General features: G+C 41.8%; 8 protein-coding genes and 1 long non-coding RNA gene across 11 annotated transcripts in view; 5 read left to right on the top strand and 4 right to left on the bottom strand.

Moving 5' to 3' along the window:
- The window catches only part of acacb (acetyl-CoA carboxylase beta), an 18,062-nt gene extending 11,913 nt beyond the window's left edge, over positions 1 to 6,149 (top strand). Inside the window, 20 exon segments of the mRNA XM_062562174.1 lie at positions 22 to 192; positions 283 to 384; positions 387 to 488; positions 636 to 791; positions 879 to 1,001; positions 1,088 to 1,357; positions 1,492 to 1,589; positions 1,685 to 1,805; positions 1,887 to 1,997; positions 2,269 to 2,412; positions 2,517 to 2,637; positions 2,723 to 2,819; positions 2,920 to 3,016; positions 3,106 to 3,241; positions 3,339 to 3,516; positions 3,616 to 3,728; positions 3,827 to 3,981; positions 4,121 to 4,291; positions 4,575 to 4,711; positions 5,054 to 6,149. Of these exon segments, the coding sequence (XP_062418158.1) occupies positions 22 to 192; positions 283 to 384; positions 387 to 488; positions 636 to 791; positions 879 to 1,001; positions 1,088 to 1,357; positions 1,492 to 1,589; positions 1,685 to 1,805; positions 1,887 to 1,997; positions 2,269 to 2,412; positions 2,517 to 2,637; positions 2,723 to 2,819; positions 2,920 to 3,016; positions 3,106 to 3,241; positions 3,339 to 3,516; positions 3,616 to 3,728; positions 3,827 to 3,981; positions 4,121 to 4,291; positions 4,575 to 4,711; positions 5,054 to 5,180 (2,730 nt within the window). The 3' untranslated portion in view covers positions 5,181 to 6,149.
- A 39-nt stretch (positions 6,150 to 6,188) lies between these two features.
- Positions 6,189 to 13,382, bottom strand: foxn4 (forkhead box N4). Its single transcript, XM_037482112.2, has 10 exons — positions 12,463 to 13,382; positions 11,822 to 11,922; positions 9,397 to 9,563; positions 8,829 to 8,944; positions 8,639 to 8,749; positions 8,218 to 8,345; positions 8,000 to 8,096; positions 7,711 to 7,918; positions 7,220 to 7,621; positions 6,189 to 7,131 (listed from the first exon to the last, which is right to left on the bottom strand). Exons 2-10 carry the CDS (start codon positions 11,899 to 11,901, stop codon positions 6,881 to 6,883), a joined length of 1,560 nt encoding a protein of 519 aa, XP_037338009.2. The 5' UTR covers positions 11,902 to 11,922; positions 12,463 to 13,382; the 3' UTR covers positions 6,189 to 6,880.
- Positions 13,383 to 21,130: 7,748 nt separating this feature from the next.
- On the top strand, positions 21,131 to 29,462 carry myo1ha (myosin IHa). The gene is made up of 31 exons (XM_037481918.2): positions 21,131 to 21,935; positions 22,019 to 22,134; positions 22,235 to 22,433; positions 22,531 to 22,611; positions 23,292 to 23,471; positions 23,568 to 23,666; positions 23,740 to 23,856; positions 23,937 to 24,008; positions 24,113 to 24,232; positions 24,318 to 24,385; positions 24,515 to 24,620; positions 24,691 to 24,771; positions 24,859 to 24,950; positions 25,246 to 25,340; positions 25,427 to 25,473; positions 25,672 to 25,752; positions 26,313 to 26,418; positions 26,503 to 26,620; positions 26,735 to 26,848; positions 26,935 to 27,011; positions 27,094 to 27,162; positions 27,243 to 27,327; positions 27,398 to 27,560; positions 27,638 to 27,721; positions 27,802 to 27,895; positions 27,967 to 28,022; positions 28,116 to 28,251; positions 28,335 to 28,405; positions 28,738 to 28,835; positions 28,920 to 29,019; positions 29,105 to 29,462. Exons 1-31 carry the CDS (start codon positions 21,774 to 21,776, stop codon positions 29,129 to 29,131), a joined length of 3,114 nt encoding a protein of 1,037 aa, XP_037337815.1. The 5' UTR covers positions 21,131 to 21,773; the 3' UTR covers positions 29,132 to 29,462.
- A 102-nt stretch (positions 29,463 to 29,564) lies between these two features.
- Positions 29,565 to 34,320, bottom strand: kctd10 (potassium channel tetramerization domain containing 10). The gene is made up of 7 exons (XM_037481919.2): positions 34,090 to 34,320; positions 32,839 to 33,052; positions 32,567 to 32,736; positions 31,357 to 31,443; positions 31,188 to 31,240; positions 30,882 to 31,077; positions 29,565 to 30,791 (listed from the first exon to the last, which is right to left on the bottom strand). The coding sequence occupies exons 1-7, from the start codon at positions 34,090 to 34,092 to the stop codon at positions 30,573 to 30,575; spliced, it is 942 nt and encodes a 313-aa protein (XP_037337816.1). The 5' UTR covers positions 34,093 to 34,320; the 3' UTR covers positions 29,565 to 30,572.
- Positions 34,321 to 34,570: 250 nt separating this feature from the next.
- On the top strand, positions 34,571 to 43,504 carry ube3b (ubiquitin protein ligase E3B). Its single transcript, XM_037481917.2, has 27 exons — positions 34,571 to 34,981; positions 35,123 to 35,291; positions 35,424 to 35,541; positions 35,730 to 35,789; positions 35,876 to 35,980; positions 36,063 to 36,159; positions 36,256 to 36,341; positions 36,438 to 36,520; positions 36,660 to 36,765; positions 36,861 to 36,981; positions 37,105 to 37,282; positions 37,625 to 37,791; positions 37,897 to 38,064; positions 38,158 to 38,329; positions 38,422 to 38,540; positions 38,617 to 38,731; positions 38,834 to 38,933; positions 39,014 to 39,133; positions 39,224 to 39,400; positions 39,493 to 39,603; positions 39,695 to 39,832; positions 39,921 to 39,986; positions 40,070 to 40,128; positions 40,240 to 40,422; positions 40,635 to 40,746; positions 40,834 to 40,926; positions 41,003 to 43,504. The coding sequence occupies exons 2-27, from the start codon at positions 35,131 to 35,133 to the stop codon at positions 41,192 to 41,194; spliced, it is 3,207 nt and encodes a 1,068-aa protein (XP_037337814.1). The 5' UTR covers positions 34,571 to 34,981; positions 35,123 to 35,130; the 3' UTR covers positions 41,195 to 43,504.
- A 216-nt stretch (positions 43,505 to 43,720) lies between these two features.
- aldh3b2 (aldehyde dehydrogenase 3 family, member B2) lies at positions 43,721 to 47,152 on the top strand. Of its 2 annotated transcripts, none has more exons than XM_037482988.2 (10): positions 43,721 to 44,000; positions 44,384 to 44,579; positions 44,665 to 44,775; positions 45,058 to 45,178; positions 45,266 to 45,351; positions 45,705 to 45,786; positions 45,867 to 46,256; positions 46,332 to 46,498; positions 46,595 to 46,694; positions 46,787 to 47,152. In XM_037482988.2, the coding sequence occupies exons 1-10, from the start codon at positions 43,948 to 43,950 to the stop codon at positions 46,984 to 46,986; spliced, it is 1,506 nt and encodes a 501-aa protein (XP_037338885.2). In that variant the 5' UTR covers positions 43,721 to 43,947; the 3' UTR covers positions 46,987 to 47,152. The 2 variants fall into 2 exon arrangements, with proteins under 2 accessions (XP_037338885.2, XP_062418336.1); XM_062562352.1 differs by lacking the exon at positions 43,721 to 44,000 and adding an exon at positions 44,206 to 44,312.
- A 135-nt stretch (positions 47,153 to 47,287) lies between these two features.
- On the bottom strand, positions 47,288 to 49,052 carry mmab (metabolism of cobalamin associated B). Its single transcript, XM_037482992.2, has 9 exons — positions 48,857 to 49,052; positions 48,504 to 48,562; positions 48,311 to 48,404; positions 48,163 to 48,220; positions 47,992 to 48,064; positions 47,813 to 47,910; positions 47,669 to 47,733; positions 47,531 to 47,590; positions 47,288 to 47,451 (listed from the first exon to the last, which is right to left on the bottom strand). The coding sequence occupies exons 1-9, from the start codon at positions 48,967 to 48,969 to the stop codon at positions 47,367 to 47,369; spliced, it is 705 nt and encodes a 234-aa protein (XP_037338889.1). The 5' UTR covers positions 48,970 to 49,052; the 3' UTR covers positions 47,288 to 47,366.
- A 59-nt stretch (positions 49,053 to 49,111) lies between these two features.
- Positions 49,112 to 54,945, top strand: mvk (mevalonate kinase). Of its 2 annotated transcripts, XM_037482989.2 has the most exons (10): positions 49,112 to 49,565; positions 49,949 to 50,096; positions 50,501 to 50,645; positions 51,362 to 51,517; positions 51,702 to 51,805; positions 52,051 to 52,096; positions 52,245 to 52,335; positions 52,664 to 52,783; positions 53,050 to 53,203; positions 54,610 to 54,945. In XM_037482989.2, exons 1-10 carry the CDS (start codon positions 49,488 to 49,490, stop codon positions 54,759 to 54,761), a joined length of 1,194 nt encoding a protein of 397 aa, XP_037338886.2. In that variant the 5' UTR covers positions 49,112 to 49,487; the 3' UTR covers positions 54,762 to 54,945. The 2 variants fall into 2 exon arrangements, with proteins under 2 accessions (XP_037338886.2, XP_037338888.1); XM_037482991.2 differs by lacking the exon at positions 49,949 to 50,096.
- Positions 54,946 to 55,297: 352 nt separating this feature from the next.
- LOC119217787 (uncharacterized) lies at positions 55,298 to 58,209 on the bottom strand. Its single transcript, XR_005120298.2, has 6 exons — positions 57,575 to 58,209; positions 56,695 to 56,769; positions 56,459 to 56,541; positions 56,176 to 56,347; positions 55,806 to 55,934; positions 55,298 to 55,701 (listed from the first exon to the last, which is right to left on the bottom strand). It is a non-coding gene; the product is annotated as an uncharacterized LOC119217787 (long non-coding RNA).
- Between the last annotated feature and the right edge of the window lie 5,874 nt (positions 58,210 to 64,083).

The raw sequence follows: 64,083 nt of genomic DNA, 5'->3' as shown, positions 1-64,083 counted from the left end.
AACAAAAAAACATGTTTGCTTTTTCTACACAACCAGGAAGCGTCCTTCGAATATCTTCAAAATGAGGGAGAACGTCTACTGTTGGAGGCCATGGATGAGCTGGAGGTGGCCTTCAGTAACACCACTGTCCGCACAGACTGCAATCACATCTTCCTCAACTTCGTCCCCACTGTCATAATGGACCCCTCTAAAGTCAGTGTCCAGCACCTAAATGTGATGACTTCTCTGCATACACCAGTATTATCTCTCAGTGGTCTATGTCCTCTTCTTGGGACCTTCCAGATAGAGGAGTCGGTTCGCTCCATGGTAATGCGCTATGGCAGCCGTCTTTGGAAGCTGCGCGTCATGCAGGCTGAGCTCAAGATCAACATCCGTCTGACGCCCACACCGGGAATGCCATTCCTGTCCGCCTGTTTCTCACCAATGAGTCTGGCTATTACTTGGACATCAGTCTGTACAAAGAGGTCACCAACCCAAGTTCTGGACAGGTGAGGACAGTGGACGAAGGTGGCCCCAAATCAAAGCATTTTGTAAGAAAGCAATTGTATCCATAATATGTGGCATGTGGCAGGGGATTTGTTATGCACGTTGGTTTATGGTTCATTGTCATGTGAATCACTGGCTTCCCTTTTCAGATCATGTTCCAGTCATATGGAGATAAGCAGGGTCCTCTGCATGGCATGCTGATCAACACGCCGTATGTGACCAAAGACCTGCTGCAGGCCAAACGCTTCCAGGCACAAACTCTGGGGACCACATACGTCTATGACTTTCCTGAGATGTTCAGACAAGTACTGCAAACCTACTGAATTATGTTTATTTCATTATCTGTTGTTATCTGTCTAATACTTTGACTCCTACTTAAAATATTCTCGTAGGCGCTGTTTAAGCTGTGGGGTCCAGGGGAAAAATACCCCAAAGATGTGCTGATGTGCACCGAGCTGGTTCTGGACCCTGAAGGTCAACTTGTGCAGATGAACCGCCTGCCTGGAGACAATGATGTAGGATGCTTATTAAACCATTCATGTCGGTTTATGCTTTCTAAATGTGCTGATGCTGAAAATCACTACAATCTATTCTTCACCAGGTGGGAATGGTTGCCTTCAAGATGAAGATGAAGACTCCAGAGTACCCAGAGGGCAGAGACATCATTGTCATCTGCAATGACATCACTCACATGATCGGCTCGTTTGGTCCTCAGGAGGATGAGCTGTTCCTCAGGGCATCTGAGTTGGCTCGGGCCGAGGGCATTCCCCGCATTTACATCGCAGCCAACAGTGGAGCACGCATCGGCCTGGCTGAAGAGCTTAAACACATGTTTCAGGTGGCCTGGATTGACCCCACTGACCTCTACAAGGTGACCTTCGATGTGTTTTCTACTAATATTTACAGTATACAAGTTGAGGCACAGACAGGAAATAGTGTTTTAGCAATATGTATGTATGTGTGATTGTGCATTTCTTATCAAAGCTTATTTCCATTTCCCCGCAGGGCTTCAAGTACCTTTACCTGACCCCCCAGGACTACACTTGTGTCAGCGCCACCAACTCTGTTCACTGTCGCCACGTAGAGGAAGGGGGCGAGTCCAGGTACGACAAATCCTTGGTTGTTCTCACCTTAAACCCTTAACGTGTCTGTAGGATAACCGAGATTTGGTCTTTTACGATCTTCATCTCTGTGTCAGGTACATCATCACAGACATCTTCGGGAAGGACGATGGTCTCGGGGTCGAGAACCTGCGAGGTTCTGGCACCATTGCTGGAGAATCCTCTCAGGCGTATGAAGAGATTATTACAATTAGCATGGTGAGAATATATATCTGATTTTCCTGTGAGTAAAAATAACAAAGGTTGTCGTCACGTGAGCCAATTCTTCTACCCTAACAGGTGACGTGTCGAGCTATTGGAATCGGAGCGTATCTGGTCCGTTTGGGACAGAGAGTGATTCAGGTGGAGAACTCTCACATTATCCTGACTGGAGCAGGTGCTCTGAACAAGGTAAGTTAGGTAAAGAATTCCACTGCTATTGATGAATAGCAAAATATAAAATATATTTATAGATATTAAAATGTTTTAGCTGCTTACAGTGTTGGAGACTATCTTGTTCATTTGAAGTTGCTCAGTGGTTCATGAAGCAAAATGAAGTGTTCTTACTGGGAAGTTTTATCAAAACAAAATAAAACAGCCTACAGAAATCTTTGTCCCAATGAGAGTCCGTGTGGGATGCGAATTTGTTTAGCCCAATGGCCAAGTTTCTGCTTGTGTGCAGGTTTTGGGAAGAGAGGTCTATGCATCCAACAACCAGCTCGGAGGAATCCAGATCATGCACAACAACGGAGTTACGCACACCACCGCGCCGGATGACTTTGAAGGCGTCTTCACCGTCCTCAAGTGGCTCTCCTACATGCCAAAGGTCTCGCTGAACATGAGCGAGTTCATGTAGTGTAACTTTAAAGTCGATAAAAGTTGGACCAATGCTTCGGATCACTAACTATATATAACCTCTTCTCCTTACAGGACAAACACTCCCCTGTGCCCATCATATCAACTGCAGATCAAGTAGACCGAGAGATAGAATACACTCCGACTAAGGCCCCGTACAACCCCCGCTGGATGCTTGCTGGGAGACCTCACCCCAGTGAGTGTCCACATGTGATATGAAAGCCCTCCTTTGCAGCTGTCAAGCTGGTTGATATCATTTTTGTCTGCATCAATGTGATTAGCGGTGAGAGGTTCCTGGCAGAGTGGATTCTTCGACCACGGCTCCTTCATGGAGATAATGGAGTCTTGGGCTCAGACGGTGGTGGTGGGCAGGGCACGGTAAAGAGCTCTACAGTCAAGGCACACGCCTATGAAATATTATGAGTTTTGTAAATTCTTAAACTTGATTTTTTTAAATATCTTGGTCGAATGAAAACAGGTTAGGAGGAATCCCCCTCGGTGTCATTGCCGTTGAAACACGCACAGTTGAGTTCACTGTCCCAGCTGATCCAGCAAACCTGGATTCAGAATCTAAAGTGAGTAAATTACATCACAGGTTTATAAAAAAAAAACAGGTTTGGTCTCAATTCTTCAGCTCTATTCGTGTTTCCTGTGTCGATGTCAGGTCCTGCAGCAGGCGGGCCAGGTGTGGTTTCCAGATTCAGCCTTTAAAACGGCTCAGGCCATTTGTGACTTCAACCGTGAGCATCTTCCTCTGATGGTGTTTGCCAACTGGAGGGGCTTCTCTGGTGGAATGAAGGGTAACATATGAATACTGAACTTTTCAGAGAGACTGCATTAAATTCATGAGTGTTTTTTATTTGATTAAAAAAAATAATCTGTTAATTTTGCTCCCAGATATGTATGACCAGATACTGAAGTTTGGCGCCTACATAGTGGACGCCCTCCGTGGTTTCCATCAGCCGGTGCTAGTGTACATCCCACCACATGCTGAGCTGAGAGGAGGATCATGGGTAGTGATAGACCCCACCATCAACCCACTGTGTATGGAGCTCTATGCAGACAAGGAGAGCAGGTACATGAAGCAATGATATCTGGTAAAGGATATTGACATGGTCGGGAATAACCAGCCTTTCATTTGTCTCTCTGTCGCTGCTGTGCTTTCTATGTCCAGAGGTGGTGTGCTGGAGGCTGAGGGCACAGTGGAGATCAAATTCAGGAGGAAGGACCTATTGAAGAGCATGAGAAGACTAGATTCAGTCTACGCGAGCCTGGTGGAGCAGCTTGGTAAAGGCTATTTCTTTCTCCACCAACTAACTCTCTGTTGTTCCTAACCTTTCTGACAAGCCTTTGGGTAGATCAATCACTCACTTCTATTCCATCAGCTTCCCCAGAGCTGTCTGACAAGCAGGTCAGAGAGCTGGAGACAAAGCTCAAAGCCAGGGAGGAATTCCTGTTGCCCATCTACCACCAGGTGGCAGTGCAGTTTGCAGATCTCCACGATACCCCAGGAAGGATGCAGGAGAAGGGTGTCATCACTGTGAGTGCGCACTTCATCAACACACTCATGTTATGACTGACAATGTGTGTGTGTAACATTGCAGAAATTAAACTGTAAAATTACTGGTTGGCCGAGGGATACAACCACGAGGCAGTAATTCCAGTTGAACTCCTGGCAGGATATCTTGGAGTGGAAGAACGTGCGGACCTTCTTCTACTGGCGTCTGCGTCGGCTCTTGTTGGAGCAGGTGGTGAAATGTGAGATTCTTGAGGCCAACAAAGACCTCAGTGATGGACACATGCAGTCGATGCTTCGACGCTGGTTTGTTGAAACGGAAGGAACCGTCAAGGTACGTTGAAGGCAGTCTCTGTAGAGCTAATGGATTGAATTCCACAAAATAAAACACTGCTCTTACTTTTTTTTTTTTAAATGACTGCATTATTGTGAAGTAATGCTATTTTCCACATTGTTATTTACTGTGAACATTATTAACACATACTAAGCTAATATAATGTTCTAGTGCTGTATTTGCTTGTGGCCTGAAAACATGTGGTTGCTTTTTTTTTTTTTTATGTGCCTCATTGTTGAAGCTGATCAGAGATTTAAAGGTGTATCCGTCCACTTTTTTCCAGGCCTACCTTTGGGATAATAACAAAGAAGTAGTTGAGTGGCTCGAGAAGCATTTAACCAAGGAGGATGGCATACGATCAGGCATCCGAGAGAACATCAAGTACCTGAAAAGGGAAAACACTTTGAAACACATCCGCAGGTACAAACCACATTTTTGTAACCTATTTATGTGATCTTATTTTTTATGACAATACAGTCCCAATCACTCCCTCAGTTCGGTCATATTCCTCCCACATGGCCTGTAAAACACTAGCGCTACACTGAACAGATTGCTTAATCTTAAGTCATATATAGCAAACAAAATGAAGAGATTCCTTATTTTAGCTCTTTGGTCCATCTTCAGTTTGACACCTCAATGGGGTACATGAAAGTCAGATTTTCTTACACAGAAATGACAGAAAATACTGCACACAAGCTCAGACCAGTTTCACTCTCTTGCGCTTTCAATGATTTACTCCAGCACGTTCCTCTTGTGTTCCAGTCTGGTAGAGGCCAGCCCTGACATAGCCATGGACTGCATCATCCATATGAGCCAGAACATCACTCCGTCCCAGAGGGCAGAGCTCTCGCATCTGCTTGCGACTATGGACAGCACCAGCACCAATTAAGCTGCGGAGCTTCATCGGGTCATATTTGAATTATATATATGGGTTATATTTAACAACAAAAAGCGATTCTCCGGTTAAATGCACCCCGTTGGTAAAGAGATGGAAAATTTATTAGGGCACAAAGTGACCTATTCCTCAGAAATCACATAACCACTACAGCGCTCCGCCTGTTGTAAACCTTTTGAAAAGCTTCTTTGCAGGGACGTCATGGTCAGTTTGACATGCAGACAAAGAGTTTGTCTTTTATATTTGTGAGGAAAACAATTTCAGCTTCTCACATCCAGGAACGTTGTGGTTCACAAAATACAACTGGATGTCACACTTCGTTTGGCTGTATTTGCACATAATTATACAGTGTGACTGCGTTTGTGAAAACTTGTGAAAACTTGTGGAACTCAATAGACTGAACAAAGTGGGAGACCCCTTAGTTAGTGGATGGGTGTTGTTTTTAGTTAAATGTATTAAATAGAGATCTTTTGTTAAACGGTTCATGTAACTCAGATAGCTGATCAATTATTTGATTGATTATAAAGTAAAACTAACAAAAAAGCGTTTTTTGCATTGAACAAAAAACTAAAAAACTAAACTGAAAACTACCAAAATGTACCAGTATTAAATTATGAAATGCAAATGAAGAAAAGATTAAGAATAAGATGGACTCAGCTGTCCCTTCACTTTCAGCCTGTCTATGTTTCTATGCTGTAGTGTTTTGTGTTCTACAAAACAATGTAACGAATGATAGGAGATACTGTGACACTTTATGTGATACTTCTGAGCTTTTCTTTAATTTTTGTTGATGCAGTAATTCTTAAGATTCAGGTTGGACAAAGATTGCCAAAGTAGTCGCTTAAGTGATGGCTTAATTTGCCTCTTCTGCTAAAAACAGCGGCATTCAATTGAAATGAAAATCAACTCTGTCTTGTATTGTATTCCACTGAAGACTGTTTGTTAATAAATGTCATTGATATATTTTTGGCAAAACTGATTTTTATTATGATCAAATTAATGAACATAATATACATCAGACTTTTGAGGCATGATAATCACATTGTGTAAAAGAATAATGTGTAAAATCTGGATTATTCAAAGTGTTGGCACACGTCTGCATTTTGGATTGAAGGGAGTAAATACAGTTGAAAGAAAGCTTTTCTGTGGCAATAGCAATGTAAAACATTCATATATATACAGCAAAAGATGATAGATATCGCCTTTTCCAGCTGCCTTTTTATAAATATAAATAAAACATCACAGCAATAATGTCTAGCACAATACAACAGACAAGAGACAGAGCTAAAGAATAGTAGGGCCTTGAAACGCAGAGCAGAGTGAACAGTAGAAACACCGGCGGACGCTAATGCACACATACATCTCCACGGTCTTCGTAATTAAACGGGCTTCGAGTCTTTGAATTCATAGGTCTCACACACTTTGTCTTACAGCCACATCTCTATTCATCAGCAGTATTAGTTCTTAAGTAGCAATTTTGGACCGCAAGTGAAATGATGTTCAAACCTCCTCCTCCAAGTAGCCCTCCAGCCGACTGCAGAAGAGCTGTGTGGTTTGTGTCATTTGTAGGTATAGAATCTCAAAAAGAAAACCAGAAATCGGACTTTGACCTCAGTTTCCTTCAGTTGGGTCCACGGATATCCACAGACGGTGGAAGGAATCAGGTTGACTCTGCGGGAGGAAGTTCAGCTGCTTCATAAGAGGGCGATGGGCTTGCTGTTGGCCGGCGTGCCCATGTACTGAGAGGACAGGTGGTCCTGGGTGGTGTAGGAGGTGTAGAGGCCCGTCACTTGTACATCTGACAGCGACATGTTCACTCCAGTGGAGGAAGGAGTCAGGTTGGCTGTTCCCAAGTCACAGTCCGATAGTCGCAGTGGTGAGTTACTGAAGGTACCCAAAGCATCCAGGTTAAAGCTGTCGTCCTTCATTTCCTCCCACAGGTTACCTGAGTACATCGATAGAGAGGTGAGTGTACGGATGGGGCAAAACTGCAACGCAAATAGAACTAAAAAACAGTTGCAAATCATATTTACCTTGAAGGGCAAAGTCCATGATGCTGGGGTCAAGTGCGTCCACCTCTGTGTGTGTGTCCCCATGCATACTGTAGAAATCGTCCGTTGGCTTGTTTGAGTGCTGGGTGAGTGGACTGTGGGACATGTCTGGGACGGTGTGGAGGGGAGGCGTCTGGGCCGGGGCAGGGGACATTGGGGCCAGGCGGGCCTGAGCGTGGAGCTGGGCCTGAAGCTGGTGGTGGTGGTGGTGGTGGTGCATGGGTAAACAGGGCAGGGACAGTGTGACTAATTGCTGAGGTTGCATCTGGTTTGGGACGGGCAGCGCCAGGCCAGTGGGACAGCTGGGCAGACGGGTCATGCCGGGGTCTAAAACCTTGCGTCTGCAGTTCTCCGGGCGGTCTGTGATCAGTTTGTCCAACTCATCTGCAGGAAGAAACAAAAATATGGTAGTAAAAATGTTCGGAAGATTTAGGAGACCTTTATTTGAGACCTCAAATAAATCAGTTTCTTACCAGGGTTGGCCATGCTGCGGCGGATGGCTGGGAGGTCCTTGCGTTTCCACTTCTGCATCTCTTCCTCCATCTTGTCAATTTTGGCCGGATTCAGCGCCCACAGACATCCCTTACGGGATGAGCTGCTTGTCTTGTTCTCCACTTTCTCAAAGCATTTGTTTAAAGACAGGTTGTGTCTGACTGAGTTCTTCCACCCATCAGGTGCAGTCTGCAATGAGAGATGAGTCAGGCTCCTTGTCTCCATGCACCTTCTCTTTTAGTCCATCTTTTTTACATTAGAATATCATACCTTGAAATAGGGGAAGTGTTCCTTCATAAAGCTATAGATCTCACTGACTGGGAGGCTGCCAGTTTTGCTGTTCTTCAGAGCCATGGCAATCAAACAGCTGAGAAGAACCACCAAACAAAAGTCTTTATTTAACAGTGTGTAGAAGCAGAGACGGTTAAACAAGATAATTCAGGAGATTTGTCTGGTATTTTATTTCATCCACATGGGTGCGGTCTGACCTGTAGGAGTAAATTGGCTTGGGAAAAGACTTGGGCTGCAGTTCCTGTTCTTGTGGAGCCAGGCGAGGTTGCGTGAAAATACTTTGGTTGTTGAAAGAGACGTTGCTATACAGCCCACCACTTGAACACTATAAGTAACCAAAGAAAAAACGAATCAATAGCTTTATCCTTTGCATTTATTCATCTTCACCAATTTACCAACAAAATATAAAATTGTACTTATAATGGCACTTTCCTATAACATGATTTGAAACTGCTTATTTGATGAAAATGTACTTTCTTCTTACTTGTTCTTCTGAGTTTGTATCTCTATGTATCTAAATGCACTTATTTTACGTCGCTTTGGATAAAAGCGTCAGCTAAATGACATGTAATGTAATGTAATAAGAACAAGGTACGTTATTAGTTGAGGGTTTTGTACCTGTTGTCCAGTTTGGGTCAGAGTGTACACCTGCTGGGGGGTAGGCTGGTAGACTGAGGTAGGGCACTGGTATCCTGGAGAGGGCATCCCATTCATGGAGAACGGAGACATCTGTGAAGCAGAGAACGTTTGTCAATCGACCCAATAAAACATAACGCGTACAGTTATTTGCGTTGGTGTTAAAACTCACACTTCCGCTGTGGGTGTTGATGATGCTGATTCCCAGAGGGCTGTGCTGCATGTTGCTCTGGAGGTGGAGCATGGAGCCCTGATTCGCTGTCATCCCAGACATGTTACTCAGCTGAGCTGTGACAAGAAGCAGACACATTCCTATTAGAATAACAAAACGTTCTCTGAAAAACAGATTTAACCAAAAACAGATTTTTTCAGGTGCTTTCAGACTTATAGATAACAGAGTTTTCTTGACGGGGACAGAGTGGAAAGTGGTGGGTAATTTAGTTGGAAACACTTTATGCATACTCATTATGTTATGCCGTTTATTTATCTGCTGACCTCAATATTAAAAATATGCAAAGGAGTCAAACTCCCCACCAAAACTATTAAAATAGATTCATCTGAGGTTAACTGTGGTATATTTTAGAAAACCGTTAAACCGTCAAAATTGTGTTGCTGCACTATCTTTTGCTATCAAACTGTGTTTTCATCTGCAGATGCTAGACATGCAGACAATGGTGATTTATCCAATCCGAGAGATGATGCATTTTTTGAACGTTACCCTGTCCCCTCCCTGTCCTCACCTGTCTGTTGCTCCAACAAGCTGCCCTGGGAGGGCCCGTTACTGGGGCCTCGGCCATCAGCCATCTGCTGCAGCCGGGGCACATCCACAGAGGTGAGCCATGACAGAGACTGCAGGTCCCCAGGGAGGTCCTCCTCCCTCAGCTGGGAGGGGTCTGTGGTCAGAAGCCTTCGAGGGGGAGAAGGGGGAGGAGGGGAAAGGTTTGGAGGGAGGTTAACACGGCTGCCAGCTTAGAGACACGCAAAGACCTAAAGTGGAATTTAAATCTAACATTTGATAGTACGTTTTCTACTTCAAAGTGGGAACCACTGCAATGAGTCTAAATGTGGGCAAACAGCTGAAAGCTGCTGAATGAATCCGTGTATTGACACAGCCATACGGGATTAACCAAAAGCAGATTAATTTATTTCGCAGTGACTGATTAAAACAACAATGAGGTAGTTAAACAAGCTTTCCATTCACAATAAATCGTTAGTTGAGATATTTTTAGATTTTTAGCACTTTGTTTTCACCACGGATAAAAGAAATTATAAACTATTTCATTTGATGTAGTAATTCATATTTTATCCCTAATTTTATGAATGCTGTGCTATAAATTGGATTAAACTAGGATTTCTGCTTAACCAGTGCACTGCCAGTTACAATAAGCTTTCAGTCCTCACATCTTTTATTTGGTGAGTCTCAACGAGAAAGAAAAGAAAAGACAGGAATCCTCTTGAATCCTCTCCAGTCTCCTCTGCACACACACACACACACTTACTGTGCAAGGTTTGGTAATTGGGGTCGCTATGACAACACCTACTATTCAGTTAGGGTCTGTGGACAGTGTAAGAGCTCACCCCCCCCCCACCCCCTCCCCTCGTCCACACACAAAACAAATCTCCTAATAAAAAAATCAACCCTGTATCAGGTGACCACAGTCTCGCTTTTCACCATTGGCTGAATCACAAGTAAACAAGCATCAGATCGTTTGAAACATGGGACAGCAGCACATGTTGCCTGCAACAGTTGGCCTTGTCTATTGAAAAATGATCACCTATTGTATCCCAAACGACAAATCTGCCCAGTGGCACGTGGCTCTATTGTCTTCAACAGACCCTTCCTTGATTGTCTCTGTCGTTTCTTTTCTTTACTCAGCCCCCTGCATTAATCTGTTGGAATGACAGCCCTCACATAAGAGGGACAAATAGGATGCCATCTGCTTCCCTGTCCCTTTCCAGCCTCTGTCCTCGCCCCAACCCTCCACCATGACCCAACCCCCCCCCCTTCCCCCCACCCAGGCCAGAAAGGGGGTGCAAATGTAGTTTGAGGTCAGGACTCTGTGTTTGCCGGATGAATAAGTGACATCATTGCAGCCAGAAATCGGCAGCACACGTCCTAGAACACCTTGCATGCGTCAGTTAATGATTTAGCGTGATCATCTTACTTCAGCAGGTGGCAATGTGACGTTTAACACCCTGCAAGTTATCTCAGTGGAGCTCAAGTTTATCACCAATGCTGCTGAGTCTTCTTCTATTTACAACTTTCAAAAAACTATTTTGATGCATTATAATATGAAAATGCTGCTGTAGGGAAAAAAAATTCCCCTTGCGGGACTAATAGAATACCATCAATAGAATAATAGAGTATACATTTATGTTTCTAATAATTGGAGTGTATGACGGTTTGAATGATAAAGCTACTTTCTTCCCCTTTTGTTTTAAAAATTCCTCTTTCACTCTTTGTGTCACAAATCTACTAAAGGTTTAAATTTGAAGTAAAAGAAATGGCCAAACACAATGGAAACAAATAGATGTTACATGGGGGGTATTCCCACCTCCCCTCCCATCCAAAACCAGCAGCATAGAAATTGCTCACTGATGCAAAACATGTTGAACTGGTGTCTTCATGTATCGTCCAAGCCTTCCAAGAGGTTCAAAAACACTAAATATTGCACCTCCTCCTCCCTCTCTCCTTCCTCCTCTGCCTGCCCATGTCCTTTTCTAATTGGGAGCCACTTGTGCATACTGGTGACCCAGAGCGCCCGTCTCCCCCTGAGCCGGCAGGCCAAGAGGCTCAGGCTCTCCGTGTGCCGACAGCGGGAGTGTAAACAGAGCTGATGGTTTCTGACAGATCCATTCAGACTGAAAATCATTTATTCTTCAGGATTTTTTTTTCTCTTCGTCCTTTTCCAACCCCCCCCCCCCCCCCCCCCATGCACAAAAAGAGCTGTCCATCTACCTTTTCTAAACATAGTGGGGTTAGACAGCTTGTACCGTGACCATTTTGGAAACACCTTAAAGGGGTTGAATAATAAAAATATGGGTTTTATTTATTGAGGCATCACATATTTGAGTGTTTTTGCTAAGATGCAACAAAAAATAATGACGTTTTTTACTGGTAACAGCCCTGCTAGAACTGCACATATTTTAAATAACCAGTCTCACCTGTAGTCCTGTGGAGATGGATGATGCCCAGCATTATCAATTATTCCTGACATCCTGGATGTTATTCCACTTTCTATCATTTCCTGGGATATGTGGTACCACTGAAAAAAACATCAACAAATGATCACATTTTAGGATTCTTCAAACTGAGACCAACAAGATTTGTAAAAGAAATAATCACAATACAAATTATATGATTCAGATTTTGGAAAAGCGAAGGATTTTAAACTTCTTCAAAAAGCAAACCTTTTAAATTAAAATATATGTCTCAATGAACATCAAACACAAGAGTAAACATATTAAGAATTCTGTAAACCATTTGCTATCAGTGTGCCTTTGTTGTCAAAGCCCCTATTGTGTTTTGAATGTTTTTAGATCCCCCTAATTGAATTTCATGAAGAAAAAAAGAAAAAAAAGAAGAAAATATATTTATATATATATTCCATAAATATAGCTCGTATTCAATAAGCATTATAACATGTATGACATACCATTTTAGTCACATTAGCTCAAGTTTAAATGTAATTTAGCTTGGGTACAGAAAATCCTGGTGAAAGAATAAAGAAAACAAAACAATGCCAATATTCACCTAAAGACCAAGATGCTAATAGACAGAAATAACAATGAGTTCAAAAAATCACCTGTTTTGGATGATAATGAAGAATGTGTGAACCAGTCGCGAGCCCACGTACTGTATTTCGCTGTGTTGCACTTGATTCTCCAAACACCGTTTTTAAATTTCCCTCTCTGGAGCGGTCCGGCGCTCACGCATGCGCAGTGGAGACTTCAGCGCAGCTCCCATTCGCTCGAGGCAAAGCAAGTTCCCATGAGTTTGACAGCTGCAGTTGATGCAATGACTGTCAACGCAAGCGTCATAAATCCACACCTGCCACGGCAAGTGCAGACGTAGAGATGTTGAGGTTTTATTTCGTTCTCAGTTTTGGTTTTTCTTGCGGGGGCGGGGGGTGGGGCTTTGTTTCAAGGTGTAGTTATCGTGCGCTCCTCCGCATGCAGACATTGAAGTCCTCCTGTTATAAGATGATGATTCAAGAGATGGGAATATAAAAGGATGGTTCCCTGGATGTCTCACGCTGTCACATGTATCTCCAGTGACACACAGACAACTTAATAAAATACACAAAGTACATGAGATCAGGCCTTAATCCTGCCGATGCTATATAGCCCACATATACGGCAAAACGTGTTTTAAAAAAGAACAAAAGTTGAACCGGATGAAGCGCAATAAAAGCAACATAAAGGCACTTGTGTTAAACGAAAAACAAACAAGCAAATCAGAATCAACGTGAGGTATCCGTTTCGCTCCACTATATCCTCCTGACAGGTTATTCCCGGTAAGCTCCCTCGATCGGGTCTAAAACGATGTGAGTCGCTGCTTGTGGTGGCATCTGTGAATGCCAGTGGGAACTTTTTTTTAAGGGAAGTGCTTGTAGATAATTTGCTTCCCGCCGCCTTGGCCGCGTCCTGCTCCTCTCAGCAGTGGGAAAAGGAGCCGGGAGGCGCGCAGGGGGGGAGTCGGAGGGCCGGGGGGCTGCAGCAGGAGGCGGCAAAGGCAGTCGTGTGTGTGTGTGTGTGTGTGTGTGTGTGTGTGTGTGTGTGTGTGTGTGTGTGCGTGTGTGTGTGTGCGCGTGTGTGTGTGTTTATCTGTTTGTAAAAAAATACAAAATGATTATTCGTCCAACTCCTCGCTGAAGATGAAGTATAAGAAAAATATGTCAGAGTTGAATGCACAGTGGACAAATAACCTGCTTTACAGAAAGCATTTGATCTTGGTGTAAATTTAAGTTGACTAATTGACTCGTTCCCGTAGGTGGATAATACGTGTCGAAAATCAGCTCTCGTATTTGTTTAATTACCGATTCCTCGGATTCTGAGAGAAATGCATTAGTGGGCCAATCTGATGGCAGGCATTCATGGATTCCAGGGGTCCTTACTGGAACTCCAGGGGTCCACTCCCCTCAAGTTACATTACGTTGTTTAATTTACGAAACATTTAATGAGTTCACTTGCAATTTAAATATCTCACTCTAATATGTTCTATGATTTAGTTGATCATTTAATAGATGGTCATTGTCTTTTATATAGCAGACTTATATTTGAAATGTTGGAGATTTACATTTTCAAGCGGAAATTTAACTGGAATTCATTGAAGTCTGTAGGGAGACTGCAGGGGCAGAAGCAGTATCGTCCCCATGGGACCCTACAGATGGTAAACCGGCCTGTCACAATAGGCACAATCAATGATTACATGCATGAAGGTAACGGACAAAAATGAGACCATCCTCAGAGAGCAGATCCTGAAGGTCCTAAAGCCCGCCGGGTTGTGATCTGTCATCTGGACGATGATGATGGTATATTTGGAGTAGCAGGATGATCACTGCACAGCCTAAAAATGCTACAAAGTTCCTGAACATTTTATTCATAAAGATAAACAGAAAGATACAACTAGTGACACATTTTAAATAATAATTTAACTATCTTCTGTTGAATCATTTCAGTATTGTTTTAGACAACATTTTATATAATCATAACTCTAAATATAATTCATGAGGATGTGCTTTGTCTTGTGCGTAAACTGAATGTCTTTGGGTTGTGGAGTGTTGGAAAGAAAAAAAACAAGCAATTTGAATAGACAAATTTTGGGAAATTCTGATTTGATTTTAAATGCTTAAATTTAAAACATCCGTTTTTGTTAGATTTGATCAAACTTAATTTATTTGTGTTAAGCAAATATCATGTTGCAAAGCTTACCGCTTGCTTTTTGTCACCCTTGTAAATACAACTTATTACATAAGATTATTACACCACTCTGCAGTGTTTTGTTACTCATGCACCAGTATCTTCAGGCAGCAAATGTCTGGACATAATGTCAGACCTTTGTCAGCTAAAGGTCTAACAGTAAATGTATACTGTAAATCTTTTATTGCCTTGGCTTTTTATTTTTCTGTCAATGTGCCCCAGTTTATGCATTCATTTATTATAACCATAACGGGGGTATTAAATTAAGCTGCTATTTATTCATTTATTCAGGTATTTGTTTGAGGACTATCAAGTCTCTGAGAACTTGAGGGATACATTCAGGAAAGGGCACGAGGACTCACTGCAGCCCAGGAACACACAGTGATGGCCCTCCTCATTCAGGCCTGTTCAGGAGTAATGTGGAAACAATGGGTTCACCGCCTGAAGGTTGGCCTGTGTTCGTAGCCTGTGTTTGTGTCTTGCACCAAGTGTTTACTAAAAACACATCAGCCTCTCTGAGAACGAGGTCAGCTCGCTCCTTCTAATCTCCTCTGCAGGCAGAGACAGAGTGTCCCCCAGAACACGGTGTCACCCACAGTGACCCTCTGGCCACACGGAGGAAACTGCTGTCAGCCATGCTTAGCCGAGGCGCAGCGGCAGTGTCCTGCCACAGACTTTGTTTTCTCAGTGAAGCTCCAATGAGGACGGAGCAGAGCGTCGGGCCTCCGGTTGTCCTGTCAAAGGTCAGCCGGTCTGAGACGACCTACATCGTGTTCCCGTGTATTATACCTTCACAGAGGGGAGACATGAATGATCAGCAAATGTGCCAACAACAGTTTTATATAATCTTTCAATTGTATAGTGCATAAGAAAATTTGTTTATTTTAAAACAATATTATGATGTTAACAGTTAAAATGGAGCTGTTGAGTCCTTTCCTTGCAGCTCATCACTTTTGCAGTTATAATATAATAAACTTGTAGCCCCAGATAACCCAAATCCCCAAAAGAAAAGAATCGGCATTACGTTTACTTAATGTACAAAATGTAATGCACTTTACATTATTATTATTAATAATAATATTTATTATCATTATTGAATTGTTACCCAGAATAGGTGGAAGGTGGTGGGGGGGTTAGGATTTCCTTTTCGTTTGAAGGGAAATTCTACTTTTACGATTAAGATTTTATAGATAAAATCAGTTTACAAAAATGATGAAATGTTCTAGATTAGTTTTTCCAACAAAAAATAAAATATTTAATTGTTACATTTTCGTAAATATACCTGTCAAAAGTTTGGACACACTTTCTCTTTGAATTATATGAGAGTATAAAGTTTTGACTGGTACTGTAACTTTTAATTATTTAATTTTCTTCAGTATGCACAGGTTTGGATTTCAATGGATTATTTTCACATTGTATTAATACAAGTTTTATTTTAGCAAAAGTTCTAAATATTTCTGTTCCCACTACCATACTTCAAAACCCTGAGTATTGGTCAGTATTTGTTAAGCTTAAATGCTCCTTCAGGTCCCATTATATCATTCTCTCTCCTACATGACATGTGAATTCTCCGGACAGGCCGCTGGACCTCCAATTGTCCCGCAGGATCACAGAAAAAAGTGTCTTTAAGGTTTAGAGAGGTCGATGGTGTTGACCTTTGACTGACCTGTGTCAACACCAAAGCCTCTGGTTTGAGGCGGGGTCAGATCTTTTCAGTGCCCTAAAGGGTAAAGAAGGAGCAAAAGTCCTCTTCTTTTTCCACACCCAATTGAGTTTAAAAGAGCCTCATTTCCAAAAGAGCTCTCAGTAACTTTTCTATGTGTCACAGCCGGCACATGGTGTCCCCCAAGGATGGCACTCAGACACCCCTAAGTCAAGTTGTCTGATTCACTCTGCATTTAGTTTCTGCAATGACTTTTCAGAGGTTATTTGAGCTGACACACGTTTCATCCCTGTTTGTAGGTGGTTGACGGGTGGAGTAAAATGGTTAGCTCAAGTGTAATGCAATGCATTTCTTAAAGGTACAGTACATCAAAATGGGACCTAATAATATTAATGTCAGAATGACATCATGATGTTGCATAGCCTTATTGTATATTAACCAAGACATTAATAGCATACAAGTAATAAGAAATGTCCAAATTTAGGTATCAAGTAACCTCAATCACAACTGCATTTTGGGTCTGAAATGATGACGGGGCCCAGGCTTTGTTACGCTGCTCTGACAAATTTGAATAATGGACTATGAAAGAAGGATAGATCCAAAGAAAGGGAGAGGGGAAGAAAAAAAGTCTTTGGGATAGGAGGAATTAGATAGGAAGAGAGGGAGAAATAAAAGGAGGGAAACAGTGCAATGGAGACGAAATGAGAAGGACAGAAGAGAGAGAGAGGGGGCAGTAGTGGTTTGATGTGAGTGTTATCATCAGCTCTCATTCTCAGCATGGAATCTATAATGGGAAAATCAACCTCTCTGACTCCTGTGTAATTGGATTTGCCGGGTCTCGTGCTGAATCAGAGCCCAGTGGGTAGCACAAAGCTTGTTAAGATTGGACAAGCATTGCTGGAGCACTGGGGCAAGGGAAGAGGTGGGGCGATGGCGGAGGTAACCTTGACAACTTTTTTGGAGGGAAGAGTGAATAATTCAAATGTATTGATGAACACTAAACTGCTCACTCATCACAGGGAACTGACTGCAAGCTTTCCAAGGATTAATCAGTCAATGCATTGAGGAATGCCTGATATCATCCCACTGTGTTATTTAGCTCACCTGTGTTTCCTTCAGCACTGTTTTAAAATGGTTATCAGGTAACAGATATTTTTTAGACATTTTGTCACAAAAAAGCTTCAAAACAAATTATCATTACTGTACCAAATCCTTCCTACACAGCAAAATCCTTAGAGTTAATTTTCCGGTGTTGGGCAAAAGTGCAGAGTTGAAATCACACTGCCAAAAGATTCAACTCTTACAGAGTCAATTGTACGAAAGAGTTCGAGTCATTATCCAGTGTCAAGATCAGATTAATTTGCAACATTTAGTAGAGTTATATTAACTTTTTGATATGATTGAAATGTAACTGTACAATGTTACAGTTCTGGGTACCAGGCATTAACTCCATGTAATATGGTGCAAGGATTGGAGAGGGTGCACCAGGAACCACAGGGTTGTTGGTTCGAACCCTGGCTTACCAATGTTCCAATCCAAAGAATCCCTGAGCAAGACAACAAACCCTGAATTACAACCTGGGCTGAATGTAAACTCCATGTGTTAAAAATTCATCAGCTAAATGATGTGTTCAACACTGAGCAAATTTATTTTGACACTTATTCAGAGTTAAATTGTTAACACTTTGTTGAGTGTTGATTTAATACTGACAAGATTGGGACAATATAAACACCAGCTTAGAGTTCAAATTGAATCTCACAGAGTCAATTTAACTCACTACCCACTGGTGTTGAGAAACTTGAAACGCTTGAGTATTGTTAAATTTCAACTATTTAAGAGTTCAAATTAACAGTGTTAAAATGGCAACACTTTAAAAAGTGTTACATTGCCACTGTGGCGTGTGGACCCCATGGGACACTTTAAAAGTGTTAAAATGAACTCCAATAGTGTTAATTTGAGTCTGTCCATTTTGCTGTGTATCAAATATATTTATCCATTAATGCTTTCTTGTTAACTATACAAATAGCATGTGGAAAAAGACTAGGCTCAGCACTTTCAGCAAAGACAAAGGACTCATTCTGGGCATGAAAAAACACAGTTTCAAGTGATTATTTACGAGTTATAGATATTATGTTGTATTTCTGCCAAATAACCCCCCCTCAATCCTACACTGAATTTAATTGCCCCGTTCCTGATTCAGGTCAGGCCAAGGGCCTCTGTTGCCTGAAATTTCCCTCATCTCACAACTGACCACTTTAATACTGAGTAATAAAGCGGTTGGTGATCAGCCTGCAACGCATCCATCTAATCAAAGATCAGTAACCAGATCCAGAGCCCGCAGGGAAGAAGGAGTGTGGGGGCTTTTACACTGTTGCAATGATGTAATGGAGCTAGAGAGAAGGAGAGAGGGAAAGGGGGATGGTTGGACGGGTGAGGTTTGGATCTAGTTTCTGTATCGTCATGTTACACTCAGTAGAGCAGTAGATACCCAGGTAAGCACTGAGTAAGATCTCCCCCTCCAGCCACCTCCTTAAGGCATGAATGATTAAGCACCGGCCCTGAGGCTGGGTCAAGATGATGAGGAAGAGTGACTCAATGCTGCATCACCAACACTTGAATGCACTACACTGCACGAGTGAGCTACTGGAAACCAGGGGAGAATACAGTGAATGTGTTCTTATGTAGTAGTATAGAAGCTGGACTTCTGCCAACTAACCTTCAACAATCGAGTGTTTACATGTTTACTGATTGTCTTCATGCAAGCAGATACAGGACGATACGCGGTTCTCGTCTAAAGTCTCAGCAGTTTTTTTTTTTTTACATTAGTTTGGATCATCTTTGAAAATCCAGATAAGGCAACAGAAAAACTTCAGAAATGCAGGTTTGATTTTTATTGTTGCTGTAATGTTGTTTACCGGTTTTGTTGCATCTTATATTGTCTGCTGCAGTTTAGTTGTCATGTGATGCTGTCAAAGAGTTTCAAAGTTGACAGTTCAATATGAATACATGTTCTCTGAATTGTGTTTTGAGATTCCCGATGGCTAAATGGATCTTGGTGTTCAGTTAGATGACAAGATACTTCTGTTGTTATATCGAATGTTACTGTTATGTTTATCGAACTACGGCCAGCAGTCAGTTAGCTTAGCTTAGCACAAAGACTGGAAACAAGGGCAAACTGCTAGCTTGAATTGGTTTGAAGGTCACAAAATACTCCTACCAGCACCTCTAATGCTCACTCAATTTAAAGGCTTTATCTTGTTTTTATGAACCTTCCTGTTATTTTGCTGGTAAACAGCTGTGTCGTAGCTTCAGCCCCCCCTTGCCCTGGACTAAAGCTACCTCTACTTCTCACACAGATGACATCACCCTGTCTCAGGCAACACTGACACTCTAGACCAAGATGAGGAAACATCTCTTAATTAAAATTGGTTGTGGTAGCAAAGCAGTTCACCTGATCTGACAATGGCCTTGTGGATTCATTACATAATCATTCTTTCTGTGATTGGATTGGCAATTCTTTAGTCAACAAGAATTCAAACCCAGTGCACCTGGTTTGTATACGCTACAAATGACATATGAACAAGGATAGGTGCTTTCTTGAGTTGAGTGCTGTCTTTAACTGTCTTTTCTTGTCCTTCTGGACTGAGCGCGCCCATTGAATGTTCACCCTTCAAAGCAGAGTGTCATTAGAAACATTTGTGCATGCTGCAGACAGCTTCCTTAAAAAGAAATACCTGCGGGACATCAAAAGCCACCTGAATGGAAAGTAGCAGGCGTTTCCATTTTGTCAGTGCACTCTGAATGAAAACCTTAAATATTAGCATTATCATCACCCTCGAATTCATTAATCCTCCTCTTGACAGGAGCTTATCTGTTCATGTTATTACTTGTAACACTGTATGGCAGATCCCCAAGTCACGCTGTCCCAGCATATTGTCTACTTGTGCTGCCCTGAGAGAAGTTTGTTCCCACGAAGAAAGGGGGTGTCACAGATACCCCACACCGGCACCGCTGCCATCACATCGCCAGATTGATTCTGACGTCCAAAAAAGGCTTCCTTCAATGATATTGTTCACCTGTCTCATTGGCTTAAAGTGGGTGGCTGGGAGGAGGAGGTAGGGCAGGCTGTGGGAAGGGGGTCGGGTCAGGGTTATTGGTGGGGACACAGGGTGAGGGGTATTGTCGTAGAGAGGGGCGAGAGCAATTGGGGTGCAGGGCTGACAGGTGGAAAAAGAAAAAAAACCTCTCTCATCTGACTAGCCTCCTCCATCCTTCCATGGGGCCCCGTGTGAGCAAAGTAATGAAGTCCAAATTACAACACGGGATTGCTAAGAACAAGCCTCTATTGTTCGCCCCCGGGGCACACTAAATGAGTGTCACAGCAAGCAGCGGGGCACGGACCGTTACTGCACTGTTTAGTCTGCCCGTTGTCTCAAGACGGCCCCGTTTCAGAGGTTCTCAGATCAGACAAATACTGCTCCCCCCTCTCCCTTCCTCCCCCCTTCGCCTTCCCCCTTCCTCCGCACAGCCAACCCCTCCCCAGCTCCTCCATCCAAAATAGGCCAAATCTCCTCCATTGTGTTTCGACTGCCTAGTGTGAAATTCACTGTGACGTTAAATGTTTTCTAATGAATAATTACTGAATGGATACGCAGGGGGAATATGTGTAATGGATTGTAGACTGCATTTTAAAGACATCTTTTTTGTCTCTGCTCCGTGGTATTTACAGGACAAAAACACTTGGCCTTTCTCAGAAGAAATGAGGGCCATAGGCGAAGGATAGAGGCAGGGGGCGGAGAGGGGGCGGAGGGCTTTGTGTCAATTAGATCCAATGGATTATCTTTTTTAATGTTTTTACAGAGAGAGTTGAGAATCAAAGGACTTCTGCGTCCAAAGAAGAGAGAGTGAAAAAAAAATACAAAACCAACAAAAGCCGTGAAAACCTTTGGTCTAAGTGTTGGTGCTGAGAATGCAAAACAGATTGGTGGAATTTTTCCCACTATGCCTCTTAAATGTGGCGCTGTTTTGGGCTCCCCGAGTCCATTTGCACAGTGTGCTGTGTTTGGTTGGCGTGTCAGCTCTAGCGAACGGCGGGCTGCCAGCCAAAGTCCCCGTGTGATGTGTGGCGATCATTAGCTTCTGTCTGTTCCTCCGCACAACCACAGAGCTTTGCTTCAAAGACACACAGGACCCCTAGACCTCTAATTTCAATAGAACTCATAGGGACCATGTTTGTGCTTTTTCCAGCTTCATCCTCCCCCATGGAGACATTTATACAAACACGCATTCATGCAGTTTTATTTGTCAAAGTAGATGTATGAGAATCTTGAATATCATTGTTATGCATGCAAAATGTGTTGCACTTGTTATTGTTACTTGACAGAGTGTGTGCCTCTGAATATTAGAGTTAATTTGACCACTAAAGGGACGAGGTTTTTCATGTATGAAATGTTGAATAGAGAAATCCTTCACTTATGATGCAAAACATCAGGCATATTCCCACAGCAATTAGGTTGTGAAGCCGCCTGCCTCATGGTTGATGCGACTTGTTGCATACAGGGTCAGCTGGACATGGAGGGAGCCCTGACCGCCAGGGATCGGGTTGGAATACAGGATTTTGTGCTTTTGGATGAAACCACAGACGCAGCCTTCCTGAGCAACCTCAAAAAGCGCTTCAGCAAAGATCTCATCTATGTAAGTATCGGAAAGGTTGAACATTTCTGTCTACTAGTTTTTGTGCATCGCAACGATAACAATGAAAACTTTAATTCCATTAGACCTACATCGGCACATTGCTAGTGTCAGTGAATCCCTACAAAGAACTGGACATCTACAATTACAAACAGATGGATCTTTACATGGGGGTCAACTTTTTTGAGCTTCCACCACACATGTGAGTATGAAAACAAAGAATATTTGTGCACATGTGTGGTTTTCTTAGTTTTCCAAGGGGTTGCCTGTGAAACACTTTTGATTCTTCTGCATCATCACAGCTACGCTTTGGCAGACAATGCCTACCACACCATGCTGACAGAGTTTAACAATCACTTCATCCTCATCTCTGGAGAGAGTGGAGCGGGAAAGACAGAGGCCTCCAAAAAGATTCTACAGTATTACGCTGTCAGCTGTCCAAGCACCACTCTGCTCAACTCCGTCAGAGACAAAATGCTCATGTCCAACCCTGTCCTTGAGGTCTGGGGGTAACTTGTAATATATTTATTGTGTGGCATACCAAACAGCAGGTTGTGCTAACAGTTGCTATTCTGTTTGGTATGGTGGTACCCCACAGGCTTTCGGCAATGCCAAAACATTGAAAAATGACAACTCAAGTCGCTTTGGGAAGTATATGGACATTCAGTTTGACAGCCAGGTAAGAATCAAGCGCCGGATCCAATTACAACTAAGAAAGTAATAAATGTGGGCGTTTGAGTATATTCCTCTTTTTACTTTCAATAAGTCTGTAGAGGTTAATATGGAGGACAAAAAATGACTTACGTATAAATAAATAAATAAATGTATAAATGTATAAATAAATGCGTAAATAAAAGAATAGATACATTAATGTATTAATATAACTTTACACCTGAACCGAACATAATTAAATTAATTGATTTCTACATTTCTGTATTTCTACATTTCTGTATTTATTAATTTATTTATGCCTGTATTTATTTATACATTTATTCATTTATTTACACATTTATTTATTTATTCCTGTATTTATTCATACATTTATTTATTTATACTTAAGTCATTTTTTTGTCCTCCATAGGTTAATGCAACACTTATAAAGTAAACTAGTTTGCACCCTTCATCAAAGTCTTTCAGGGACGGAAACTATGACACAAGCTGAAGTACACCGGCCTTCATTTTACTTTTAGAACACAAGGATCCATTTGTTCATTTAGAAACATTTTATGAGAGAGAAGAAATACACTGAAAAATATATATATTAAGAATATATTTCATGCCGAGAGGATTTTAAAAATCTGTCCAATGGGCAAAAAAATTGTTGTAGAGCGGCTGTCATTAGGATCTTGATGCCCGTAGGGGGATGCGGTCGGAGGCCATATCCTGAACTACCTGCTGGAGAAGTCAAGAGTGGTGCATCAGAATCATGGGGAGAGAAACTTCCACATCTTCTACCAGCTAGTGGAGGGAGGAGAGGAGGACCTGCTGCACAAGCTGGGCCTGGAGAGAGACTGCCAGCACTATGACTATCTAACCCAAGTACTTTTAACTCAGTGAGCCTGTTTGGATTAAATAAACAAAATCAGATAATATTATGCATTGACTATGCGCTGCTATGTTTGCTGTTTCTGACAGGGAGAGTGTGCCATTGTGTCTTCCATTAATGACAGAAATGACTGGAAAACGGTCAAAAATGCATTTCAAATCATCAACATTGATGAGATTAACATTGATGTGAGTTGGATGCTAATTCATTCGTTCACTCTTTTCTCTTTGCATTGAATTACAAGTTCTTCATTCTGTGCAGCACTTATTTGGGACCGTTGCGAGTGTTCTCCACTTGGGAAATGTGCGGTTTGACTCTGACAGTAAAGGACGGGCTCAACTTAACAAAAACAATGCAGAGCTGCGCTGGGTCTCCGATGTAAGAAAATAGAGGTTAAATGTCATTAGGCTGTCAGGATTAATACAAAGCCCATAATGGTAATGTGATCTTCCCTGTAGCTACTTGGAGTTGATGCTCACAGTCTCCATGAGGGACTCACATACAGGAAGATTGAAGCCAAAAAAGATCAGGTTTACGCACGTTATGTGCTTTAGTTTTATTTTTGATACGGTTGTGTTTCTTATTTAAACTTTGACTTAAAATGTCTCACTGTAACTGTTATGTCACTATCAAGGTGCTCAGCCCATTCACAATCGATCATGCCATCTATGTGAGGGATGCGTTGGCCAAAGCCATCTACGGACAGACCTTCACCTGGCTGGTCAACAGGATCAATGAGTCCATGGAGAACAAAGTGGGGAGGAGAAGAGTGGGTGACAAATGAAAAATCCAACACAGTGATGATAAGTATTAACTCACTGTATGCTTTTTTTCCCCAGGACCTTTCAAGGAAGACTGTAATAGGGCTCTTGGACATATATGGATTTGAGGTTTTCTATGTGAACAGGTGGTCTCAAACGTTTCCTATATTATTATATAACGTTGTGGCACTGATTCATTAGGTCTGATACCCTGATGAAGGCTTCTATGTAACATCTGAAATTTGCATGACTTTGGTCATGACCTATTTCCTCAGTTTTGAGCAGTTCTGTATAAACTACTGCAACGAGAAGCTGCAGCAGCTTTTCATCCAGTTAACACTCAAGGCTGAGCAAGAAGAATATGAAGCGGAAGACATTGAGGTAAAATTTGGAGGGAATCAATGATGAAGATAGATGTTTTTCACACTGACATGATGTTTCTCCCTTCCAGTGGGAGCCAGTTCAGTTCTTTAACAACAAGATCATCTGTGACCTGGTGGAAGAGAAACACAGAGGGATCATATCTATACTGGTGTGTATCCACTCGGAGGGTGGACAACAGTTTGTTGAACTAACACCGAAGCTGACGTATTAGGGCGTGATTCCGATCATCCTGCAGGATGAGGAGTGTCTCAGGCCAGGAGATGCCACAGATCTTACTTTCCTGGAAAGACTGGAAGAAAGGATGTCAAATCACCCTCACTTTGTCACGTGAGTCTAAAACTAACCCCAACATACACAGACCTCACGCAGACCTGCGGGAAATTCCAAAAGTAAGGAAGTCTACGTGGCCAGTGTTGCACATATGGTTGTTAAACATTTCTTTTAATTATATATCAGCTCTATCTAAATGATACGGTGTGATACTGAAGTGTAACTTCGTTTATCAAATGCTCTGCTGACTGGTCTCTCGTGGGTGAGCCGACCTTGAAGAGAGATGGAGGATTAGGTCTGTAAAGCCTCCCGCTCTTCATCACTCTGTCTCTCTTCACCTCTTTGACTACAGGCACAAACTGGCTGACAAAATGACACGTAAGACACTGGAGAGGGGAGATTTCCGTCTCTTGCATTATGCCGGGGAGGTCACCTACTGCGTTGTGGGTAAAGGAAACCACAATGTCAAGCGCTGTTACTCAAATATAAACCTTTTATTCCAACAGACTAACAGCTTTTCTGGTCCATTTTAGGTTTCCTGGACAAAAACAATGACCTGTTATATAAAAACATAAAAGATGTGAGTCTGTTTATATTATTTGAAGCAAAGAGTGGTTCTATTTATGGGAATTGAATTAGTACATTACACATATTATCAGTAGTGTACAGTACACCTGTACAATAAAGTTTCCGAACTTATTTTACAACTCATTTTCTATCACACATTGAATTGAATTTGTGCGTTTTATCTTATGTGTGTTATCTCAACCTTTCATAGCTGATTTGTCAGTCTAAAAATGCCATAATCAGTGAAAGCTTCTCTACAATGGATTCAGACAGCATGCGAAGACCAGAAACAGTGAGTCCAGGCTTGTGCCTCCACATCTTCTCTGCTGTATCACAGATGAAGAGGATGTTGTGTAGTAGTATAAGCAGCACTGAGTTACGTTAAGTCATAAACAAACATTTATTTTCTAGTCATTACCTAAAGTGGGAACAGACAAAAAATGTCCTACAGTGTAATGTTGGAAGCATCTCGAACCTTGATGAAACATTTCAATGATACTTTGCATTGCTAGCTTGTTGAGGACTGTAGTCCAATCAGGACATACAAAGTTTTTTAATAGACATGCACAATGTAGTTTACAAATAGAAGAATCAAATCAATAAGTGGTCCACATCAGTGGTTCTCAACCTCTCTGAGTAGGACCCCTGAGGAAATGTAAAAGAAAAAGGTTTTCGCAACCATCTTGCGACTTCCAAAAATGATTTTACAACCCCCTCGTGTGGGGCTGAGAACCACTGGTTTAAAAAACACAAAGGCGGGTCATTTCTCTGTCAATGGCGGTCTGACCGTGTCATATGTGTGTCACAGATGAGCCGTTGAACGGCATCGTGACCCTTGCGTTGTCTCCGTAGGTGGCGACCCAGTTTAAGAGCAGCCTGCTGAAGCTGACAGACATCCTCATGGCTAAAGATGCCTGGTACATCCGCTGTTTAAAACCCAATGAGTCAAAGCAGCCAGGTGAAGCAGCAAAACATGCATGAGACTCTTTTGTTTACGGGATAGAGTGTGTCTGATGCATGTCCCTCTCTCACACACACACAGGTAATTTTGACGAAGCTCTGGTCAGACACCAGGTGAAGTACCTGGGCCTGATGGAGCACCTCAGAGTTAGGAGAGCTGGTTTTGCATACAGACGCAAATATGAGGTCTTCTTAAAAAGGTGTGAAGGACCGCAGAACTTTGGCCTCATGCGTGATTTTTAAACGAAGACCCTCCTTTTAAGTAGTCACTCTCCAGCGCATCTTTTGAGTGGGCGGTATGCTGCATCTTGCAGATATAAACCTCTGTGCCCCGCCACATGGCCTCACTGGAGAGGACTTCCTGCTGATGGAGTGGAAGTGCTGGCTCAACATCTGGGCTACTTGCCAGATGAGTACAAAATGGGACGGTGAGGATAGCACTAACCAACTTTAACAGAGAGAACACATTTCACGAGTAACCAAAAACATTTATTGATGTTTTCCTTTGTTAAAGTACCAAAATATTCATCCGTCATCCGAGGACACTATATGCCACAGAGGACGCATTTGAGAAATGCAAACACGATCTGGGTGAGTGCAGATGTGGTGTGATTTGAGTTTCACTGATTACTGGTTGTGCACAGTGATGTGATAGTGCGCTCTGACTTTGCAGCAACAAGGCTCCAGGCTAAATACAAAGGATACAAAGCAAAGGGAGAGTTCAAAAAACAGAAAGAAGCGGGTGAATGATCAAATGCAAACACGCTGTGTTACGTGAGTGAAGGAATCCTACTCGGCCGCCTGAATATCTTTTTATTTCAGCCACAAAGATTGAAACGTGCTGGAGAGGAGTGCAGGCCAGGAAGGAGAGAGATAGGAGAGCCTGGGCTGTAAAAGTCATCAAGAAGTAAGAAAATGAAACATCCTTACACAGCTCCTCGTAATCGTAATGTCATTGCTACAATAAAACTTTTCAGATTCATCAAAGGTTACATGACCAGAGGACAAGCGAAAAACACAGATAACTCAGAGTACCTGGCCTTTGTGAGACAGAACTACTTGAACAGGCTCAAAGGCAACCTGCCAAAGACGGTTTTGGATAAAACTACCTGGCAAACTCCCCCGGCAGTGTTGACAGAGGTACTCTGACTAATCAGCTTTACTGTGCGACTGGTCATATTCAAGCTTAGCTTTCATTTAGATTTTGTTCTCGCCAGACATCAGAGATCCTGCGAAAGCTTCACTACCGCCTCATGGTGCGGAAGTATGTGAGAGGAATCACTCCCCAAAAAAAATCCCAGGTGAAATACATGTAAAGACATTATTTAAAACGACATCGGCGTGTAGCCTTTTTGACATGATGGATTTTTTGTCCCTTCAGTTTCAAATGAAGCTTCTTACCAGCTCCATGTTCAAGGGCAAGAAGGAGAGTTATCCACAGAGTGTTGCTCAACCCTTTGTGGACACCAGAATTAGTAAGTAGCAGATCCATTCACAGCACGCCCTTTTCCTGTTGATCATTTCCACCACCACTTAACGCTTTTAGGTGAACAAGACATTAACATGAGGGTCCTCCAGATGATTCGCAATGAGCACATTAAGGTAATAACATTTTTTTTATGCACCCAAAGGAAATGCAGCCCCACATCAAACACAAGTCAATGCGCCGTGTTCTTTTTTTTTTTTTTGGTATAGTACAGCGTCCCGGTGATCAAGTATGACAGGAACGGCTTCAAGCCAAGGCCACGACAGCTCGTCCTCACCCAGAGAGCTGCTCATGTGATTCAGGAGGCCAAGATCACACAGACAGTGCCGTACACCTCTCTCACAGGTAAAGCAATGCCACATTGTACATTTCACCAACAGGGATGTTGCTCTATTAGGCTTTAAGTGTTTGTACATCTCTTATTGGAGGTATTTCGGTCAGTAACTTGACTGACGGGATGATCGTATTCCACATCGTATGTGAGGCCCCCAAACAGAAGGTATGTGAATATATATTATAGAACAATAATTGGACATGTTTGAACAGCCTTTTTGACTTGCGCAGCAGCCTTTAATATGTGTTACTGGGAAATAAATTGTGGAAATGTGTTTAATATTATAACTGAAGTACAGATTAACAGAGATCAAGAGAGCACTTTCTTCAGTGTTTTAGCAGCTTCATTCTACTGAAAATTAGTGAAAGGAAGCAGAGTAAATTAATTCATTCATTCAGCACATTAACAGAGCAGATTTGTTCTTAAGTTCACATTGTTGTGATTACATTTTGTATGTTGGTTCCATGTGTCTGTGTAGTATTTTGGGTTTGTTTCAGGGGGCCCTTATCGTGCAGTGCGACACATTGTTTGAGTTTTTGACCAAACTCAGTATCATTGCTAACAAACAGAATGCAATCCAAGTGGTTCAGGGCAGGTGAGTGTGCGTTCAAGAGAACAAACCAAACGGGTTGGATGTGACATGTGCTTCAATCTGAAACTCTTGCGCTTCGACTCTCAGCATCAAGTTTGAAATCCAGGCAGGTAAAGAGAGCGCGGTGGAGTTCAGCAGCGGACAGGAGCCCGCGGTCTACAAGGCCAAGAACGGACACCTCATGGTGGTGAGATGAGTGCCGTTATGACAAAGTGTGATGCTCTGCTCCGTAGAAAAGGATCCGACATGAATCAAGCTGTTTGCCACTGCAGGTTGTTGCTCGGGCTCGGACACGGTAAAATGTGTGGGGTTCAGAAGACACACGAGAACCCACTGCATGTTTCATTAGGAGACCCCTGAGGGGAGATCAACGCGTCTGACAGAAACGCACCTGGCCAGAAGCACTTAGAATCTCTGAATGAGCTTGCTTTGTTGTACAGCAACACGTTTCCCATCTGTACACATCATGAGGTAACACTTTTCCACCAGTAGTATATAAAACACCATTCTGTGCCTGGACTGTAAATCAAACAAAATTTCTTAAATGCACAAATTGATTTAAAAAAAAGTGAGATTTGGATTCTCTAAAGCCATGTGTTATACTTTTGTATTTCCGCTGACAATGCTAACATGCTTAATAAAAGAACAACAAAAGCATATTTGTAGAAATTTATTTGTGATAAAGTATGTATAAATATAAAACATACATATATTTTCATGTCTGTACAACATACCTACAAGTACTGTGATTGTTAAACATATTTTGACTTAAACCTATTGTGTACAAACAGTACATTCTCTGATGAATGTGGGTATGAAGGACAGGTCTAATTTTTCTCTGTGATAAAAGCTTGTGGACAGGATTCCCTCCCTGTCAGGGAGAACTCTGGTTACAGTCTTCCACTTCAACCTCAGCATCCATCATTCAATCACCTCAGTACATTTAACACCTCAGGTCACAGCTCAAGTTCCCTCCACTGACAATAATGCTGATCATTTATGTGAGTGAAAGGAAAATGCATAAACATTAAATCTAAATATGGCAGAAGCACTACAATGATGTGTTGTACCTGCCTGTGATATCTTAATCTTAATTATCAAAAATTAATACAAATTCAAAAAAATGTAGTTGCAATAATCCACAAGCTACAGAAATAGCCATGGTCAAATATTCTAAGTGTAAAGTAGCGCCCCTAAGTGGCCCCATTGTGAACTACATCTGGTTTCAAATGGACACGCAAGAACCACGGTAAGGAACGCAAAAATGATTTTAATTAATATATAGCTCCTAGCATATCATTCTTGTTCTCATTATAGTGCAGTCAGGACCTCAAATAACTGGTGTCTGCAGACACTACTCTTTCTATTCTTTTTCTGTTTTCACACAATCAGGTAAAACTGCGGTGCTTTGGTGAAAAACAGAAACCACTGTGGTCACTGGTTGTTTTGAATCTAACGCTCAGGTCTAAGGGTTCATGCACACCAGCAGAAAACAGAGACCGAAGTCACCATGACCAATAAACAGAACAAAAACGACATCCTGTTGGGCCGCACAACGAAGATGGAACACAAAAATTACACCACCGATATACCGCATGACACACATCACATCGTAGTCTCCTGGAGAAAAAGCTGGTAAAATACGATAGAGAGTGAGACAGAAAGGCGCTGGGTGATGTAAGGCACAAGCGTGGGCAAACACTGTCGCGGGTCAGAGACGCAGGGCTGGCTGGTCGAAGGTCACTGATGGTGGTGTGTGCGGTCATCGGGGCGCTTGATGTGAATCCTACGGACCCGCTCAATTCGATCTCGCTCCTCGTCCTCGTCCAGGTGATGAGAACGTCCTGCAGCACCCCCTGTTGCCTCCAGCAGCGCATTGTCTGGACCCCTCCCATCATGTGACTCATACAGCAGGATGTTGAGAGTCTCTTCATAGATCCGGGCCTCAGGGAACTCAACCTAGCAAATACACAACGGATTACAGATACTTAAACACCCCATTGTGGCTCCATCTTTACAAAAAGACCAAATAACTATTTACATATTTACCTTTGTTTGCTTCTTTTCTGTGGCATAAACTATGGAGGTGCAGCACACTTCGGCAATCTTACGTCCTTGGCCGTAAAACGACCAACAACAGATCTCATCCCCAATCACATCTTTGATGAAGAGCACTCGCCCATTGAATCGCAATGAGAGCTTGTCAAACAGCTCAATATTTTTCAGCATGTTGTCATCAGAATTACTGCAAGAAAAAACAAGAATGGTTATCTATTTCAACTTTTATGAATAACCCAATTTTACTTTGGGTTTTTTATATATTAGAAATCCTGATATCAGATGAAAAGCACCTACCTGGTATACGAATATTTGTTGTTGCTTCGGTTATACAACAGTTTGACAGTAGGCTGCGAAGACACAGATGTTTGTATTTTGAAAAAATAATCATTTCTAAATAAGTTTACCATGGGATTGTAGATTAGATGAATGAAGTATGTTGTGTATAAATATGCCTATAACCTACCTTATTTGAGGTTGCAATAAGCTTCTGCTCTTCCTTAGATGATGTCATCAGAGGCACTTTACAAAGGGGTTCATAAGATTCTTTGTTCTGTTCAAGAAAATAATGTATCAGGTTTCTATTCAAGTTCAGCAAGTCGTTTGCGCCAGTCCACGCTGAATGTTCGCAGGCCATTAACAAAATCAACCACAGATCATTTGACCAACACAATAGCAAAATGTTCCACCAAGTTGGAATTCGACGCTGGAAATGGTCAAGCGCGTGAGCAGAAATAAAGAGGCTGTCATCGCCATACATGCAAACTTTGAGACCTCAGAATTAGGGAGATATTCAAAAGGACCGGGGGGGTACGGGTGCTAGCGTTCGACGGGGGGGTGGGGGGGTGCTAGCGGTTTTCTTTGCAGCGCCAGTTTCATCCGTTCTAATTGCCGCGCTCGACTTCAAGGTGTAACCTTTATTATTGTTCGGTCTGAAACAGCGCGCCCAGTGACGGATGGTGCAGCAATATTGTTGTTCGGGTGGAAATCGGGAGAAATTCGGGAGAAAGGTCGGTCCGGGAGATTTTCGGGAAGGGCTTTGAAATTCGGGAGTCTCCCGGAAATACGGGAGGGTTGACATGTCTGGTCCTCGCAGCCCTGGACCATCAGGAGCACAAACTTGTTTTGCCGACCGCAGCAGAGTGGGATAAACTGCAGAGGCTCGAGACCCTTCTAGAGCCATGCAAAGCCATGCTGTAGCTTAACAAATAACATTGCTTTGATCATTTTCTGGAATTAATTAAACTAAAGTCAAATATCAATAACATGTATTTATGTAAAAAATAATGATGATAATAATAATAATTATGTATCTGTGTCCTGTTATTTATCTTTGGTATGCATTTCAGAAAGAAAAAATGGTTAGGATTCAGGTGTAATTGCAAATAGTGATTAATCCTGATTAATCCACTGAAAATCCTGATTAATTTGATTAAAAATGTATTATATATATATAGATATATATATATCTATATATATATAGATATATATATATAGATAAAAAGGACCGGGGGGGGTATATATTCAATAAAGTCCACTAAGTTAACAGCTTAAAAACGCATTTAATCAACGCTTATTAAAAACTTTTAGGAAGAAATGGAAGTCAGTCGTTCTTCTGTGGAGTTAAATTATCAGTGAAACACTGATATTAGCTGAGTCCTATGTGGGGGTGGTACCTGCAAGGCAGCCGTGCATTCATCAGCCAGGCCTTGGACAAGGTAATACTTGGCCTCAGCAAGCAGCTCCTCCGTTTCCCGTCGGCTGTCCGGGAGTGGCACTGCCCCGTCTCTGAGGTAGTTAAGGATGGTCCCGAAATGCTTCCCACAGCGATCAATCAAAATCCAACCTTGGTAGATAAAATGGTGAAATGTCGTTTGTAAATTATCATAGCCAGCGAAGGGCTGACATAAGCCTTATATTTAATGTAAACATTGGCACCAAAGCTCACCTTCACTGTCTGTGAGGACTTCCATCCTGCCACTGAACATGGCCTTGAGCATGGTGTCCTGTTTGGTTAGTGTCTGCATTGTAGTGTAGTACAGCGCTCCACCTACATTTAACTTCACATATTTAGAACTGGGGCTGGAGCCCTTGAATGATGTCGTCCGTGTTGTAGCTGCTGGCACTGCCGAGCTCACCACACTCTCTCCTGACATCTCTTCCTGGGAAAGAAAAAATAAAAATGATTATAGATTCGCTATTCATATATACTACACGAAACAACTGTAGCTATATGTCCCAGTGTCAATCATACTTGAAGAACAATTTTAACACTTTTTTATTTCATGTTCAGGCTGTCATGATAAGGCGTCGGAAAAGCAAAGACAAAATTAAATGACACCATTAACGCTACAGTCAACAGTTTTATTAACGTTATAAATCCTTCAACAGAACGCACATAACAAGCGGCATTACGGTAGAACGACTGTTCAATGAGTTTGCCTACTCTGTATTGTCGTGTTTAGCAAAGCAAGGACCAGACTTGAGCCTTTAATCAAAGCAATATGACAATGTTTATTTGTGACAGGAGTATTCAGTCCTGCAGTCATACGTGCACGAACCTGTTCCAAGCTGTCTAGCAACAGCAATGAAAAGTGGCTTAATACGGAGTGCGCTCGGGTTAAATAGTCTTTAAGAGCATTTTTTATTGGTTCACTATGCTCCTTGTTTATGACCTTCGGAGAGCCCCATTGGAGCACAGGGATGTCCATCCCTTCAGGCTCTCGGATCATCACGTCTCCCGTTGTTCATAAATTCACTGCATACTAAAGATAGTTTGTGTGTGAGACATGTTAGTCTCAATACTCGGTTTTATCTACATTTGACCCTGAGAGTGCGTGTAGTTCATTGGCAACAGGTTCGTGTGCTCCGGGCCATGCACGTCCTCCACTCATTATTATTATTCAATTATTGTTCAAGTGTACTTGCAGTCTAGCGTAAGCGTGCATGATTATATTTAATACTCAACAGTATCGTAAAACACTAAATCTTATTCCTAAATCCATTAACGCTAAGGAGTCATATGACTTTACCTAGCTAGCACTGCTAATGAGCTAGCTAACTGGTTAGCATCAACTAAGGTTAACAAATAAAATGAATCATTTGGAAAACATCCACTTTTTACGCTACTGGCTGTTTGAACACCTATGCAAACTTATATTAGGTGTTTTATATGTTTATGAAACATAAGTATATTTACCATAGAACCCGAAGCAGACTTTTTGTTGTAGCTTGCTAACGTCAGTCAGCTAACACCCACTTCCTTCCGGTCCAACGCTGCGCAGTTAGGGAAAATGACGTCAACGCTCCGCTGCCCTGCTTAAAGTGACAGTTAACATTTTTTTGTTAAACGTTACGAGAACTCAAGGGGCGTTAAATAAGACGCAATGCAACACCCCCTCGAGATATCTTATTCTGCCATACTACTTCAAATCGGCACATTGTAGAGCATTTGGTGTTAAGGCTTTAGTTACATTCACCTCCACGTTTCCGTTGTTGAATGAGTAACAGTGATAATGGTCCCCCGCCACAAACTCAACTGCAGGGATAAAACATTTAACGTTACCCAAAAGCAGCATAAAAAAGTTATTGTTGAGATAACACGAACACAGTTAGTTTGCTTTATCTGACCTTCTATTGACAAACATTCTCAAGTAAGGATTTATAAATCAAGACAAACACTACCCGGAAGCATTTAGTGCGACACAAGAGATTAATGGCCGCAGTCAATGTACGGACCCCCTCTCATTGTTTACATTTCAAAACAGTATGTCCACCGTGTTTTTGAGGCTGTCATCGATACGGACTCTAGTCTAACACTGCGATAATGATGAACATCGCTGAATGGACGAGAACAGGTTCTCAGTGAGAGAGAATCAAGTCGACCAGGGGCGAACTAGCCCCGTGTGCTAACGTTAACGAACCCAGCTCCATCTTTCCCGTGTCGCCCGCTGCTCCAAAGATGGCAAGTTAGTCTTCACTTTCCTCCTTCTCGGATCTCAAGGACAACCATATGACTGAAGGGGCATAGCGCCAGTCCATCCTCAATGCCTAGGATAAATGCTAAATTCTCCATTTGAGGAAAATCGCTCGTAAGTTCAACCACAAATTGAGATGATGTGCGATTGTTGCTACATAATCATAGTGATAATATTTATAAAAGCAGATGTGGTTTGTCAATACTATCACGCGGATTAGTCTATGGAAAAGTTTGTTCAATTATTATTTTCCAGGGTGCACAATGTTTAGTATACCGCAAAGCTCTAAGTCCGAGTTCCTGGACAAAGCCAGGCAGGCCAGGGAGGAAAGGAGAGGACAGAAGGACAAGGAGAAGTCCGCCATCCTCATCCAAGCCCTGGTCAGAAGATTCCTCTGCCGCTGCAGACTCCAGAAGCAAATACGGTAGTCTCTGATCCTATTTATTGCAGATTCGCTAGTCACCTGCGGGTAGAAGAGCTTTGTGGTCAGCATGTTTTGGGGTTTCATCCCGGTCGTGCAATAGTTGGCTCAATAATGATGTATTTGTCTCACCAGGAAAGAGGTTGATGACTATTTTCAAGCTTCTGAAACTGGGACATCAAAAAGAAATGCACTTTCAATTTTCAAAATCACTAGAAAACTACTTTTTGTGTATCGTCTAGAGGATAAGATGGTGAGTTGCAGCTATGCTCTTGATGCGATGCCAATATTTTAATAACAATTCATGTCAGTTCACTTTCATAATATTGTTGTTTCTGTTACTCGTTGCGGCTTATTGTCGTGGAGACTTTTAAGAGAGAGTTAAACCTCCAGTAGAAGCTTAAACAATTGTTTTCGGTTTCCTTTTTTCACATTGCACAGAGGTTTGAGAAGCTCTGTCGTGCAATCCTTGCCAGCATGGAGGTTGAAAATGAACCTAAAGTGAGTGTGCTTACACACAACCACATGTCAAACATTCTATCAAATAGATGTTTGTCTCAGTGACTGTTCACTCATTTGCACTACAGGTCTGGTATGTTTCCTTGGCTCTCTCCAAAGACCTTACCATTCCCTGGCTGAAACAAATAAAAGATGTGTTGTGGACCTGCTGCCAACTACTGAAAAATTTAAAGGTTGGTTTTGTTTTGACACGTTTTAACATGGATTTTCTGACTTATTAGTTGTTCATTTCACCATCTTTTTTATTAAACGCAGCCCGACATACTTCAGGACAATAAATTGGTCACGCTTTACCTCACCATGCTGGTGACCTTCACGGACACTTTAACCTGGCGTATAGTCAGAGGGAAGGGTGAGTATTAAGTCAAGCTGATTGTAAACATACATTTTCTATATTTTTTCTTTCTGCAACAAAAAAAATCACAAAACCTTCCCCTCGTTATTTTAGGAGAAGCTCTCAGACCGGCTTTGACCAGGATTTGTGAGAATATCATGGGCCATCTAAATCAAAAGGGATTCTATTCAATGCTGCAGGTTCAGTTAATTATTTTTCATTTTCATCAATAGATTTTATTGTGGCACTGTCTTTACTGTCTTATTCTTAATCAAATCTACACATTTGTTATTTAGATCTTGCTGACTAATGGCTTGGCTCGTTCAAAACCGTCTCTCTCCCAAGGCACTCTAACAGCGGTCTTCTCTTTGTCACTGAGGTGAGCTGGTAATCTGGTGGTTGTAATTGCTATTCAAAAATGAGTTGATTTTGTACAAAACGTGCAGTGAAGGATACCTGTTTTGTCCAATTCCATTGTATGCATTCAGCCTTCTGTTTTCTGTGGTTTTACTTTCAAGGCCAGTCATTGCTGCTCACTTCTCTGATAACCTACTAAGATCATTCCTCCTTCACATCATGTCGGTTCCCGCCGTCGTATCTCACCTCAGCGTGCTTACTCCAGAGGTAAAAGCCCAATCGCATATCACATGTTCTTCTTCCATAACACTCATTTGTACTGTTTGGATAGTAGGTTATGATATCTGTTTTTTTCTCAACAGTGTATGGCGTCGATTCAGACACATGACCTGCTGCGTAAGTTCATTCTGTTTCTCAGCCGGGAAGAACAGTGTTTGGACATCTGTGTGTGTCTCGAGGGAAGCCACACACTCTGCTTACTAGGTATAGTATTATGGATAAACATGTTCATATGCGTGATTTAGTTGTGCATGGAGACGATCATTGTGTGTCCAGTGGGCCGTTTAATCTACCTTTTGACAACAGCATCTTTTTCATGTTTGATAGGCAACCTGATTCACTTGGGGTTCCTTACTCAGAAAGTCCTCGAAGAGGAGGCCAATCATTTTGTGAAGGACCTGACTGACATGCTGTCCTACTGCCAGAGATATGTATCCCAAAAGAAGTCCAACCTCACCCACTGGCACCCTGTTCTCGGCTGGTTCTCCCAGACTGTAGATTACGGGTCAGTGCAATATTTGATATAGAAACAAGCGGTTTCCAGGAGACCGTTTTTAAGCCTTCTAAATGCGGAAGTTATTTTTATTTTTTTATTTCAAAATTCCAAAATTACTCGGGCTGTTGTGTACCTCCAGAGGAACAGCTGTAGTTTTAAATTTAAGGTCAGCGTAGTCTGTATATTAATCCATCATGTATTTGTGCTGTTTTTTAAAGCATAATTGTTTCTGTCCGTCATTCCTAAAAATGATTCACCTGTCATTGAGTAGTTTCTCAATTATGTTTGAAGGATAAAATATATTGTGTATTTTATATTGAATTTGTCTCCTCTCCCTCCCGTCCCGTGTAGTCTGAATGAGTCAATGCCGCTGGTCACTAAACAGCTTCAGTACCTGTGGGGTGTTTCTGTCATTCGGACGCTCTTCAGTGACGTCCTCTCTAAAAAGCTGGAGAGTTTGGAGCCGACTCCTCCGCCACCGCAGCCTAGCACCTCACAAAACAATCTACCAGTTAAAAGTGAGTTAGAAACGCAACTTTATTGAAACATGTAAAGAAACGTGTCAAAGTTTTAAACCGGTCACATCTTAGGATCGCCAGTAAGCCGTGCCTGTGTTTTGACAGACCTCTTCAAGCGTGCATTCCAGAAGTCGGCGTCTGTACGGAACATACTGAAACCCGTTGGAGGCAAGCGGGTGGATTCAGCTGAAGTTCAGAAGGTTTGCAGCATCTGTGTTCTCTACCAGACTGCTTTGTCAACACTAACGCAGATACGACTCCAGATACTTACCGGTCAGTACCACAACTTTTATGTCATACAACCATAGAGTGTTTGGGAAGCATCCACGAAAACTCCTCATGTCCGTCACTGTGCATTCCCCGCAGGTCTGACGCATCTTGATGACCTTTTGCCCAAACTTTGGGCCTTCATCTGTGAGCTTGGCCCTCAGGGAGGCCTCAAACTCTTCATGGAGTGTCTGAACAACGACACTGAAGAGTCCAAGCAGCTCCTGGCTATGCTCATGCTCTTTTGTGACTGCTCACGGCACCTCATCACGTAGTTCTATAGCTTCTTTTGTATTTTTGCGGTGTGCATGAAATGCCCCATGTAGGCGCAACCTTTTATTAAGCACTGTTAATGTGTTACAGAATTCTGGATGACATTGAAGTCTATGAAGAACAAACATCTTTCAAGACCGAAGAACTCATCACCATCTCTTCATTTCTGAACACATTTGTGTTCAAGATGGTATGGGATGGCATCTTGGGTGAGTGTGTGTGACTCCCTTAACCTTGACAGTCGTGAATGGGTTTTTACTGAAAATGCTGTTTTTTATCTAATAGAAAATGCGAAGGGAGAGAAACTGGAGTTGTTCCACAGTGTTCATGGCTGGTTGATGGTGCTTTACGAGCGGGACTGCAGGCGCCGATTCTCTCCTGATGAACACTGGCTACGCAAGTAAATACAGACGATGAATAGTCTAATAGCCTAAACAACCCGGCCTTCTGTTTGTGCCTAATGGTCCCATTTGAAAGCTCATCTCTGTGGTGTTGTGTACAGGGACTTAAAGCCCAGCCTTTTGTTCCAAGAGCTGGAGAAAGGCAAGAAAAGAGCCCAGCTTCTACTGCAATACATCCCACATGTCATCCCACATAAAAACGTGAGTCAAAAGGACATTTTCTTGTGAGGTCAGTGTCGTTTTAATTTTCAGTTTTTTAATAACAATTGCTCTCATTGCAGAGGGTGCTGCTGTTCAGGAACATCGTTACCAAGGAGAAAGAGAGTTTAGGATTGATAGAAACGAGCTCTGCTTCACCACATGTCACTCATATAACGATTCGTCGCTCACGGATGTTAGAGGTATGGAGTTATCACATCGGTTTTTGTTTTAGAGCCAAAATGTCTTTTTCAGTTCTTCCGTAGTAACACCTGCTATTTCTCTGACCGAAGGATGGATACGACCAGCTCCGCAGATTACCAGCAAATTCCATTAAAGGCGTCATTCGTGTCAAGTTTGTCAACGACCTGGGAGTAGACGAGGCTGGTATCGATCAGGACGGAGTGTTCAAAGAGTTTCTAGAGGAGATCATTAAAAAAGTGTTCAATCCAGCTCTCAATCTTTTCAAGGTAAGTTGGGCAGATGGAAAGCTTTTTAAAGAATCAAACTCCTGCTGCCAATATGGATTTGACTGTTTTTGTATGATTTTGATGTTCTGTAGACTACCAGTGGAAACGAAAGGCTGTATCCTTCCCCAACATCTTACATCCATGAGAACCATTTGCAGCTATTTGAGTTTGTGGGGAAGATGCTCGGGAAAGCCATTTATGAGGTATATTTGTTGATTAATCGGTTGTTTGTAGTCTGAGCAGTGGTCTGGGTAATCCTCTGCTAATGTGTAACTTTGACTCCTGTATCCTCAGGGCATCGTTGTGGATGTCCCTTTTGCCTCCTTCTTCCTCAGTCAAGTCTTGGGTCACCACCACAGCACTTTCTACAGCTCCATTGATGAGCTGCCTTCGCTGGACTCTGAATTTTACAAAAACCTCACTTCCATCAAGGTTGGCTGGAATTCTAATTAGGAAATATGTTTTTCAAATGTATATCCCATTTTGATCTCTACCTCATCTTTCTTATTTTCTTTTTCAGCGCTACGATGGAGATGTAGGAGACCTAGGACTGTCGTTGTCCTACGACGAGGATGTAATGGGGCAGGTGGGGACAGACCGTGTGGAAGCCATGATACAGTGTAGTTAACAACATGAAATTCATGAGTTACTTTGTATGTTGCATTACAGCTCGTCTGTCATGAACTGATACCTGGAGGGAAAACCATGCCAGTCACCAACGAAAACAAGTATGTAAAATTCCAAAATATAACTTTCTTTTTAAATCTGAAATGTTTCTGATTGTTGCGTACTCTGTTATCGCTGTCTGACGCCGACCTAAACTCAACCATTTCCTGCAGGATCAGCTACATCCACCTGATGGCTCACTTCCGGATGCACACGCAGATTAAGGAGCAAACGGCAGCTTTCATCCGGGGCTTCCGCAGCATCATTAACTCGGAGTGGCTGCACATGTTTTCCACCCCTGAGGTTCAGCGTCTTATCTCAGGAGACAATGCAGAGATTGATCTTGATGATCTCAAGTAGGTGACATTCTAAACATCCTTAATGAGCAGACTAATTCCCTCTCATTTCCTTTCTGTGCCACTATGTACTCATTGTGACGTTGGTCTCCTCAACAAGTGTGTCCCAAATTTAACAAGAGAGTCCTCCTTAATACTAGCACTTTTCCATTTATCTACTCTTCCTGTGCACAGAGATGCTCATTGTTGTTGTCTGCGCTTCTCTTTCTCAGGAAGCATACGGTCTACTATGGAGGGTTTCACAGCAGCCACCGTGTCATCATCTGGCTGTGGGACATCCTGTCCAGTGACTTCACCTCTGACGAGAGGGCTATGTTCCTCAAAGTAAAGTGTTTGGAAATGTCTTAGCCAAAAGCTGTTTATTTGTACCCCTTGGTGCTTTACCATCGTTTTATGTGTGTGTTTATACAGTTTGTTACAAGCTGCTCCAGGCCGCCTCTTTTAGGTTTTGCCTACCTCAAACCACCTTTCTCCATCCGTTGTGTGGAAGTTTCAGATGATCAGGTAAATTGATGCAGCTCAGGAGTTGTGATCCATCCATGTGTTGTATTTGTACTAACAGAGCGTTTCCTGTCTCCAGGACACCGGAGACACCCTTGGCAGTGTTCTTAGGGGCTTTTTCACAATCCGCAAGAAGGAACCCGGTGGTCGACTTCCCACTTCATCAACATGCTTTAACCTGCTCAAGTTGCCTAATTATAGCAAGAAGAGCATCCTGCGTGACAAGCTGCGCTACGCCATCAGTATGAACACAGGGTTTGAGCTGTCCTAACTCCATTGCACCGGGAGATTTTTGCTGGAGGCTCGTGTTTTGCAGCCTGAGTTGAAAAAGAGGCTGGACATACCTGGACTGGAGCCCGCCAAGTCAAAGGAGTATCACTTAAACAAAGGGGGGAAGATGAAGGACTTGCGAGGACTCTCCTTTTGTCTCTTTTTAAAACTGGACGAGGTCTGCTCTAAGTCAGCCCCCTCCTTTACATCGAAGGGGATGCTGTTTCTGCAGCACAATCCAATTTTTTAAGCATCTTCAATTTTGCCACTCCCAAAATCCAATATGTTGTGAGTATATAACTATATACAGTTGCTGGAACTCTCATTCTCAGGCATAACAGAATCACGCTTGGCTCAAACTCCCATTTTCAGCAAACTGGAAAGCAATACAGATGCAATGCAAACCATTATACACATAGTCGAGTCACTTGAGTGAAAGAGGTTGTTACTTACAAGGTTGGACCCCATTATTTAAGCAACTTGAATGGAAGACAAATCAATTTTTTGGGTTCAACCCTTCATGAAGGAGGAGGGACTCACAGCAGAAGTCCTGTGTTGATTACATTATGTTTCATTTGGATCTCACTCCAGTTCTTCTCACAAAACTGCTGCTCTCACTGCTGGGGGGCGGGGTTTACTTCATTTGATGACCTCTGCTTCAATTCTGGTGCAGCATCAGTGATTGTTGACAAGAAAAAAATATTTGCATCCTGCTGTTTTGATTTAGAAAACATTTCTCCGCTGTGAGCGTTTTTACTTTTTAGTAAAAAAACACTTGAAATGTTTGGGCACTAACTTGTACCTGCCCCAGTAAATCATAGACAGCAGACATCTGTCTATTCCAGAAAATGAATCAACAATGTTAGTCTTCAAACTTAATATTGGTAAAACCGTTTTCTAACTACATCTTTTTGGATAATGAGTGCCTCATATATTGCCACCGCGCTTTGCTCCCACGTGTTTGACTGTAACCAATAACCATCGGAAACAAGCCATAAAAACCGGGCTATGTACCTGGACTTATACTTCTACTAACAAAAAAGCGCAGAAACCCAACAATTACTACAACAATAACATCAACAACTGAGGAGGGTTTAGTACAAAAAAACTCCGATCTCTGTGGACTTTTTGAGCCATGCGGAAAGAATTTGGGGTTTGAACACCTCAAAATGATGTCATGGACTGTTTTTATTTTCCCGTTAATGGAAATCTTGCAGAGAGTGACACAAGCGGGAGGGGGGCGGGGGTGTTCATGAGCCTAAACATTACTTAACACAGGGTTCAATTAGATCATAAAGGAAGTCAGTCATTCACAACTTCAACAGAAAGGGTTGAACAATATATATCAAATCTTTAACAAGTTCTTTATTATGCAAAAAGGTTTTCTGTGATGGGTGAGTATGGATACTTTTTATTAGGCAACACCAGCTATAGAACATACTGGTCATTGTTGCCATGATATTAACTAGTAATAACATAGCCATTAACTTGTGTAAAAACAAAGATTATAATGATATGTAACACTATTGAGTTTCCCTGCAGAATACTAATGATATTAAACTATTTTCTGATCAGACAAATCAGTGAGAGGGATTTAGCTACAGCTCCTTCTAATCTATTCCAGAGGAAACACTGCAAATGGATTTAAATGACATGCTTAGTGTGCATGAGAGACGAAAGTTACCTCAAAAGCGTGTCTGTCTTGTGATGAGGTCACTCATCTGATTTTAAAATGATGTCAAGAGTAGGCTAGACTTTAAGTGTACCTTTGGGCTGCTGATGCCGACCGTTAACTATCTGCTCTTTTACTACAAAAACTAATAAAAATGACCCTGGAAATGTTTCAACTTCCTATTCAAGTTTTCATCTTTTCTTCAGTGTCTTTGGGACTGCACTACAGTACCGTGTAGTGTTGTGAACAAAAGAAAGTGTCTCCCATGTAAGATTTGTCAATGTAATGTTAAATCATATATACCATGTATTATATAAATCATTTGCTTTGAATCCTGTGTTTTTCTTCTTGGAGCAGTGTTTTTAGGATTGCTCCTTATTGGAACTTGGCTGATACTTGATCGACCTATTTGAGTCTGCATCAGTTATAATGGGTACAGAGTTCAATTCTAACTTTATATTTACATATTACACTGGAATTTTAATTCCTGTTCAAGTTTTGGAAAATGTGTTGCTCCATTTATATGTGCAGCCTTGAATGGCGATTTCGTTTCATTTTGAATATTGTATTTTCAAAATTGTGTTGCCTTTGGTGTACAATTTATTATTTGAATAATAAATACCAATTCAGGACATTTATATACATGCATTTAATTGTTGCATTTTTTGTTTACAACGTTATAAACGTAAGGATTATATCGAGCCAGATGTTTCTTTACACGTGCCAGAATAATCCCAGTTACTGAGACATAAATCCACACAGACCGGTGCCTCCATAACTGCAGATGAGGTGATGATTACTAACACCTGCTGAGTGTGGCGCCCCGTTGCGGAATGGATCATCTGCGCATGTGCGAGGTGTGTCGTCCAAGTGTGGTGATTGACAGCGAACCCCGCTTCGCATCAACAGGAGGCTTCGTTACTGACACAACAACACGTTGATCTGATTACCTGCTAACGCACGTGGCGGATTATGGCGTGAGCTCCCGCGTCCGTGAGCCGCGCGCTCCGTTGTGCGTGACCCTCCATCAGAGGTGCTGCCGGCAGGACTTTCACAACTGCTACCGAACCCCGAAGAACAAAATGAGCCTCGAACCGAGCCCGTCTCCGTCCCGATGGATCAGAGTACCGCAGAGGTAACCTTTAAATTATAATAATACTTTTCCCGTTCGCTTTTTTATATATATCTCTTCAATTGATAGTAAATGCCTCCCAGGCCCACATGATGGGGTTAAGATTATCAGCGAGTCACCTGATTGGCTGGACTTGTTAGCAGGATTCTCATGATTCATGCCAGAGGGGTTTTTACTTGTGCATCGGCTTAATTGTACACAAACTGCACTCAGAAAAGGTCCAGCGGTGGAGAATTCTTGACTCAAATGAAACATGAGCGGGAAAAAAAGGGCGTGCACTGCTTGTCAGAGGAACGGCCGGTTAACATGCAGAAGGTAAAGTGATAAACTGGGGATATAGAATGTTTTTCTTCTTTGTTTAACTAGTGACCTGACTACTGTTTCAGGACTAGGCTGGGGGAGCCCTGCCTGAAGACGGACCCCCTTGAGTGTGTTGATCTGCTGAGCAGGGCGAGAGTGGCCTTTCGAGCAGGACGGACCATGATGGAGGTCTTCAGGCTGGCTCAGCTGGAGGCCGTTGTGCGGATGCTTGAGGAACATGAGTGTGACTTTGTGGATGCTCTTGGAAGGGACCTCCATAAGGTGAGTGGTGAAGCAGCCCGCTGGAGTCCTGATGCTTACCAAAAACAGGAGGAAATTACAATGATTCTTTTTTTTTCTTCACCAGCCAAGGTTTGAGACAGTTGTGTCAGAACTGATTCTGGTGAAGAATGAGGCCCTTCATGCCATCAACAACCTTAAGAAGTGGATGCAGCCGCAGCACGTCGAAAGAAACCTGGTGAGTTTGTTGGTAATTTTTTTCAGAAAACTCTTAAAAGTCATGTAATTGAGATTATTCAGGATTTTCTCAATCTTTTCAGTCGGAACATTCTGTCACGCTGCCTGAAAGAAGGCATTGTGCCGGCGACGCCTAAGCAGATTATAACTTCAGTTGCCTTTCGATAACTGAAGTGGGCTGTTCTCAGTTTCTTTCTGTTAGTCAAACTGTGCCCTGGCCAATCTTCCCTCTGAGAGTTTTGTTTCCCTTGCACGTTCAGTTTGAGCTGTCTAATTGACGTAGTCCACCACGTTGGACGAGTGTCTTGTATTCAGTGAGCCGCTGGGGGTGGTGTTGATCGTGGGGACCTGGTGCAATCCAGTCCAAACCTGTCTGGTGCCACTGGTAGGGGCCATCGCTGCAGGTGCAGAGACCCTCGTTTAATCAGTGTGATTCTAGTGTTATTCATCCTCACACAGGCTTACTGATTATGTTTGATTAATTTGTGTAGGAAACTGTGCTCTCATCAGCCCCTGTGAGTGCACCGCTCACACGGCGGAGCTCCTTCATCGTCTCATTCCCTTCTACTTGGACAATGTGAGTAATGATGTAGAAAGATGGGCATTTTTCAATTTGAAAGCTATAGCTGCTTTAATTGTCTTACAAAGCGTGTCTTTTTAGAGGTCTTTAGGCTCAAATATTGAGTGGTTGAGTGAATGTTTAATGTATAGCCATCAATTGAGCAAATTATTCATTTGTACAACTCCAATTCGGGAAGTAGTACGTTTTGTGTGATTTTATGAAGAAGGCATTAGTTCACAGTGAGCGGTGTTAATGTGACACAATACTGCAGCTGAGCTGCATCGTGTGCGTGCCTGTGTGTGTGTGTGTTGAAGCCACAATGCAATTGTAAACATTTTATTCAATCTAAAATTCTTGTTTTCCTCAAGGAATGTTTCCACGGGATCCGGTCGGGCACACATCTCTTGCCAGAAGTTGTGGAACTTAATTTTGACCATGTTTTCTTTACAGGTAAAGCTAAACTTAACCATACAATCTTTTTTATGATTTATACATTGCATTGTGCATCACGCCTGTCTCTTAATCCCTAGGCGACAGGGAGGAGGGATGCCGAATTGCTACGGCTGCAGCTCGCACACTCACACCTGTCACCTTGGTTTTGGGCGGCAAGAACCCCTGTTATGTAGACCAACACTGTGACATTTCTACCACCGCACAACGCGTTGCTTGGGCCCGTTTTCACAACGCTGGACAGAGCTTGGTGGCTCCTGACTACATCTTGTGCCACGCGGATGTCCAAGCACGGCTGTTGCAGGCCCTGAAGTGCTGCTTGATGCAGTTCTACGGCCCCGATCCCAGAGAGTCGCGCAGTTATGGCCGCATGGTCAATCTGGAGATCTTCAACCGTACAAGAGACCTGCTGTGGAGATCTGGCAAGGTGGCTGTGGGAGGCCAAGTGATAGAAGCAGAAAAATACATTGGTATGCATAACTAAGTAAACAGTGTCCTATGCATAGCATTTAATGCTGTTGTTAATCTATTTCTCCTGTCTGAAGCGCCAACAATCTTGACGGAGGTAGCAGAATCGGATCCCATCATGCATCAGGACATTTATGGGCCAGTTATCCCTGTTCTGACTGTAAACAACATTGAGGAAGCAATTGCCTTCATTAACAAGAAAGAGAAACCCCTCTGTGTGTATGCATATTCCACCAATAGCAAGGTACATGACAGACTCATGTTGATGCCATATTCATTGTCAGAGCGTGGGGCAGCTGATGGGTTTTGTGATCAAGAATTGGCCTGTCTGACGCTGCAGGTAATCTCAAGGCTAATGAGTGAGACCTCCAGTGGAAGCTTCTGCGCCAATGACAGCATCCTGCAGAGTCTCATGGTGGCTCTACCATTTGGTGGAGTTGGTAAGTATGTGGCAGCCGAGTACAAATTATGCAATAAATAGCTGTAGAACCATTTGCTTATCTCAACACGGGCAACGCATATTTTTTAACAGGTTCCAGTGGGATGGGTTCCTACCATGGCCGCCAAAGCTTTGATACCTTCTCTCACAGGAAGTCATGCCTACTAAGAGGCACACGGTTTGAGTGTGTAACCTATCTGCGTTACCCACCCTATGCGGACCACAATCTGTCTCTAATGACCTGGGCCAATACCCTGTCTCAGAAGAGCCAGGGCTGGTGCCAGATCCTGTGACTGTGCAAGATGTCTGAAGACTGCAGAGTGGCCCTTTTTCTAAGTCCTGACGTGCAGATTTATTGTATTAAAAATACATGTAAACAACCTACTGGGTTGCAGCTGCATCTAACCGAGGGAAGAGTAATATAAATGTTGACTATTCAAAACCTGGGTGACAACAATAAAGACAACACCAAGAAATATTTTGCAGTATTCGTAAAAACTGTGCAAAACAAGAAGGTACATCGATTGGTTGAAAAAGGTTAATGCTGCCTTTTCCCGTTATGCTGAGTAGAAAAATGCATCACGATAGGACCAATTTTAGACTGCATTCATATTTATTGAATTATTTACAATAAGTGTTCCCAAAAACAAATTGCGTGTCATGTAGAATCTGGTCATTCGGGTCTCTTGTAGATTTTTGCCTCGTTGCCTTCTTTTTCTGCTGCATATCTGGCCGCCGTGAACAAATAGTCGCTCAATCTGAGTAAAAATGTTGGAACATTAATATGCTGTGCAATAGAGACATAATGTCCTCACATTTGCTCTGCAATTTACTGACCTGTTCAAAAACTTGGCAACATCTGGATCGGCTTCGCCTGACCGCACAATTGGAGCAACACTAAAACGAGGACAAAAAGCTATGGGAACCTGGGTGTCCTTTTAAGTAAGTCTGGGCGAGGAACATGCTGTAACTTACCTGCGTTCTGCCCTGCGACACACTGTCCGAGCCACGTGCAAAGCGGAGCTGCCCTTCCCGCCTGACTGTGAACCGCATAGCAAAAGTTTCATTGCAACTGGAAATCTCTCATGACTTTTATCTCAGATGCACAAATGAACTTACTGGTAAAATGAAGTTGGTCAGTGGAGGAAGCTCAGCTGTAAATGTATCAATCCAGTTTTCCAAGTCTGCAATTGGCTGTGCAGTAAATTTAGTTTTCTCTTCAAAAAGAAAACGGAACAAAATTAATCAAGTGGACAACACAATATTGTACTGCATTAGACGAGCAGGCAGGTGCGTACTTATGTGACTCTCTCTTGCAGATGACAGAGGAGTGGCAATATTAGAGCCAACATCTTGCAAAATGCACTGTATCTGGAATGAAAGAGAAAATACTGTCAAATATGTTGTATCTGGCTCACCTACAATGTATACAATGAAGGGAATTGGTAAATGCAACATGAATATCAAACCTTGTCCAGCTGGTATGTGAATGTGTGACCTTTGTCGAGGCAGAATTCTCTGGCCAAGCTGTAATGTCCAATTCAACACGGTCACGTCATGTGGGACAGTTAATAGAAGAAGATTCCAAGTAAACTGACTGGGAAAAATATATTGTACCCTATAGCTGATGACAGCTCATCTGTATTTCCCAAGGCTTCAAAAATATGATCCTCTTTTGGCCTCCTTTCTCCTGTAAATGTACTTGAGAAACCTTTTGGGAGACACAGCAGGAATTGAGTAAACCTTTGAAAGGACGTTGCATGATATCAGTGGAACATTTTATCTTCTTATAGTTGAGCTGAAATACAACCTTTGTCTCCAGTTTTGGTGTATATCTTAGGTACCCTTTCGTCACCATCAGTGGCATTTCTAAGGGACATGAAAGGCACGAAGAAACGAGAGGGCTTTACATAATAAAACGTATGACGTAATCATACCGTGAGGGAACAATGGTGCATTTACTCATTTATATGACAATGCGTGTTTTGTGTCACTGGGTCTTTGACGTTTAATGTATTCAAACACTTAATAGGACTTTAGCTACGGAGTTAAAATTACCTTTATTTCATAAAATATTCCTGGGTTAGCTGTTAAACTTCAAGCAGTTACAACATGGGAGCATTTGCACGCCTCCTTTGAAAACTAAAATGGATTTATAACTACCTTCTGCTTGAAACCAGTGCGTTTCTTGTCCGATGCTCGTTGAAGAGGCTCTTAAACCTGCTTGTTCTAACAACACAATAGAGGTAAGCAGGTTTCAAAATAAACGAAGCCATGTTAAAGCTAAAGGATAGCTGCTAAAAGCGAACCACAGTTGCAAATGTCTCTTGTCCCTACGCAGTGTTCGTAGTCTATGGGCGTTTCTTTTTCATCGCATGATTGGTCAACTTGACATGTGGTTATAGAATGCTCGTTGCTGATTGGGTAAAATAATATATGTTCAACTATCTGTTGCGCCGATTGGATGTTGAAGCTCGAACCCATATTCATCCCTCCTCTCGCGTGTCAGTCGTGTTTTTAGCATGTTTTCATCACTTTCTGTTGAAGGGAGTATATGCCCAGAGCAAGTCAAAGGTCTTTGACCAAATGTGCTTCTATAAACCTCTGTATGTGTCGCCTGCTTGTGAGAAACCCAGAACCATTGGGCAGAGCGGTCAAGTGCTTGCTGCGGCTTCAGAGGATTAACATTTGCTAAAGGTGGCTAAGCTAGCTAATAACAACACTATCAGCGACTCGTTTGAGTGAAAGCTGCCCATTCTGGACCAATTACTGCAGTCTGAAGACGGCTACAGAAATGCAAGTCCCGGACCTATTCGTGTCTGCTCCAGGGAAGGCGATCCTGCACGGAGAGCACGCGGTTGTGCACGGCAAGGTAAGCTGAAGGCAGTTAAATGACATCATACCGAGTGGATGCGATTCAAAAGTGAAGCTGGGTAAAGTTAACAGTCGTAGCAGAAAGACTCAATAAAGGACCAAAACTGTGCACGTATAGCCAGTTTAAACAAACTTACATGTGTTGTACATGTTTTCTGTTTGAAATTGAAGTGTCCTACTTTACCACCACCAAGTTAAGTATATTGCTGAAAATGATTTTCCCTAATGTACCCTCAATAATTGGAAACCATTAATAACCTGGAAGGTAATAAAGAAGGCAAAAAACAATGATACGCCTTGGAACATAATTTTAACTAATCTGTACTAAATTTTCTTAAACATTTAACCATTTAATTACATTTTTTCTTTGCTTCACTACAGGTGGCTCTTGCTGTGAGTTTGAACTTGAGAACATATTTATCGTTGAAAGGCACCACCGCTGGCAGTGTTTGCATCAACCTCCCAAATATTGACACATTCCTCTCCTGGGACCTGTCTGAACTGAAACAGCTTATTCCTTATTCCTGTGGTGAGGGATGATGTAGCAGTGAAGACTATTAACACACAATACTGTAATTTAACTGTAATTTATACCTTCTGCTCTGCATCACGCTTCTCAAAGTACACACATGGACATTTCAACTGAGACTTTTTTCTTATGAATGTAGATCTAAAATGATTTAGTAATGAAGGATCTGCTTCAGCAATGAACTAGATTCTTTGCATATTCTTTTGCATATTGTCTCAAGACTCGAGAATGTATCCGTCTTTGGACATACCATTCATTAACTGGAACAATTTACCTTTGGCCAAATGAATTAATTTAGCACTATTTCTCCTACACTTCTTTTCCATGCAGATCAAAGCTTGTTTTATTGTGACATAATTGTAGTGATGCTGATGATGGCTGTGTTTTGGTTGCCACGGTATCAGGTAAGATGGAGGAGGTGAAACGTCTGGATGCTGAACTTGTGAGGAAACTACGTGAATTTGTTGGTGTCACTAACGGAAACTTGGATACCTGCAACATGGCCACCCTAGCCTTCCTCTACATCTACCTCTCAGTGTTTGGATCAGCGTAAGATACTTCTTACTAGAATTTGTTCATTCTTTTCTTACGTAGAGTTGGCTTGTCGCACTCTGAGATTTGTTGATGAGGAGTGCATTTTAAATTTATTTTAAATGTATTATTATTATTTGAGGGCCAAAACAGTTTTTTATTTTTTTGATGCAAAAGAAAAATGGACAGCATGTCCAAAAAATGTCATCCTGTTGCAGAATTGTGACACCAAGTTTCAAGCCAACCATGAAACATAACAGCAGCAACACTTAAAAATGTAGATGTGTAAAGATTGCATTTCTTTTTTGCAGTCATCCACTTACCAGAATTGTCTTCCTGTGTGCTTTGGTGAGATGAGGAGGAGGGGGACTCTTTAGGATGTTACACGTTTGCGATGATTAAATCCTAGAATAATGAAGTTTAATTTCCTTTTTATTATTTTTACTTTAGCTAATGGGTGGCACAACGTGGAAGACATCAGATTTAAAAAAAAAGAAGAGCTGTAACACTCATTTCCTGAAGGCGGGGGTTCCTCTTAACGTCCAAGCAAATGTTCTGTGTCCTAAACTGACACACACAAATTGTTTAAATAATTTTATAATGGCAAAGAACATTAACCGTCATTTTGTGAGCCACACGCCCGTTCATATATTCATCATAGATCTAGCATCACGTATTTGTCTACAGACATGGGCTCAGTGTCTGTGTGTGTGTGTGTGTGTTTATGTCCCCAGTGAGCTGCCCAGCCTTACGGTGACTGTGTGGTCTGAGCTGCCTACTGGAGCGGGACTGGGCTCAAGTGCTGCCTACTCTGTGTGTTTAAGTGCAGCTCTGCTTTGTGCAAATGGAACCATCCCCGCTGCTCTCAGGGAGTGGGATCCCTCCGCCAGGTAAGGACACTATATGACAGGAATGTCTCTCTTATGAGCAACTTCTCTAGCCTCTTTAGCTTTGTAATGCTTTATTAAACCTCCATAGCTGTGTACCAGTGGGGTTGCAGATGAATATGTAGTTTGAGGTTTGGTCTGTGATGCTCTGTTGGGATACTATCCTTTAATTTAAAATGAATTACAGGTGGTGTCAGGAGGACCTAGAGCTGATCAACAGCTGGGCTTTCCAAGGAGAGATGATCATCCATGGGAATCCTTCTGGAGTGGATAACGCTGTAGGAACATGGGGTGAGATCCGATATTATCTGGCACACGATGCCGTATTCCATTGTATGTCATTTAGCTGACGCTTTTATCCAAAGCGACTTTCAATAAGTGCATTTCAACCGTAAGGATACAAACCCAGAATAACAATTTTGTAAAATGAGAACTTGCAGTTCAAATGGTGTTATACGTCCGGTTGTCTTTGTGGACATTTTTCAATGGAGCCGCCATTGTTCATTATCATTTCATGATAACCTGTTTTACAATAGGTGGCATGCTGAGATTCTTGGCTGGAAAGATAATACCACTGAGCAGGTAATGGCACTGATTAACATTATTTTATTTATATTAATTGAATTGATAGAATGATAGAATAAATTGATAGAATGTATAGTGTGTTCCTAAGAGGAAACGTATATTCTGTGACTAAAGGGAATGCTGTTTTGTCTTCTTTACTTTGCAGGGTACCGTTATTAAGAATCCTCCTCACTAACACCAAAGTACCACGTAGCACCAAGGTACTCGTTGCCGGGGTGAAGGACAAGATTAACAAGGTACTAAATGGTTTCTTTCTCCCCCTTGAGTTACACTGTAATTAATATGATAGTTGGTAATTTTGCATGACAGATACTCCAGAGCCTGCCTTGGAGTGTCTCCATAAAATATTAAAATTAAACTCACAGCCAGGGCCGCTGTGTGCTGTTGCCTTGGTGACACCAACAGGTGTGCAGAGTGTGGCCTCTCAAAGCTGTTTTTATGCACACCGGAGTTTGTTGTTTTCACCTAATTTGCAGTGATTTCTTTACATAGGGATTTGTTGCACAAGCGATGTTGGGGCTATTGGGGCAGTAAATATGGTGTTTTTGTTTTCATCCCCTGTAGTTTCCCTCCATCATGAACCCAGTGCTTGACTCGGTTGATGCCATTTCCTGCAATTGTGAGAAAGTCCTCTCAGAGATGACATGTGAGCCTATAACTGGAGAGCACTACAATATTCTTGAGGTACAAAATATTACAATATTGTATAAAGCATCTTACATCATGAGGAACGTTATTTAGATGTTACATCAGTAAAAATGTAATCAAAGTACTATTACTGATAAAAAACGGCATGTTCCTTTTTCAAGGTAAAATGTATTTTACATTACAAACATTACACAAACATTACATTACATGTAATTTAGCTGACGCTTTTATCCAAAGCCAGATCTATATTCACATGATTGATTTTAACCTGTGTTTACAACAACTGTCCTGTATTATTTCAGGAGCTTATTGATATTAACCAGCACCACCTGAATGTGATGGGCGTGGGGCACCCTTCCCTGGACACACTGTGCCGGGTCACATTGACCAAAGGCCTCCATAGCAAGCTCACTGGAGCAGGTGGGGGAGGCTGTGGAATCACTCTCCTGAGACCAGGTACTGTTGGCTCTGTATGTTACAACAGACTGCTTTTAAATGTTTTTGCCAAGAAGTTGTCACATTGACAAAGCATAAAATAACTGTAGAGCTTTAAGTTTTATTAAAATATAATTTCTGGTTCAGGGTTAAAATTGGACTGATTTGTAATGGAAATGATGACAGAATTCAAACCTTTTATTTATTGTAAACCAATGGACTGAAATAGGTTTCAATATGCACCTTTTAACACTCAAAGATCAATATACCTACAGGCCGATCTTTAGGATTACGTCTAAGCTTCTGATCTTCTGACTTTGTCAAAATCCAATTAATGTGTGAGCAGATGAGAATTAGAGGGCACCCTTCACAGGTGATTGATGCTGCCTTTCAACGTGCCAAAATACATAAAAAATTTAATTTGTTCGCACAAAATATAATGAATGAACACAAGCATAATTGTCAAACACTCCTTTTTAGAAATTTAGAAACATAATGAAACAAAGACACATCTTGTGCGCTTCAGGAAATTACAAAACTTCCTCTTATTTTCTTATGGAAGGACTTAAAGTCAACTCCAGAATTGGACATATTGCCCAATGTTTTAATACCTACAAGTTTTCTATTGTTTCTGTTGCAATCTGCAATCCTAAAGATTTGTTAATCAGCACTTTTGTGAAGTCTTATATACAACTTTAAACTAAAAATGAAACACCCTGAAATGGAAGCAAAACATGTTTCTGAGGCCGTGAAAAAGTCAATATTATTAGAGGAAGAGACCTACAGTTCATATGGTCCCCACATTCTATAATAATAGTTTTACATTGAAACATGTGCTGCATGATACAGCAGTTGTTTCTGTTGTCTAAATGTGTGTGTTTTGTTTGGAGTCACTAAACTTTTGCTTTAAAATGGATATGTCCTTTTGTCTGGGCCTTTCTACGTCCTCCAATTGCTTTGCCCTATATCAAATTGATTCACTAAGAGAAGTTTGATGTTTGTTTTCCTCAAATTTTAAAGCACTTCTAGTTGGGAAAGCACTAAGTTAAGTTGTCAATTTGAGCCTAATGTGTGGTTATCATTGGTATTACTGAGCACTTTAATTGGGATTTGGACCATTTAATTTGCAAAAAAACTGCAGGGAAATGCCAGACTTTTAGAGGGATCACACACGCAGAGTCGTCGTTTTTCTACATCTGTGAGGTCATTGGCTTCAGTGAAGAGGTTTTGTGAGGCTCGGTTGGTGTCCTTTTGCTGTTCCTGACCGGTTGATCCCTGAAAGCGCCACTGCAGCCCGTTTTAGTCATGTACTTAATCCGTCATCTGTCTCGTTAGCTTGTAATCGATTTTTCTTTCATTGTTTAACTGGAGCGCACAGACAGAACTTTTTTTTGACATGAGTTTGTATAACTTCATTTGTTTTGCAGAAACGGAGTCCTCTGTTGTCCAGATTACAGTGCAGGACTTGAAAGACTGTGGCTTTGACTGCTGGGAAACAAGTATTGGCGGCCCGGGTGTCCAGCAGCACTCTGCTGCCTCAGTAAAGGAGGAGGTTCTGGAGATTTTAAACCGGTACTGAGACTTCAGCTGGATAAAAAACGGATGTCTTGTTGCTTTTAGCTCAAGCTGGTCAGCTGCACATTTGTGTGTATATATAGAGTGCATTGTCCACTAGAGGTCATCAGAGTTGCACAAATCCTTCTAATTAAACAACCATTTTATGTTCAGACATATATATGAATTACAGTTTTTCTCCATTGGTTTGGCTCATTTTTTGAAACAGAAATGACATTCTCAAAACAACATGGACAAACCTCCAAACGACTTAGCAATTTCTCAATACAGAATTGAATTTCTCATTCATTTGGTTAAATTGTAAATGTCTAAGTACATGTCTCAATGTCTCAGTACATCTTTGCAAATGATTAAGTACATGTAGCCTACACTGTAAATTATTTCCCCGTTAAATAACAGGAATTTACTGGCAGCAGGGTTACCATTATTTTCATGTTATTTTAACAGTTTATTCCTGTTAATGTTTTTTTACAGTGCACACCCGTAATGTTTTTTAACAGGAATTTACTGGCAGCAGGGTTACCATTATTTTCATGTTATTTTAACGGTTTATTCCTGTTAATGTTTTTTTACAGTGCACACCCGTAATGTTTTTTAACAGGACTTTACTGGCAGCAGGGTTACCATTATTTTCATGTTAAATCACCATTTATTTAGTTTCCTTTAAATATTGCTTTTAAAATGTATTGATTATTATTTTAGCATAGTAATGTGTACCATTGATTGTAATATACATATTTCTAGCTTGAGTTATTATAAGAATAGGTATAATACATCACATAACACTTAAGTGAAAGAAAACGAATAGTTCCATGTTCAAATGAACTTTTTTATTGTAATAGAAACACTGAAAGTTAAATACTTACAAATGTAGGCACATATAGATCGGATCAATCACAGAAAAATACACTACATTGCCCAGAACGCACCTGAACACACCTCCACTGAAAGAGAGAGAGAGAGAGAGAGAGACATAAATAATAGAAAGTCTGAAAAGTAAAATTTATTGGCAAATGGCAAAGAGCATGAATGTATGTATCTATCTCACCTTTTTGAAATGAAATCCCACTGGAAGTCCATCAGTCTGCGCAAGAGGCTGGCGATGTGTGAATTTACCGTTCTTTTTTTCCCCTTTGCAGCCTTTGTCCCCTTTTCTGGGTTTATACCCACAAAGCGTCTGAAAAATTATACACGGGTTGGAAATCTAGTAATTCACACAGACTAACACTACAACAAGACAACAAATGTCCATGAACTATCCTCAACATACTATCCTATGCATCTATGAATATTGTAAGTTGCACTAAAACTTTCTAAAGCAAAGTTAATTGCTAAATCCCATCACCAGACCTGCTGAAACCATGCTTGAGCCACAGCTAGGCCAGAACAAATGCAGGTGTTAACAGACAATGTCTTACCTCTGGATGAATTCAAGTGTGCACGCTGCCTCCTCTTGGTACTGTAGGTTGAAGATATAAAAACCGGAGAAAAAAGACGCCAGCCCTGTCACAAAGGTCGACTGGATCCCTTCGCCCACAATCTGGCCCTCAATGCTGAGCATCCAGCGTTGGAAGTGGTTTCCTGTTTCTCCTGAAACAGAAATGTTTTAACTGTCAAATTTCTGTTTTAGTTTTCATTTTGAATACAGAGTTTAGTTTGATACCATTTAATTCACTACATACAACACTAAAACCAACTTACCAAGAAGTATCAGACGAGGCGTTGCAGGTAAAGCTAGTGAACTCTCAAGGTCAGCTGCACTGGCATATCAAGTCCTGAGACATCTTCGGAAAAGTGAGACAGAAGAAGATGGATGACTTGATAGGACAGCTCGACATCATCATCAAGCTGACTTCCTTCATCCTTTCATTTGTCGGTTTAGTCTTGAACAACACAAGACTTATTGATAGATTATAAGACACCATTCAAATGTCCACCTGGTTCTGAGGGATACATGCAGTGAGATCTTCTTGATCAGCAGTGTGATCAGGGATAGTGCCCTGCATCTGCATCTGTAATTAAAAACAAAAACAAATGTAATGTAAAATAGACACACCCAGGGTGGGAAATTAGCACCTGCCACAAGCCAATGGCGGGTGACTTTGCCTCGCATACAAGCCACAGTGGCGGGTGGAGTGGTTTTCAGCGCTCTAGTCTGTGACACATATAGCTAATCTGAAGTACAGACTAGAGGGCTACATTGGGATTGTGTGCCGCCGGGTCCCGCGAGACCCAACGCAAATCTCGCAGGAGCGCCAGCGGGCGGTTTAAAAAAAAACACAGCGGAATCAGAACCATCCCACACCAACCGTCCCGTATTACCCGGAACATCCCGAATTATGGGCAATTTAGATTTGTCCCGACCGGGACAGCTCCAGTCCCGATTTCCAATCACAGCCTGCTAAGTCAATGACGCGCGAATAACTCCCGGTTGTTGTGAAGTTGTGGCGCATCAGACCAGTGCGCGCGGGTGCCGGGTGGCCAGAGCGGAGCATGTAAGGATGTGCAAGCCCGGCCGCCGACGCTAGCCCCCCCCCCGCCCCCGTTGAGACCGCCCGCTAGCCCCCCGTTGAGACCGCTAGCACTAGCATTATTTATAGATTTAGATCGTATACATGAACGGACATTAAAATAAGCGCATTGTTTTGTAAGATTAATGGACAAACTATCAAAACTTTGCTAGCTTGAATCACCTCGGCTCATTAGCAGCTAGCTAAATTAAACTTCATAGTGCAAGTCCGTGGCGTTTAGTATACCTCAACATCACTGATAAATGTTAACTATGCATGACTTTAAAGAAATTCTAGTTAATCTCACCGGATTGTTGTGGTTTTCCTCGATGTAACCAGAGCGATCCTCCGACATGGAATGGCCGTGTGTCCGTTGCGTTGCAGGTTCAAATGCCTTCTTACTCGCTCTTTGCCAGAATGCAAAAAATACTGTATGAACCTGTTATTTCAGAAAGTGGCGCGAACGTGATCAGAAAGACACACACACACACACATCTACACACACAGATTTGGAGCGCAGTTAGTCAATTAAATGTTAGGTGTCTCGTTTAAAATCGGGAGGTATGATTATGGTAATAAAAGCAAGATGATTCTTTATAACATTTGCAGTACAGAAATCACGTGGTGTTCTGTCTAACCTTCATTCAGTGAATGCATACAATATTTAATTTCTTAGTATGCAACATCGACAATATTGAATTAGTCATTGTTTTGCAACTTACAAAACCATACCAGACCATCTAACTCTGGCCGCCATCTTTGAATGTTCGGTTGTGCTGTTAAATAACAAAAATGAATGTTATTTAGCAATGAGGTGTTAAATAACATACATGAGGCGTTATTTAACATGTATTCCCTAAAAATTTACAGTAAGCTGCAGTTATTACAAATAACAGGTAAATCATGTTGAAATTTGGGTGTAAATTAACGGAAACATTTAACAGTGTACGTTTAGCACAATTTCCAAGTGAATAGATCTTGTTGATCTAAACTGATTGTTGATTCTTAGTCTAATTGTTTTTCGCTCCAAAACGTCTCAGCATATTTTCATTGTATAAGTCATCACATGCACAATAGTCTGTTCAATTGTCAAAATTACTCAAGAACATTATACCATGAATAACATTTGATAAATTCACAGTATTACAACAAAAGACAGTCAGGTGAAACTAGAACTTTATTTTATCTATTCTTTGACCGGCTTTATTTACAGTACTGTAGTATGCATATAATTTACATTGGTTTTTGTTTCTGTGTTTATTTTACAGTATATTATGCTGCTTTTTACTTTGATGTATGGAAGTTATTTTATGTTTGTGAATGATAATTGCAATTACAATTTCCGGTAGTATGAGTGCAATGTGTGATGTCAAACCTTGGAGGTTAATCTTACCATAAAATCCTTTTTTATTCTGTTAGCTAGACAAAAAAAACAGTACAGTCAATGAAGGACTGGGCTAAGACTGGTGGACATGAGGGATTTCAATGGTCCTCTGCCATAGTGACAAAACAACTAAACATTTTGACCTGCAGTTAAACAATGACAAAAGGACTTTTCATTTTGGGGGCACTGACTGTTTGTATGAGAAAAGGAATTCGTTGTGACTGATGAGTTGTCTGTTTTGGGAGAGATATGACCTTTTGCAGGTGTGCCATAGTGTTTTGCTAAACCATCTAGGTTATTTTGGCAAATGTATTTAAAGCTTTGAGAATGTCGTTTTTTCGAGAGATAGATGAGCCACAGCAATCGAGAAGGAAGTTTTCAATTGGGGGCACTGACTATCTTTATGAGAAAATGATTTGGTTTTGAAGCTTGAGTTAACTGTTTTGGGTGAGATATGACCTTTTGAAGGTGATCTATGTAGTTGTGCTGAACCATATAGGCTATTTTACCAAATGCATTAAGAGCTTTGAGAATGTAATTTCTGTTTCAAGAATTGAGCCAAACCAATAGAGAAAAACTGTAATATATCCTAGTTCAAAATTAATTTATAGCTCCATCAAAATTTTAAGCACAAAGAGGCCAAAGCATCTTAATGGATCAAATGATTGTCAGTCATTAACTTCTTCATTTTGGAATTGTAACATCCAATGTTGTTAGAAAACCACTAGAGGAAAGGTGGTTATTTTACAGAGTGATGATAGAGAAAACGTAATTGTTTTTTTTTTTAACTCAACCCGATGGTTATTATTCAGATTGTACCATTCTACAAAGAGGTGTATAAAAGTGTTTTCATATTTCTCTGCATCAAAATCAATGTGTTTGGGACCTACTGAGGACTATTTGCATACGATATGAAAATGTCTTATAATTTTTATAATATGATGCTTCAAATTGTTTTGTTTGTATCCACCTTTAACATAAAAGAGTACAAAATAATTCTAAAAACAAGGTAATTTTCTGTGATCTCCTTATCTCATATTTTAAAATGTTTTCTTTTAGTGTTTTGTAATCTTTTATATTTGAAAAGACGTGCTTTTTGTTTCCGTAGTTAATGACCAGCTATCTGTTTTGTTTTGCTAATGGAGGGCGGGGAGGACGGGGACAGGGGGACAGCAGGAGTGTGTGGCCTCTCTGGAGCCTCTGGATTAGTGCCACCAAAATGTGAATCAACAACCAGCGTCCTTCTGTGACTCACACATTAGTGCTGACACACACACACACACACACACACACACACACACACACGCGCGCGCGCCAGCTTTCCCAAATTCTCCTCCACCTAATTGCACATCCTCCTAAGCATTACGAAATATTCTGAAATGCCGCAGATACAAAAGGAGGATCCGTTTAGACTCTCCCTGATTTGGGGAAAAGGTCACAGTGGGATTCAGTGGAGTTGAATATCCATTTCATTTTATATTTTTTAAATGTCATGAAGATTGAGTAGTACGAATCTGGCAGTGTACGTGAGTACACAACATTTGTCACCCTCCCTCCTCTTCCGCCTGGCGCCCCCTCTGTCTTCTTGAATTGTGTCTTCTTTATGTCAGGGCAGCCCCCCGTCAGTGCGCCGCACAGTCGTCCCTAACCCCTGCTGGAATTTAATTACCACTGCGCTTTTCAATTGAAATGGCATTGACGAGGGGGGACAACAGAGCCCGTTCCATTTGAAGCCCCTCTCTTTCTTTACCGTCTCATTCTCTCGCACTCCTTATACCCCTGCAAGGCACAGATGTTTTTTAAATTTTTTTTTTTTTTTATCAATGTCCGCGCCTGCTTCTTTCTGCTCTGATGAATAGAATCTAAAGAGGCCCTGAGATTATTTCAGATAACAGAGGGAGTGAAGAAAGAGGTCAAGGATGGAGGGAGAATGTCAGAACGAGAGCGCTGCTGTCCGATCATTTAACATTTAACGTTTAGGGAGTTTTGTCTGGATGGATCAATGTGGCAGAATCAAGAATGTATAATTCGTTTTGTCCAAGCAGCAGGAATGAAATGTTAAATGTGAATTCGCTAAGCGGTCACGCTCAGTGTGGCACATTCCCTCTGGTCCCTCAGTTGACTGTTGAAATGCTTGTCAGGAGCCATTAAGTTTGATCACAGAATTAGACCTGACGGACAAGATATCACGTTGCTGTCGGCTACTGGTTTTACTAACAGAGATTCGGTTTAGGACTTCCTGTGGTGAGCCTCTGCTTTAACACAGAGGCCTCCGCATCGCAGTGTGTTGTCTAATCTTATATTGAAAAATGACATGTGTGTTTATTAGAATGCATGTCAGGATGTGGGATCGGCCGCAGCAGGGAAGATATCTGCGATGGGCGTTTCTATCCGCTCTCTGGCTCTCAGTCCTGATGGGCTGTATGATCTTCCGGGGGGGGGGAGAATACGGCTCTCTGGTTATCCATCTTGGACCTCAAATCAATAGCACCATTGCATATGTTTACCAAAATGATCCAGTAACTATAGTCAAACTAGTCACCTGAACACAAGAATCAGATTTTTTAAATATTTTAGTTTTATCGTGGGTTTGTTTGAAGTCTGTATCCATGTGAGTGGGTTACCTATAGGAAGTTCTGCAGGCCCGGGCTCTGGAGAAGTAGACCCCAGTGCCGCTAGAAGAGCAGAGCAACGTACTGAAGTGGACGGTTGCAGTTGAAAAACACATTTCTGAAACCCAGTACAGATTAATAACAGTTTTAGTATACCTTATATTTTGAGTATCTTCACTGCATTATGTTGAGGTCAGAAAGCCCTTTGTTTTGGTAAATGAACTAACGGTTAACTTAACTACAAATAGATCCTGGTGTCCTTGATGAGAGTAGAAATAATTTAAACTTTCAGTTATAGATCAAAAGATATTCTAACTATAGTATACAGTACTCTTAAACTCTGTGTTTTTGAGGTGTCTGAAATGCCGCACATTGCTTTCTACACCGGCAATGGGTAAAAGCCTCACCAAACCCCACTTCTTAACACCGAAGGATCCCTTTTACTCACCACCTCAGAAAATGTGTTTGAAATGAGGCCTGCACCTGGAGGATTGTTTGGTCTAGAACCAGGCTTCTCTCATGTTTATCTTATGGACCCACATTGTACAGACCTGCTTGAGCTGTACTGTAAACATCTAAAAGACGTGACACCAAGCGACTCCCAGTTCACGTCCCATTTTCTATCATAGAACTGACTGTTTCATGTCATTGTATCGATCCTGTAATTGATTCTGTGAAGACGAGGGCACCTGCCGCATACTCTGTCATCCCCCGGCGCCAGGAGCGCTGTTGTTTAATTGCAGGGTTAGGCGCTGTTTTTTCTTGTTACCTTTGAGAAGCCTCATTGATTTTTATACCACCCTTCATCCTTCCTCCGCTCCGTTTCAAGAGCAAATCCCTGCCGTTACAGTTTCCCAGAATGCAAAAGCATGAAATCTGCCCGTGCTTTTCACGAGGCTTCCAGGTAATATTCAGAGACGATTATTCTTGTGTTAGTGTTAGAAAACCTGTTTTAAACAGCGAAAGGAGGAAAGGAGGCAGAGCTACATTGTGCCAGTCCATGTCTCATATGGGACCAGTTGAATGGGTTTTTTTGTTTAAAACACCCCCATCACACTGAGAAGGTCAAAGCTTACAATGTCTGTTTGGGTAGTTTTTTGTTAAATCTTGAAGTCGTTAACTCCAGTTTCTCAGTTGATTTTCTTTTTGCTTACAATGTGTATTACATTGTGGCTCCTGGAGAAGAAATGCATTATACTTTGATGCATCACCATTTCACTTACTAAACTGACGCCAGTAATCCATTGTAATATATATATTTTTGTCAACCTATAAACAGCAGCTTTTAAATAAATGTATTCAGTGCAGTAGCGGTGTATATAGAACAAAGATATCCTAAATAAAATTTGATTTGCATTAATTTAAGAAGCAGCTTATCCAACATTCATACTTTCAACTTGCTCTGAATTAGAAATAGGTTCTCATCATTTCTCTGGGATGCAGCCAATTTATTGGATTCAGTTTTTTTTTCTCTCGCTCTGAGCCTCGGGGAGGAGGATGATCTCAAAATGTTATCACATGACACTGTGTGATTGATGGACCATTAAAATGTCAGCCAGATGTACTTAAAACCACAGCTTTTAGGTTGATAAATTACGCCACAAATGGCTACATAAAGCTGTTAGAAACAAATATTCCCATCTAGAGCATTCTGTAATGGATTTCCTATCTGCTTGTCTGTCTGTCTCTATGCATCTTTCTGCACATTTTCTCCTCTCCCACTGTGTCCCAACCACTGCAGTCATGTAATCACAATGGTACAGGTAGGAGTGTTCATATTTCAGCTGCTGCATTCATGATAACATCTCATAATCCGAAAGCGTTGCAAAATTGGTATCTTCGTCGCTCATGCATTATGAATGAGTCACTGATTGCTTTTTTGCATAGATTAGCAATCATTTCACCGAAACTGTTCGTATAAAAATGTGCCAGGAGGGTTCTATCTCTTTTTCTGAAGAGTTGAGGTGACACATCCCGCCACTTCTTTAGATAAGACGGATCAGGTGATACCACTCCCCCCCCCCCCCATTAGCTCCTCTGCTCCTTCTTTTGCTCTCCGATTTATTCCTCTATGCATATCATCATGGGGTCGGGATAAGTGTAATTCACAGCCCACGTTGCAACTGATTGCTCACTTAGTGAATATATCAGCATTCGCACTGTTATTGTGTTTGGAGCCAAGTAGCTAAGTACCACTGAGATTCCTTGGCATCAAAGTAAACATTTGCTGACTCCGGAAGGGCACAGAGAGAAGAAAATCTCTGAGGTTGTGCTCCATGGATTTCAGTGACCTCTGGTTGTCCTGACCTGAAGCCTCGGATTGGCATAACACATAAGGGTCTCATATGGTCTAGTGGTTAGGAAAATAGGCTGGTGACCAGGTCGCAGTGTGACGTCCCAGCTGAAGTTTACATACCGCTTTTGTTTCCTGGCAGGCAAATAACCAGTTTCACGTGTTCCCGCCTCATCCACTGAAACGCAGAGTCAAATACATTTCACAAAAGCATGTAAAGGGTTTGCCAGGCAACTATGATTGTTTTATTGTTGCTGAGATTACTGTGTTTACTCAACATGAGAGTGGAGTTATTTAACTTACATAAAAGCTTTTTGGGAAAATCTTATTAAAGCTGTTTTTTGAACTTGGATTCCAGCACTGCCTTGTTGCTGATCGAATAACGAAGTAAAAGTGTCAACAGCAGGAGGTGTGTGGACATTTGGATACGCCGTGACCCTTGGCCTTTGGACCCCCTTCCCCCGCATGGGCAGACTCTCAGCCAAGGCCCTGTGGAGGTTGGTGCCCTCTGCCTGACAGCCTGTCAC

The sequence above is a fragment of the Pungitius pungitius genome, chromosome 5 (assembly GCF_949316345.1).
Source record: "Pungitius pungitius chromosome 5, fPunPun2.1, whole genome shotgun sequence".
Taxonomy (NCBI): Eukaryota; Metazoa; Chordata; class Actinopteri; order Perciformes; family Gasterosteidae; genus Pungitius; species Pungitius pungitius.
Note: the sequence above shows the minus strand (reverse complement) of the source record. Positions and strands in the feature narration are given on the sequence as shown.

What these genes read in the sequence shown, in the direction of transcription:
- foxn4 (XM_037482112.2), bottom strand. Translation starts at nt 11,901, where the DNA reads ATGATAGAAAGTGGAATAACATCCAGGATGTCAGGAATAATTGATAAT. An exon ending in CCATCTCCACAGGACTACAG is followed by an intron (nt 9,564 to 11,821) that starts GTGAGACTGGTT and finishes TCCCCCTCGAAG; the next exon opens with GCTTCTGACCACAGACCCCT. An exon ending in CTTGTTGGAGCAACAGACAG is followed by an intron (nt 8,945 to 9,396) that starts GTGAGGACAGGG and finishes TTCTTGTCACAG; the next exon opens with CTCAGCTGAGTAACATGTCT.
- myo1ha (XM_037481918.2), top strand. Translation starts at nt 21,774, where the DNA reads ATGGTTGATGCGACTTGTTGCATACAGGGTCAGCTGGACATGGAGGGA. An exon ending in CAATGAGTCAAAGCAGCCAG is followed by an intron (nt 26,419 to 26,502) that starts GTGAAGCAGCAA and finishes ACACACACACAG; the next exon opens with GTAATTTTGACGAAGCTCTG. An exon ending in GATGAGTACAAAATGGGACG is followed by an intron (nt 26,849 to 26,934) that starts GTGAGGATAGCA and finishes CCTTTGTTAAAG; the next exon opens with TACCAAAATATTCATCCGTC.
- kctd10 (XM_037481919.2), bottom strand. An exon ending in TTATTGCAACCTCAAATAAG is followed by an intron (nt 31,241 to 31,356) that starts GTAGGTTATAGG and finishes GTGTCTTCGCAG; the next exon opens with CCTACTGTCAAACTGTTGTA. An exon ending in CAGAAAAGAAGCAAACAAAG is followed by an intron (nt 30,792 to 30,881) that starts GTAAATATGTAA and finishes TGTATTTGCTAG; the next exon opens with GTTGAGTTCCCTGAGGCCCG.
- ube3b (XM_037481917.2), top strand. Translation starts at nt 35,131, where the DNA reads ATGTTTAGTATACCGCAAAGCTCTAAGTCCGAGTTCCTGGACAAAGCC. An exon ending in GCGTATAGTCAGAGGGAAGG is followed by an intron (nt 36,160 to 36,255) that starts GTGAGTATTAAG and finishes TCGTTATTTTAG; the next exon opens with GAGAAGCTCTCAGACCGGCT. An exon ending in CCACACACTCTGCTTACTAG is followed by an intron (nt 36,982 to 37,104) that starts GTATAGTATTAT and finishes CATGTTTGATAG; the next exon opens with GCAACCTGATTCACTTGGGG.
- aldh3b2 (XM_062562352.1), top strand. Translation starts at nt 44,251, where the DNA reads ATGAGCGGGAAAAAAAGGGCGTGCACTGCTTGTCAGAGGAACGGCCGG. An exon ending in AGAAGCAGAAAAATACATTG is followed by an intron (nt 46,257 to 46,331) that starts GTATGCATAACT and finishes TCCTGTCTGAAG; the next exon opens with CGCCAACAATCTTGACGGAG. An exon ending in CATATTCCACCAATAGCAAG is followed by an intron (nt 46,499 to 46,594) that starts GTACATGACAGA and finishes CTGACGCTGCAG; the next exon opens with GTAATCTCAAGGCTAATGAG.
- mmab (XM_037482992.2), bottom strand. Translation starts at nt 48,969, where the DNA reads ATGGCTTCGTTTATTTTGAAACCTGCTTACCTCTATTGTGTTGTTAGA. An exon ending in GCACTGGTTTCAAGCAGAAG is followed by an intron (nt 48,563 to 48,856) that starts GTAGTTATAAAT and finishes CATGTCCCTTAG; the next exon opens with AAATGCCACTGATGGTGACG. An exon ending in TGCAAGAGAGAGTCACATAA is followed by an intron (nt 47,911 to 47,991) that starts GTACGCACCTGC and finishes TTCTTTTTGAAG; the next exon opens with AGAAAACTAAATTTACTGCA.
- mvk (XM_037482989.2), top strand. Translation starts at nt 49,488, where the DNA reads ATGCAAGTCCCGGACCTATTCGTGTCTGCTCCAGGGAAGGCGATCCTG. An exon ending in GAGTGGGATCCCTCCGCCAG is followed by an intron (nt 51,518 to 51,701) that starts GTAAGGACACTA and finishes AATGAATTACAG; the next exon opens with GTGGTGTCAGGAGGACCTAG. An exon ending in TAACGCTGTAGGAACATGGG is followed by an intron (nt 51,806 to 52,050) that starts GTGAGATCCGAT and finishes GTTTTACAATAG; the next exon opens with GTGGCATGCTGAGATTCTTG.